Source organism: Netta rufina (genome assembly GCF_964035555.1).
Source record: "Netta rufina genome assembly, chromosome: W".
NCBI classification, from domain to species: Eukaryota; Metazoa; Chordata; class Aves; order Anseriformes; family Anatidae; genus Netta; species Netta rufina.
This window is the reverse complement of record NC_140139.1, coordinates 7,696,121-7,768,209: the sequence shown is the minus strand read 5'-3', so window position 1 is coordinate 7,768,209 and position 72,089 is coordinate 7,696,121.

Here is a 72,089-nt window from a genome sequence, read left to right as displayed (position 1 = left end):
TCCAAAGCTAAGCGATTTTGATACAAAGCAGTTCTCATCTTGGTATTTTGCTTTGCAATTAATCCAAGTGCATCTCCGGTTTTATTTACAACTATTTCTATTACAGCTTGTAACCTAATTATTCTATTAAGTATATATACTGGGGTCCTATAGCCCCAGGATCTGTCTTCTGCCCACATAGCTGGATCATAATAGGCAAACGCCTTCAATCAAGGGGTTGGGCCCACTTTCAGGATCGATTCAGGCTTGTGTTACCGTTCGGCCTGTCAGGGTGATCCAGCTCCTGGAAAATGAATCACAATTTTATATAGGTTTAAAAAGATGTTCTTATGATATTTTCTCGGGACAACCTGACCTTAGTGTGGGAGAAGTCCGGTTGAGGCCCTCTCACTCGGCAGTCAATACCCATAGGGGTTGCCTCCCTCGGTAGACCATACGCACCGCAGTGGAGGGCCCTGCCGCAGTCTTGCCTTCTCCCTTTCCTCCCTTCAGGCTTGTCCCCTTTATTTGGCATCCTTAATTCATGCAGAGCCTCGTTGCCAGAATATTAGTTCTTCCTTAGCTTGAGTTTCAGTTCCCCAGGAGCGGACTCAGCCCTCCAAGTTTCGGTAGTTACTGGTCCTTTTATTCTGGATGCCTGGCTCCAATCCCTTTCTGTGGTTCTCACAGCTGTTTCAGTAGTCAGTAAAACAAGGTACAGTCCCTCCCATCGGGGGATCAATGATTCTTCCCTCCAGGTTTATTTATTAAGTCCTTGTCTCCTGGTTGTATCTTATGAATAGAAAATCCTAAAGGTGGTGTTTGAGCCATCATTCCAATTTCTCTTAGCTCTTGTAATCTCCTTCCAATAGTAATTATATATTTCTGGATGCTACGATCCTCAACTACATTGTTCCCTAGAGGCATCCCTTGAGAATAAGGCATATCATATAACATTTCATATGGTGATAATCCAGTCTCACTGTATGGTTTAGTTCTTATGTTTAAAAGTGCCAATGGTAAGCATTTCGTTCAGGGCATTTGTGTCTCGATCATTAATTCAGCCAATTGTTGTTTTATTGTTTGATTCAGTCTTTCTACTTTCCCTGAGCTTTATGGGTGCCATGGAGTATGGTATTCCCACTGAACACCTAATGATTGACATAATAATTTTATTATTTTAGAAGTAAGGTGTGTGCCCTGATCAGAATCAATGTACTGGATTATCCCATATTTAGGTATCAGGTGTTCTAATAGAATTTTTACCACCATTTGTGCTGTAGCTCGTGCTACGGGATAAGCTTCTACCCATTGTGTTAAATGATCGACTATTACCAATAGATATTTTATCCTCTCTACTTTGGGCAATTCAGTGAAATCAACTTGTACTTTCTCAAAAGGCCTATAAGCTGTTTGTTTTTTGTTTTGTTTTGTTTTTACAGTGCTGAAGTTAAGTTTTATTTGCTCCTACTAATCACCAACAGGGCGTCGCTATTTATTTCATTGACAGTTAAAGCCTCCACAGTAGTGGAGTAAAAAATACTTGAATTGTCACTGCTCTACACATAGGCAGAAAGGTTGGGTGTGTGAAGCCAAACATACATGTTAACACTGTGAAAACTCGTCCTCTCTGTATTACTTTTAGCAGTACTTACACTTTTGTTACACGGGTGCAAATAAAGACTAAATGTTGTAGACCACAATTCTACATGTCCAAAATATTATTTAAAAAAAAAAAAAAATAATGATAGTGTATTAAGAAAGTCACAGGAAAATTAAATCAAGTCTAGATTAACAGTGAATATGTTTGGAAAGATAGGGCCGGTGATTGCTTATGGAGCAGAAGCAGCCCACCAGAAGGCATATGAAACAAAGTCATTATCAAGCACAGAGGTTCTCAGAAGTCCTTTCCAATTCCCAAAAGACTTGGACCAACATCTCCAGTGCATTTGCAATTTCAGTCGATTTTCCCACTGAAATCCACAGTTGCAAACTGTGGCTTTTCTATAGATCTACATGTAATAAATGTGGCTGCTCATTGAAACTCTTCTTCTTTATCTTCTGATAAGTTATGCAATGTTGTGTAATTTGCTTTGCTATTAAAAAAAAAAACAAAACACACACACAAAAAAAACAACAGTGCAACCAAATTGTTTTAGTAAATGATCACTTAACACCTTTGTACCCCAATGTGTTTGTGCATGCAAACGTCCCAATATTTGCTACACATAAATTTTTGGCAATATCTCTCGCCTGTCTGGCAGTGCCCATTTTCCTTGTTCTAATTTAGCCCCTATTTTCTCCAGTTTCGTTTGTTTCTTTTGTTTTGTTTTCCATTGCATTTCAAAGTCGGTCCAAAAATTCCATAGGGGTTTCTTTTGGATCTTGTTGGAACAGATTCTCCATTCCCAATTTAACCAGATTTTGGTATTTACCGTTCATTATTTCTGGGGTGCCTATAGTCTCAGTGTGGCGTTGGTCAGGGGAATGCAATTGTCAGCAGTTTCCTGAGTGGTCCCATTGGCAATCTGAGCTCACTCATAAACTCAGGTTGTTTTAAGGGTTAACTGCTTTTCTGTTTCCATGACAACTCAATCGGACCCATCACGGTCCCTCTGCCCCAAAGGGCTCACACCGGTGATTTTGGGATCACAGCCTCCTGTTGAGGCAGAACTATTAACATTCCTACATCCTCTTCCCCTGCTCATTCAACTCGCTCTGTTAAATACTACATGCTACACCTTTAACACCTTCAACAACCCTTTTAACCCTTCCTTTATTTTTCTCTAGCCAGTACTTTTCTCATGCCAACACCAAAGGCTTAGTCAGGGGCCAACTTAATTCCACTCCTTTTCCCTCTAAGATGCTGAAACAACATATCAGTATAATACATTTAATCCTATTTTCCTTCTCTCCTCAAAAACATTAATTGCAAGATTGTGTTATAGTCGATTGATCCATAAAGTGGCCTTTTAGCTTATATAGTGGCCACCACTGACTGCAATACTTAGTGAAAGTCCTCTTGCTTTCTGTGCCCCCAGTTCTAACAATATCCTTCGAATGTGCCAATATGCACCCAAGGAGGCTTTCTTTAAAACGTCTTTGTTTTGGATATTACCCATTTCCTTGATTTCCCATTCCCTTTTATTTATTTATTTATTACTATTCCTTACTAGTTACTGTCCTTTGTTTCGATTTCCATGTAAACCTTTTTACTGCAGGTTTTTTTCTATCTTTTCCTAATCTTCCCAAATGTCCCAATTCTCTGGGATTAAACTCTTCTTCCCACATACAAACTTTACTATTTCAAATTATTAATGAGCCCCGTTTCAATCATAAATCCACGGAACTTCAGGAAAACAGCTGAAGCTCGCAGCCTCCAGTCTTCTAGACAAACATTACCACCTTTTCCACAAAAATTTACATTTCAACAGGACTGAATTTCAAGCCGAATGCCAATTTTTCTCATGCACTTTGTTAGTAAGCCCATACAAAACAAGGAATTACTCCTGTGTATCCGTCAATATGGGGGTTTAAAAGGTATTGATGCCTAAATAAACTTGCTCTCCCCCTTCTTACCAAATTCCCAGGGCTCAAGCCTGAACCACCAAAGAAATGACTCTCTCTGTTCTGCTTTGATAATCAGTCAGCCCCCTTCCTCCCCCCGCCAGTACTTGGGAAACTGACCAAACACTGCAGCAAATACACCAACACTTCTCAACTGTTAGTTACTTAGATAATGCTCCAGCCTTTTTCTTGTCACACTCAAAGCATTTAAGAGCAAAAACAGGATCACAAGATACACCGCCAGGCCTATATATTAGGCACCACCACTCAAAACTTGGATGAAACAGCACTTCTTTTCGGTCTGTCACGCACTTCGTTCATCTCCGCCCAGTCCCCTCACGGAGAATACGGAACTGCGGATTAGAATTCCTCACTCGTTTTGCAGCCACGCTGCGTCTCACTCACACAGCACAATCATGCAATCACACAGAGAGGCCTCTAGCACATCTCATTCATACCACAAGAATATAATTTAGAATGATAATCAACCAAACAAGTATTGTCTCTGACTGTGTTCTTCATGAAGTGACTTGCACACTTTTTTTCAAACCCTTACACTTACACAAATACTTTCAACACAAAATACCTGGACATTTAAGAATAACACATACAATTATTAACACTCCAGTTAGTATCCCTCCAGCAGCTGAAAACATACCGTTTGTCTGCAGCTTCAGGAGGTCTTTGTCTGCTCCTGTGGTGAGCAGCTGAGAGTGGAGTCCCCTCCGAGCAAAACACTCAGGGTCCACCTAGGGGCATCCGCGCCACAGCCAATCCCGCAGCCGAGCAGAGTGTCTCCTGCCTGGCTCACCAAAATGACTCACAGAAAGCTGACTCCACAACCAGTAAGATTGTAAAGTAGGTATGTTTACTCAGCTCTGGGCGGCACGGGAGGGGGGGAGGGGGGAGGGGGGGGTAGTCCCCCCAAAGTTGTGCACGCCTAATGTGGCAACTTGCTTTGGTTATATCTAGTAAAGAGTTACATATACACGAAGTTTCCCAACATTCCTATACATATGCATAACCTGTCCCTTTGTGAACAGTCCTCCTTATCTCAGACCCCTTGGTTAAAATCCGAACCATGAGGTTGTTTTGATCTGGTTCTCGGGGTCCAAGGGGCTCCTGTTATCTGGAGGTCTAAGCGCAGCACAAACAGAGTACATCACAAATGTAGCACATATCCATTCTTAATCAATCCCTCTCTAATTTCTAATTCCAATGTTTCAGCTACAGAATACTTGCTCTCTTCCGGATCCACGGGTATTCTACTATTAACATTAATGGTCAAAACCTGACAGACCCCGTCCTCCGTGGACCCAAATATCGGCCAAAATACATGGGGTCTTAAGGGTTCTTTTGGTCATTCTATCACACAATACTGGACCGTTTTTAATTTACTCTTTCATTTTCTGGGGCCCCTATTGTTCCAATTTCTAATCATTATTCCTAATGGACTTTCTGGTAATTTGCTCCCTTTCTTCTGGTCCCTGGTCTTCGATTTTGTCTGACCCATCTAGGAATTTTACTATGGCAATTCCCACAGCCCTTGGTTACCTTAGTAAGAGTGTCTTGCAGGGGGTTTAGGACCTATCACCCACCTGTTATAAATGAAGTCTCAACTCACTCTGAATTTACTAACATAAAAGAATATTTATAAAAGGCAAGTAAACAGCGCTGGGCGCGCGGGGAGTCTATGCTCTACCAACACGCACACGCACCCGTCGAACTTTCCAAATATATATAGGACATTGCTGTTACATATTTACAAGAAACCCGAGTACGCCTATACATATGGATATCCTATCCCCGCTTCATATTATAATTCTCTTTGTGGTGGTCGTTGTGGGTGAAAGGCTCACGGTTTCCCCATCACCATTAGCAACCTTTTGTTCCAGACTGCAGGAGCGGCTTCGACTGTCTCCCTCTTCTTCTGCACATGCTCTGCCCACCACAAGGTTCCCGAAAGCAACAAAACGTGATTGCTTTTCCGGCATTTCATTAACCCTTGAAATCACACTAATAATATTATTATCATATAACATTAAACAATAAATGTTAACAGTTCTAACCAGCAACACCCAACACCCCCCCCCCCCCCCCCCGCAACTTCCATGCCTTAACAGAGGGGAAAACAAGCAACCCCAGATGGCAGGGCGTTGCCTCAATCACCCTTCTTTATTTCCTCTAAACTCTTTACATTCCTGATGACCTCATTGTTAAAGAGTCTGATGTTATCATCAACCATGAGGCTTTCCGACCCCCATTGCCACATTCCCAAAACTCCTCCTTCTTTATTAATATCAACCATTTTTCTGACACGAATTACCACTCCATATATAACACACCCATGAATCCTATAGGAATCACTTCCTTCACCGGCCAAGTCCCTTGTGGGAGATTGGAACTGCGGTTAGAAGACCTCCACACTCGCTTCGGAACTAAGTTCCGTCTCAGTCACACTCTTACACAAACAGGCAACCGAATCCCATCCAACTGAATGGTATACTCCTTAAACACTTACGACTCCATCGTCTTTGTTCGGATATTCGCATGCAGAATTAGGGGCAAAATACAGTGCTGCAGCCGGCAAGGGAGCTCATAAAAAAATCAAAATCTTTGCTTACCTTTATTCAGGTTCAAGATGGCATTAGTCCCGACCTGACTCAAACAGGAGCCACCAAATGGTGGGGCGCCTCTCCTAGATCAAATCAGAATTCAGGAACCAAAGCCATCCCGGACGAGCCCCCATTTGTAATAAATGGCTCAGTCTTCAAAATAGGACTATAATGAAAGTTTACAATTTATTAAAGGAATAGAGGTAAGCAAACAGCACTGGGTGCGTCGGGAGTCTCCGCTCCACCAGAACGCACACCAGTTACATCAAGCAGCTGATTTTTATGCTCCTAGGCTGATACATATTCATTACTACTTCTAAAAAAAAACAGGGTTATTATAATTAGTTTCCGGAATCCAAACCCTCTTACTGGAGCATGTGTATCAGTCTCTGGTGGTGTCTCTGGGGGTCTCTGGGGGTCTCTCATGCTGAAGGCTCATAGTCTTCCTCCCTCTTGTCCTTCTCCTTTGCCCAACTTGGCTGTATGTCAGAGACTTATGCAATGTCCCCTGCAAGCTTTGTCTTTTAGTTGTTCTTCAGCTCCCCCAGCTCCTTAATCTCCTGGCCAGACATCAGAGACTTGCATAGTGTCCCATGCAACAGTCATAATAGTTAGCAGTTATTCTGAACCACCCCCCCCCAAATATCAGAGACTTCAAGGAAAAGCCTACAAGTACATTTCCCTTCAAGCTCTCTATTGACATGAATTGCTAAAAAATTCCTTTGCAAGATACAAGAATTATATACATTAACCACTCTGTTTTTCTTAGACTTGTGGTTATACAAGGGTATGTAAGACAGAAGGTCACATTCATCATACCATGCGGCCCTAGCATTGTTCCATACTGACACGAATCAGATGAACATATTTCACACTGCACATCAGGTAAACCAGAATAGATACGGTGTGGGTTTTTAGCCCACCTGCTTTGCTTAAACCACTTTCTCTGAGATATTCAGCACTTGGCTGCAAGAATGGTATTTCAAGGAGAGTGATCCCAGCTGGATGGGGTGAAGAGACTGCATCATGTCATTGACATTTATTGTAACTGATTGATTTTTCTAGAAAACAACAACAACAAAACTGATGGTTGACAGTGGTTGAGTAGAGAAAGGGAGACCAGACCATAAGACACAAGAGTCCTTTCCCCCATACGAGCCAGCAATACCATGAAGCACCATCAAGTACCTTTATTTCTGATACTGGTTTCCATGTGAGCCCTGTGTGGACTCAGTTTCTGCCTATCCACATACTACTCAGTCCCACTGATCCCAAACCTTTAAAAGTCAAGAGCTAGACTGCATAGGTTTGGGGAGAAGTGGAAAGAGAATAACAAGTGGTTTTATTTTCTTTGCCTTCTGTGGGATTCAGGCTTTTAAGATTGTCCTTTGTCTGCATCTTTAATCTCTTTTCATCAACATGAAATCTATAAAACAGATTAAAGAGAGAAAAAAAATAAGACGTAGCTTTGCTGTGATGTAGTGTTTTTGTGATAGTTTGTGGGCTACCTCCCAAAACAGGCTGAACCCCAAACCACATTTTCCTTCATTTTCAGTTGCAGGAATCCAGAAGGATGAGTGCTTTATGCAAACAGAAACATTTTATTTAATGTGATCCATTTATTTTTCATTCTGCTGTCTGAAAACTCACTTGGCTGAGTGTTGGGACTTAGCATACAAGACGTGGACATGTACTCGTGGAACAATTGTTCCATTTGAGCTTGCTTTAAGCAACCAGGGGTAGGCCTTAGAAATCTCAGGGCCTGCTGTAGCTGAGCAAACCAAGCTGCCAGAGTAACTGTGAGAAGCTCCCACGGCAATGACTCCCACATCGCCCAATTAAGGAACTCAGAAAATATTGTTACCAGCAGCTGGCCTCAAGGACTAGGTCTACGTGACTGCTAATCACAAAGGGTTTTTTTTTCTGACTGCTAATCAAAAGGGGGGTTCTTTTCTTGCAGGTGGGGTTCTTTTCTTGTAGTTGTTTGTCTGAGTGCTCTTGACCAATAATCTTGTGTGAAACACTGTCCGCCCCTGTTAAGTTCACTATAAAAGTTAGGCTATTCGGGCAATAAAATGGAGCAGCATGATCTGACTCAACTAGTGTCTGTCGTGCTTTCGGCCGTGCTTCGCAACAGCTGAGCTCTTTTCCAAAGAAGTGAATTAATCCTGTTTTATAATGAGTGTTCCAATAGGTAACTGGTTGGCAAAATGCCAGTTTTACAATCTACAATGTACAGTACACAATGCTGTTATATATGTTCATCTGATTCATGTCAGTATAGAACAGTGCTAGGGCCGCATGGTATGATGAATGTGACCTTCTGTCTTACATACCCTTGTATAACCACAAGTCTAAGAAAAACAGAGTGGTTAATGTATATAGTTCTTGTACCTTGCAAAGGAATTTGTGTCAGAAAATATTCCTCAAATCTATGAACCTGTTTGCTTTTGTTATTCCGGACTTCTATTTCTAACAGTTACAGCCTTTTTTTTTTGTCTTCTTTGAGATTGACTTAACACTGCTATAGGTGTGACTGTCCCTGTGAATGGCTGGTGAGGAATGTTTTAATTACTCGTGAAGTGTCAATAAGAAAGCTATTTGTGTTTGTATGAAGTCTTTGATGTCTGGGGTTTTCAGAACAACTGCTAACAACTAGTGACTGTTATGGGATACTATGCAAGCCTCTGATATCTGGCCAGGTGGCCAAGAGATTAAGAAGAAGAAAAAAAAAAGAAGCTGAAGGACAGCTAGGAGACAAGACCTGCAGGAGATGCTGTGTAAACTTGACACGCTGCCAAGGAGTACAAAGGGGAAGGACAAGAAAAAAAGTTGGAGAGGAAGACTATGAGCCTTCAGCATGAAAGACCCCTAGAGACCCCCAGAGGGACCACCGGAGACTGATGCGCATGCTCCAGTAGGAGGGACTGGATCCCGGAAGCTAATTATAATAACTTATTTTTTTAGAAGTAGTAATGAATATGTATTAGTCTAGGAGCATAAAAATCAGCTGCTTGATGTAACTGGTGTGCGTTCTGGTGGAGCAGAGACTCCCGACGCACCCAGCGCTGTTTGCTTACCTCTATTCCTTTAATAAATCCTATTTTTTATTTAATCCTATTTTGAAGACTGAGCCATTTCTAACAATGCTTAATGCCATTAATAATAATCATGAACTTGGTGGATTTGGAGTAATTCCTGTAAGATATTGGTTCCATAAACAAAAGTGGAATTGACAGCTGCCAAACAATCCTATTCTATATATTTCATTCTACTGTGTGGCTGTTTGCTGTGAATTTCTGTCTCAGATTTTGAGAAGGAAATGCCTCTCAGCATGAATAACTCAAAAGTTTGAATTAAACATAGTTTTGCATTTGTCTCTGCTGCTTTAATTTGAGGATCATCAAAAGAAGTAAATTGGCTCCATTGCCTTCATTTTAACGATGCTGAGAAGCACAAAGTTAGCAGTGTCTTCTGGACTGTTCACAGTCTCTACTTGTGATGGGAGGCTGCCATTTACAAAAGGCAGTGGAGCACTCTTTCATTTCTCCTATGAGACAAAAGGATTTTGTCTCCTGTGGCATTTTGGTGAAAGGATTGCACATTGCCTTTAACATGCCACAGAGCTGTCCTTGCAAATCATACATGATGTGCTGGGAATGCAGGAAAACAGGCAGGCATCACTTTTACCACCTCCCTTACCTGCATGCAGTATGAGAGCTTCCTGTCCAGCTGAAATGTGTGCGAAATACAGAATTCATTTGCTGTTGTATGAAATAAACCGTATACCATCTGTATGTAGATCTGTGTAGGTAGCACCCTTTTATATCGATCTCCTTCACTCCTTCACAGAGGGTACATGAACCAGGAGGAAAGCAGTCTCTTTCGTATTTTACTGACCTCACTGGCAAGGTAGTATATGAAATGGCATATTAGGCATATCTTACTAGATTTATTCTTTTGTCTGGCAATAATGTCTCAGCTCCTCAGATAACCAGACATCAGTGTACTTGGCACGAGGTGAGGTCTCTGAGTAAAATGGGATACCACCCAGCTCAACCTTGTTCTTTGTCTTGGACTTAATGTCTTCAAAAAAAAATAAAATAAAAAATCGCACACACCAGAACCAACAGCATCAGGTCATTTCCTACCTATCACTTTAGACCTGGCACTATGTAAAGGTATAAAGTTTGTTTTCAGGAATGTTTCCTTATACTGGGATACATTCTGGTGTGGGGTGACTGATCTGCTAAAGCTTTCTGAAGAAAGTTCAGGAGGCTGTGATGAAACATAGGATATCCTGAAATGGCAATTACTTTACTGAAAAGTATTTACTTTTTCAGGCTTCTCTTTTCCTCTTGTGAGGAATGTTTTAACAATTCGTGTCCATAAAGAACAATTCTGTTTGAATCCTGTCTGCCTCTGGGCCCTGCACTGGCAACTTAATTCTTGAACCACAGATGCAGTGTGTCCCAGTCTCCCCCTCATTCTAGTCAATTTATCACTCCTTAAATTTTTGAACCTGTTTACTTTTGTTATTCCGGACTTCTATTTCTAACACTGCTATAGATGTGTCTGTGAATGGGTGGGGAAGAATGTTTTAATTACTCGTGTGTCTGGGAGTTTCAGAACAACTGATAACAACTAGTGACTGTTATGGGATACTATGTGGATCTTTGGTATCTGGTTAGGGGGGGCCGAGAGATAAAGAGGAAGGAGAAAGAAGCTGAAGGGCGGCTGGGAGACAAGACTTGAAGAAGATGTTCCGTAAACTTGGTATGGTGCCCAGTAAGTACAAAGGGGGAGAGGAAGACTACGAGCCTTCAGCATGAAAGACCCCTAGAGACCCCCAGAAGAGACCCCAGAGGAGACTGCGCATGCTCCAGTAGGAGGGACTGCACCCCGGAAGCTAATTTTAATAATCTATTTTTTTTAGAAGTAGTAATGAATATGTATTAGTCTAGGAGCATAAAAATCAGCTGCTTGATGTAACTGGTGTGTGTCCTGGTGGAGCGGAGACTCCCGGTGCACCCAGCGCTGTTTGCTTACCTCTATTCCTTTATATTCTTTCAATAAATCCTATTTTTTTATTTAATCCTAATTTGAATCCTGAGCCATTTATAACAATTTGGGGGCTCGTCCGGGAGGGCTATAGTTCCTGAATTCTGATTTAATCTAGGAGAGGTGCCCCACCATTTGGTGGCTCCTGTTTGAGTCAGATCAGGACTAATGCCATCCTGAACCTGAATAAAGGTAAGCAAAGAATTTGATTTTTTTTTGAGCTCCCTTGCCGGCTGTTTTTTGCCCGTAATTCTGCCCGCGAAGATCCGGACGAAGACGACAGGGTCGTTTGGATACCGTTCGGTTGGATTCCGGTGTCCGGAATCGAACCGGATGAAGACGACAGTCGTTTGGATACCGTCTGGTTCGATCCCAGACGAAGACGCTTGTGGATACCGTCCGGTTGGACTCTGGACGAAGACGACTGATTCGTAAGATACCGTCCGGTTGGGTAAAGGTGCGGTTGCCAGTGTTTGTGTGTGAGAGTGTAACTGAGGCTTCTAAAGTCTGCGTAGAAGTATTTTTGTTTTCTCACTGGTTCTAATCTCCTGTCGGGGGGGCTGGGCTGGTGAATGGAGTGATACGTGGGTGGGTGATAGGTCCTAAACCCCCTGCAAGACACTCTCACTGGGGGCAACCAAGGGCTGTGGGAAATGCCACTACTAAAATTCCCGGATGGGTCAGATAAAATCGAAGACCAAGGACCAGAAAGGGAGCAAATTACCAGATATATGACCAAAAAGTCCATTATGAATAATGATTAGAAATTGGAACAATAGGGGCCCCAGAAAATTAAAGAGTAAATTGAAAATGATCCAGTATTTTATGATAGAATGACCAAAAGAACCCTTAAGACCCCATGTATTTTGATCCACGGAGGACGGGGTCTGTCAGGCTGTCAGGCTTTGAACATTAATAGTAGAATACCTGTGGATCCGGAAAAGAGCAAGCTGAAACATTGGAATTAGAAATTAGAGAGCAATTGATTAAGAATGAATATGTGCTACATTTGTGCCTGTGCTGCACTTATGCCACCAGATAACAGGAGCCTCTCGGATCCCGAGAACCAGATCAAAAACAACCTCATGGTTCAGACTTTAATCAAGGGGTCTGAGATAAGGACGACTGTTCACAAAGGGACAGGTTATGCATATGTATAGGAATGTTCATGTATATGTAACTCTTTACTAAAGCAATTTGCCACGTTAGGCGTGTACGACTTTGGTGGGACTACCCGCCCCGTGCTGCATGGAACTGAGTAAACATACCTACTTTACAATCTTACTGATTGTGGAGTCAGCTTTCTGTGAGTCATTTTGGTGAGCCAGGCAGGAGACACTCTGCTCGGCTGCAGGATCGTCTGTGGTGTGGACGCTCCTAGGTGCACCCTGAGCGTTTTGCTCGGAGGGGACTCCACTCTCAGCTGCTCACCGCAGGAGCAAAGATCTCCTGAAACTGCAGACAAACGGTATGTTTTCGGCTGCTGGAGGGATACTAACTGGAGTGTTAATAATTGTATGTGTTTTTATGTATGTATTTTGTGTTGTATTTTGTGTTGAAATTTTGTATATTGTAATATTTGCATATTGTATGTATTTTGTGTTGAAAGTATCTGTATAAGTGTCAGGGTTTGAAACAAAGTGTTACAAGTCACTTCACGAAGAACACAGTCAGAGACAATACTTGTTTGGTTGGTTATCATTCTATTCCTGTGGTATGAATGAGATGTGCTGGAGGCCTCTGTGTGCGATTGTGCTGTGTGAGTGAGATGCAAAGTGAGTGCAGAGTTCCGATCCGTGGTTCTGTACTCTCCGCAAGGGGAGTGGGCAGAGACGAACAAAGTGCATGACAGACTGAGAAGTGCTGTTTTATCCAAGCTTTGAGTGGTGGTGCCTAATATATAGGCCTGGCGGTGTATCTTGTGATCCTATTTTTGCTCTTAAATGTTTTGACTGTGACAAGAAAAAGGCAGGAGCATGATATGACATGCTTCCTGCAACATATGAGGCCCGCACAGGCCGAGACCTGGACTCGCTGAGACCTGAACAGGCCGAGAGACTGGAGCGGCGCCGAGAAACCTGAGCGGCGCTGGGAGACCTGAGACACTACGGAGGTACTACCGCTGGACGGAGAGAGCCCTGAGAGACGCTGCAGAGCCACAGATGGCTCTGAGAGACACAGAATAGACCTGACAGAAGCTGCAAAACGCGGGGAAATTGAAGTAATTGCGGAACATCCGAGATCGAGTTGCTACGGGAGATCAGAGGCGTCAGTGGACACCGGCAGTCAACTGTCACCGTGAGGCGAGTCGGCACAGAGCAGAGGGGCGGACATCAGGACCCTGCAGCCTGTCTGACATAACCATGGAGGCAGCGGCAGCAGCGGCTGTGCTGCTTCACTCTAGCATTCTTTTTATAAAAGGTTTATCTTGCAATGCAAAAAAGACTATTAGTCCCCAGATAGGTGTTATAACTATTACTAATGACGACTTAGCTCTATTGCAGGGCAGGAGTGCAGAGACGCAGATTACACTGCCAAATGACCACCGGCAGGCTCTTTCACAAACCTAAGGTTGCAGCTGGCACTGCCTGCAGCCGTATAGCAGACGTTACACTCTCTTTCCTAACTAGTAATCATGTGTCTCATCCAGTTGTGGTGAATGGTCAGTGGCAAAAAGAAAAGGAGGATGCCACTGACACTAACAGCATGGGTAATAGGAGTAGTATAAGTGACACAGGTGACGGTGCGGGGCGCTCTGCCTGCTGCTCGCCTTCGCCTGACTGTGCACTGCTGCCGACGGTGCAAGAGTAAAATGTGAAGACTGCTCAGATGGCAGTGATGAGAGTGCTTGTGTGAAGAAGACGTGTGCTGAATCTGACTTTGTGTGCAACAGTGGTCAGTGTGTGCCAAACAGATGGCAGTGTGATGGGGATCCGGACTGTGAAAATGGGTCTGACGAAAGTGCTGAGCTGTGTCATATGAGAACAGTGTCATGGAAATGTGATGGTGAAAAAGACTGTGACAGTGGAGAAGATTAAGAGAATTGTGGCAATGTGACTTGTAGTGCAGCAGAGTTCACATGCAGTAGTGGACAATGTATTTCCAAAAGCTTTGTCTGCAATGGTCAAGGTGACTGCTCCGACCACTCGGATGAATCTTTGGAGCAGTGTGGCCGCCAGCCTGCACCTCCGGTGAAGTGTTCTGTGAGTGAGGTGCAGTGCGGCTCAGGTGAATGTATCTACAAGAAGTGGTGATGTGACAGAGATCCTTATTGCAAGGATGGAAATGATGAAATTAACTGCCCTTCTTGGACCTGTGGACCAGACCAGTTCAGATGTGAAGATGGGAACTGTGTCCATAGGAGAAGGCAGTGCAGTGGTGTGAGAGACTGTCTGGATGGCACTGATGAAGCAAACTGTATTCAGTGCTCTGGACCTGGCAAATTCAAGTGCAGAAGTGGAGAATGCATACATATCAATAAAGTGTGTAACCAGCAGAGAGACTGCAAGGACTGGGGTGATGAGCCCCTGAAGGAATGCAACATAAATGAATGTGACTGTCCAGCTGAGTTTGAGTTTGTAAACAAGAGAAACTGTGGAGGTATTGATGAATGCCAAAACCCTGGTATCTGTAGTCAAATCTGTATCAACCTGAAAGGTGGCTACAAATGTGAATGTAGCCGTGGCTATCAGATGAATCCTGCTACAGGAACCTGGAAAGGTCCATATGGCAAAGCAAATTAGATAACTGTTATTTAACTTGTCAGAAGATAAAAAAGAAAGTGTTTCAACAAGCAGCCATGGGAGGGAAGAATCACTGAACCCCCGATGTGAGGGACTGTACCTTGTTTTACTGACTACTGAAACAGCTGTGAGAACTGCAGAAAGGGACCCACGCATCCAGAATAAAAGGACCAGTAACTACTGAAACTTGGAGGGTTGAGTCCGCTCCTGGGAAACTGAAACTCAAGCTAAGGGAGAACTAATATTCTGGCAACGAGGCTCTGCATGAATGAAGGATGCTAAATAAAGGGGACAAGCCTAAAGGGAGAAAAGGGAGAAGGCAAGACCGGGGCAGGACCCTCCACTGCAGTGTGTATGGTCTACCGAGGGAGGCAACCCCTATGGGTATTGACTGCCGAGTGAGAGGGCCTCGACCGGACTTTTCCAACACTAACATCAGGTTGTCCCGAGAAAATAACATAAAAAAAACTTTTTTTTAAACCTATATAAAATGGTGATTCGTTTTCCAGGAGCTGGATCACCCTGACAGGCCGAACGGTAACACAAGCCTGAATTGACCCTGAAAGCGGGCCTAACTCCTTGACTGAAGGCGTTTGCCTATTATGATCCAGCTACGTGGGCAGAAGACAGATCCTGGGACTATAGGACCCCAGTATATATACTTAATAGAATAATTAGGTTATTAGCTGTAATAGAAATAGTTATAAATGATGAGAACTGATTTAAATGAGTTATAAAGATGAGAACTGCTTTGTATCAAAATTGCCTAGCTTTGGATTATTTACTAGCACAAGAAGGAGAAGTCTGTGGAAAATTTAGCTTTAGTAATTGCTGTTTAAAGATTGATAAAAAGGGTGTTTCTTCCTAGTAACTGATAGAATGTTATGTTCTGGTTTAGGATGAGAAGAATGTTAATAATATGCTGGTGTTTTAATTGTTTTTAATTGTTACAGAGCAGTGCTTACACCAAGCCAAGGACCAAGCCAAATTCAGCTTCTCACTGTTCTGTCAGCAGGCAGGCTGGGAGGAGGGCCGGACTGCTCGGGGTTAGGTTGGGCATCGGACAGCAGGTGGTGAGCAATTGCATTGTGCATCACTTGTTTCGTACACATTATTACTAGTAGTACTATTATCATCATTATTGTTATTATTATTATTGTTATTATTTTCTTGTTTTTATCTCAACTCACAGGCTTCACTTTCCCATTTCTCTCTCCCATCCCAGAGAAGGAAGGGGGGGAGGTGAGCGAGCAAACACAAACCTGGAAGGATATGGAATGGGATTTATTTTCATGACTGCCTGGTGGACCATGGGTTAAAAGAGTGTTATTTTTATTGTCATGTGGTGTAATTATGTTATTCTATATACCTTGTATGATACCTTGCCTTACGTTATTAATACACCGGGTGATAAATAGTACATTGGTAATAACTTCATTAAAAAGGGAAGGGGATATGTCAATTATGATGTTTAAGAATTGGACCCTCCAAGAACGGACTGATGAAATCCAGTTATTAACAACAGAAGTGACACGAATTGTTGATATTAAAAAGAAGATAAGGGATTGTGAGGAATGTTTTAACAATTCGTGTCCATAAAGAACAATTCTGTTTGAATCGTGTCTGCCTCTGGGCCCTGCACTGACAATTCAATTCTTGAACCACAGATGCAGTGTGTCCCAGTCTCCCCCTCATTCTAGTCAATTTATCACTCCTTAAATTTATGAACCTGTTTGCTTTTGTTATTCCGGACTTCTATTTCTAACACTGCTATAGATGTGTCTGTGAATGGCTGGGGAAGAATGTTTTAATTACTCGTGTGTCTGGGAGTTTCAGAACAACTGATAACAACTAGTGACTGTTATGGGATACTATGTGGATCTTTGGTATCTGGTTAGGGGGGGCCGAGAGATAAAGAGGAAGGAGAAAGAAGCTGAAGGGCGGCTGGGAGACAAGACTTGAAGAAGATGTTCCGTAAACTTGGTATGGTGCCCAGTAAGTACAAAGGGGGAGAGGAAGACTACGAGCCTTCAGCATGAAAGACCCCTAGAGACCCCCAGAAGAGACCCCAGAGGAGACTGCGCATGCTCCAGTAGGAGGGACTGCACCCCGGAAGCTAATTTTAATAATCTATTTTTTTTAGAAGTAGTAATGAATATGTATTAGTCTAGGAGCATAAAAATCAGCTGCTTGATGTAACTGGTGTGTGTCCTGGTGGAGCGGAGACTCCCGGTGCACCCAGCGCTGTTTGCTTACCTCTATTCCTTTATATTCTTTCAATAAATCCTATTTTTTTATTTAATCCTAATTTGAATCCTGAGCCATTTATAACACTCTGTTTCCAAACAAACCTTTTACAGATGTACTTGGATTGCTAGAACACATGTAAAGCTATAATGGACCACCTAAAAGTAGGAAAAATAAATTTTTGGAAAGAGAAGAAAATTGCTATGGCACTTCATAAAGGCAAGGCAAGGCAGGGCAGGGCAAGGCAAGAACGGAAAGGGAAAGGAAAGGAAAGGAAAGGAAAGGAAAGGAAAGGAAAGGAAAGGAAAGGAAAGGAAAGGAAAGGAAAGGAAAGGAAAGGAAAGGAAAGGAAAGGAAAGGAAGGAAAGGAAAGGAAAGGAAAGGAAAGGAAAAGGAAAGGAAAGGAAAGGAAAGGAAAGGAAAGGAAAGTGTTATATATAGAGTGGTAATTCGTGTCGAGAAAATGGTTGATATTAATAAAGAAAGGGGAGATTTGAGAATGTGGCCATGGAGGTTGGAAAACCCCGTGATTGAGATAACATTAGACTCTTAAGGACGAGGCCATCAGGAATGTAAAAGAGTTTAGAGGGAACAAAGAAGGGTGATTCAGGAGACTCCATGCAGTCTCGGGTTTCTTGTTCTCCATATGGTCTCTTGTTCTCCAGCCATTAAGGCATGGAAGTTTCTGGGTGTTTGCTGTTGTTGTTACATTCAAAGTTGTTTGACCAATGAAAAGTTGTTTTGAAAAGAACTGCTGTGGGAAGAAGGGTATAAGAGGGGAAACTGCCCTCAAGAGAAAAAAAAAAAGAAAAAAAAAGAAAAAGGCAACAAGATGAAGTTACATCAATAAAGAATCAGGAAAAGAAGTGAAGAGGAACAGGCTGGCAGAACGCAGACCAGACGGGAACAGGCATTTTGATTGCCTCATGAAGATAGGTCGGCCAAACTCAGCAAACTGCTCAGAGAAGCTCGTACAGAAAGTTGCTGGAAACAGGCGCACTGGAGCTGGAGAGAAGCTCAAGCTGAGAGAAGCGGACCCATGCACACAACTGCCTCTCACTGGTAAGCAGTTGTGCATTATGGGGAATCATACGTCCTTAGGAACAAAGACTGTCCTGGTAACCTTAGAGCTTATTCTCCTTATTAACAATTGGACAGTTTATGAGCCTGAAATATGGGACCAAACTGCGGTCAAGGTGTGGGACTCTGCAACTGAAAATGGCAAGGTTGCAGTGGGATTAGCTCGGCACCTGGCGAGCAGTCTCTGAGGCCTTAAAGAGCCATGTGGGGCCACAATCACAAAAGTGTGGCTTGCCAGACAGTGAAGGAGCTGTGGGCTATTTTACTGATCCGACTGCTACGCCATCGGCCCCTCTGCTGCTACAGCCATTGAAGGCCTTTGCTGTTACACCCCCTGTTAACCAGAACGTGCCTTTTGACCCAGGCCTATTGGCCTTGAAAAGGAGATGGATATGTTTTTCTTCAGTCTGGGAAGAACGGGATACATAAGGCCTGAAGACCAAGTTGCTTGATAACTTAAAGCGAGACATATTGTTCAAAAGGAATGGAAAATGGAGACTTCTTAGTAATCAAAGAAAAGGAATGGAAAATGAAGACTGTTAAGTCATGGAACTTAAAGGATTGTTTGTTACCTTTTCTGATTGTACAAATGTATAGGCGTACTCGATTTTAGTAAGTTATGGAACTTAAAGAATTGTTTGTTAGCTTTCCTGATTGTACGTATGTATAGCATACTCGGGTTAGTATGTAAAGCAATGTTCTGTATATTTAGAATGTTTGATGCCTTTTATACCTTTTATAGCTTTTATACCTTTTAGAAATATTTGTTTATAAATATTACAAAATTCAGATTGACTTGAGACCTCATTTATAACAAAAGGAAAGGAAAGGAAAGGAAAGGAAAGGAAAGAAAGGAAAGGAAAGGAAAGGAAAGGAAAGGAAAGGAAAGGAAAGGAAAGAAAGGAAAGGAAAGGAAAGGAAAGGAAAGGAAAGGAAAGGAAAGGAAAGGAAAGGAGAGGAAAGGGAGAGGAAAGGAGAGGAAAGGAAAGGAAAGGAAAGGAAAGGAAAGGAATGGAAAGGAAAGGAAAGGAAAGGAAAGGAAAGGAAAGGAAAGGAAAGGAAAGGAAAGGAAAGGAAAGGAAAGGAAAGGAAAGGAAAGGAAAGGAAAGGAAAAAGAAAAAGAGTACCTGTCCTGGTTTTGGTTAGGATAGAGTTAATTTTCCTCCTAGTAGTTGGTAGGGTGCTGTGTTTGGGATTTAGGGTGAGAATAATGTTGATATCACACTGATGTTTTAATTGTTGCAGAGCAGTGCTTACACCAAGCCAAGAACTTTCAGCTTCTCACACTGTCTTGCAAGCAGGTAGACTGGGGGTGCAGCAGGAGCTGGGAGGGGACAGACCCAGAGCAGCTGACCCCAAACTGGCCAAAGGGGTATTCCATACCATCTGATGTCATACTGACAATTAATATGGGATGGCTGGCCGGGGGCGGGGGGGGCAGCTGCTCAGGGATAGGCTGGGCATCAGTCGGCAGGTGGTGAGCAACTGCATTGTGCATCACTTGTTTTGTACACATTTCCTCCTCCTCCTCCTAATAATTATCATTATTATTATTATTTTTTGTTATTATTTTCCTGTCTTAATAAACTGTCTTTATCTCAACTCACAGGCTTTCATTTCTTCCTGATTTCTCCCCATCCCAGAGAGGGAGGGGGGAGGGTGAGCGAACAGCTGTGTGGTGCTTAGCTGCCGGCTGGGTTAAACCACAACAGTACCTCTTCCCCTTTCTTTCCATGAAATTTGCCAAATGTTCTGGGATGGAATCATTCTGCTGATCACAAATGCAAATCTCTCAGCAAGTCCTAGACAATGTATTTGCTCTGATGGTGTTTGCAGGGAAACTTTGTAGGCTACCTTTGAATTCTCCTGACTATTCCTAGTACAGAGGACCCTGCATGGGTGAAGAAATGTAGGGGTGACAGGTGCCACATTGTGTGGAGTGAGGCAGGACTGGGAACCCAGAGATCTCAGCTGCATCCTTTGAAACTGTGGGAGCTTGGGTAAACAAATTCCTCTGCCTATACAGAAGTTGCCTTCTTTACCCCCCAAAATGAATATACTAGAACATCTTAAGTTTTTAGTGTTATTAAGTATTCCTATTGCTCACTAGAGAAGTTCCTCGTGGTTCCTTCTTTCTTCTTTTTATCTCTCATCATGTGTCTTTCTTTGCTTATACCAAGGGCTGAGTGCTGATTCTATTATACCTATGCCCAAAAATGCAGCTCAAACCACCAGACAGAGGGGGGTCCAGTGAATGTTTGACAAGTCTTTTTGTCAGATTTTACTTTCACAGGACACCTATATGTTGCTCCTTTTGATATAAGAATAATAATATTGTATTGATCTACTTTAGCACCAGCATTGTGCTTTGTAGTTGTACAAGCTATACAGGAGGGAGCAATCCCTAGACAGGCATTATAACCTGACTAGCAGAGGAGGCATGGGCTGTTCTGAATTGAGAGCTGAAGAATGTATAAATCATGTGAACCAGTATGAAACTAAATGACTGACCTTTGTACAGTTCAGAGACACAGTTCCCAGGCCCTGCCAATCCACTAAGATGGATTTCTGAGCTGTCACTTGAATCCGTTGAAAACAACCTCTTTGACAGTTAAAACAAATTGGCAGAAGAGGCATATGGGCATTGTAGCCTCCAGATTGATGAGGTATTTGTAAGCAAGTTACACATGTAGGCTGCTTATAATGCCTTGCAACTCTACAACTGACTCCTGTTTCTTGCCTTGAGCTTTACAGGATGCACAAGATTTGAGGGTTTGCTTCTGCACATGAGAAAACCCCAAACAGAAGCGTTAATTATTCAGACACTAAGATGAAGGGATGCAGATATGACCTCCCTCAGAATGTACCTCAAGGGAGAAATGTATCTAATAATGGCCACAAGCTTATTTTGAATGTCACTAGGGTGGGGTTTTGATTGTTTCATAGAATCACAGAATGGCCTGGGTTGAAAGGGACCTTAAAGATCATCTAGTTTCAACCCCCCTGCTCTGGGCAGGGTTGGCAACCACTAGAGCAGGCTGTCCAGAGTTGCATCCAGTCTGGCCTTGAATGCCTCCAGGGATGGGGTATCCACAACCTCTCTGGGCAACCTGTTCCAGTGCCTCACCACCCTCTGAGTGAAAAACTTTCTCCTAATATCTAACCTAAATCTCCCATCTTAGTTTAAAACCATTCCCCCTTGTCCTATCACTATCAACACATAGAAACAGGCATTCCCCTTCCTGTTTATACGCTTCCTTCAAGTACTGGAAGGCCGCAATGAGGTCTCCCCAGAGCCTTCTCTTCTCCAAGCTAAACAATCCCAGTTCCCTCAACCTCTCTGCTCCAGCCCTCTGATCATCTTAGTGGCCCTTCTCTGGACCCATTACAAGAGCTCCACATCCTTCTTGTGCTGGGGGCCCCAGGCCTGCATGCAGTATTCCAGGTGGGGTCTCACAAAATCAGAGTAGAGGGGGAAAATCACCTCCCTCTCCCTGCTGGCCACCCCTTTGTCACCCCTTTTTTAATTCAGCACAGGACATAGTTGGCCTTCCAGGCTACAAGTGCGCCTTGCTGTCTCATGTCCAGCTTCTTGTCCAGCAGGACCCCCAAGTCCTTCTCCGCAGGGCTTCTCTCAATTTCTTCTTTGCACAGTCTGTATAAATACCTGGGAATGCCCCAGCCCAAGTGCAACACCTTGCACTTGGCCTTGTTAAACTTCATTAGGTTCTCATGGGCTCACTTCTCCAGCCTGCTGATGTCCCTCTGGATGGCATCCCTTCCTTCTATTGTATTGACTGCTCCACTTAGCTTGGTGTCATCTGAAAACTTGCTGAGGGTGCACTTGATTCTGTAATCTATGTCATTGATAAAGATGTTGAAGAGCACCAGTCCCAAGACCGACCCCTGAGGGACACCACTTGTGACCGGCCTCCACCCAGACATAGAACCATTGACCACAACCCTTTGGCTTCAACCAGACAACCAATTCTTTATCCACCTAACAGTCCATCCTTCACATCCATACGTCTCCAATTTAGAGAGAAGAATGTGGTGAGGGACCATATCAAAGGCTTTGCTCAAATCCAGGTAGATGATATCCATCGCCCTTCCTTTGTCCACCAATGCTGTCAAGTTTGATTGTTTGTTCATGTTTAATAAGTCTATAGAGATAGACAGTTAAAGTATTTTTCAGAAAATTAATTGCATTATGGGAGGAGACATGATCTTTTTTTCCCCCCTGTCATGGTTCTGCTCAAGTGGGCAGCCGAGCTCCACCACAGCCGCACTCTCACTCCCCTCCTCAAAGAGGAACAGGAAGAAAATATGATGAAAAGGGCTCAAAGGTTGAGATAAGGACGAGAAGATCACACAGTAATTATTGTAACGGGCAAAACAGACTCTGCATAGGGAGACAGTAAGATTTATTGCTTATTACTAACAAGCTAGAGAAGTGAGAAACAAAGAAAAGAAACCAAAAGCATCTTCCCCCCCCATCCACCCTCTTCCACCTCCTCCCCCCGAGCGGCGCAGGGGAATGGGGGTTATGGTCAGTCTACAGCGCTTCTTCTCTGCCGCTCCTTCTCGGTCACTCATCCCCTGTGCTGTGGGGTCCCTCCCACGGGATGCAGTCCCTGATGAACTAATCCAGCATGGGCTTCCCACAGGCAGCAGCTCTTCCAGAACTGCTCCAGATATGGGTCCGTACCACGGGGTCCATCCCTCAGGAGAAAATTGCTCCAACCTGGCTCCCCCACAGGCAGCAGCTCCTGCCAGGTCACCTGCTCCTGCATGGTCTCCTCTCCACGGGCTACAGGTCCGGTCTGGAATCTGCTCCGGCAGGGGTCTTCCACAGGCGGCAGCCTCCGTTGGTGCAGGGCCACCTGCTCCACCGTGGTCTCCTCCACAGGCTGCAGCATGGAACCCTGCTCCACCGTGGTACTCCATGGGCTGCAGGGGGACATCCTGCTTCAACATGGTCCTCACCACAGGCCGCAGGGGACTTCTTCTCCAGCACCTGGAGCACCTCTCCCTCTCCTTCTTCACTGACCTCGGCGCCTGCAAGGCTGTTTCTCACTCCTCTCTCTCTCCCGGCTGCTGTGTAGCGTAGTGTTTTTTTCCCTGTCTTAAATATGCTCTCACAGAGGCGCAAAACAACATCACTTATTGTCTCGGCTCTGGTCAGCAGTGGGGCCCTTACCAAACATGGGGCAGCTTCTAGATCCTTCTCACAGAAACCACCCCTATGGCCCCCTGCTACCAAAACCTTGCCACGTAAACCCACTACACCCCCTCACTGCCAAATGTCCCCTTAGCCTTATTATTGTTCCAAATTCTAAAGCATAAAACTGTATTTTTATGACTACAAATGACCTTCAGAATTCAAGACAAGGCTGACTTCTGCTTGACTGTAATATATTGGGTCATTAATTTCACTAGAGATATTCTGATTTGTAATTTTATTAAGTTTTAGAACATAACCATTCTTAATACTGTGTTTCTAAATATTATGGGCCGTATGCTCAACCAGCACAAGTCAGCGCAGCTTTAATGACTCTGCTACATTGCTCCACACTAGCTCAGACTACAGGTGTCTGTTCTTTGCATTTGGTTTCAGCTGCAGTACAATATCCACAAATAATTATTGCTGTGATGCATATTAAATATCTATATCAATATATATATTTATATCACAGAATCACAGAATCACAGAATTTCTAGGTTGGAAGAGACCTCAAGATCATTGAGTTCAACCTCTGACCTAACACTAACAGTCCTCCATTAAACCATATCGCTAAGCTCTACATCTAAACGTCTTTTAAAGACTTCCAGGGATGGTGACTCCACCACTTCCCTGGGCAGCCCGTTCCAATGCCTAACAACCCTTTCAGTAAAGAAGTTCTTCCTAACATCCAACCTAAAACTCCCCTGGTGCAACTTTAGCCCATATCTATATTTATATTTATATATCTATATCTATATCTCTAATAGCTAATTAAGATTTTTTTGTTAGGAAGGAGCAGATGGTCTAGTGGATGGTGTTATTATTATTTTCCTTCTTGTCAGAATCAATTTGCACTGGCAGCATACATCCACTTTACAAAATGATGGTAGGATCCTATGACATGATGTGCTTGTTCCACACTGTACTGATCTGCATGGCTGTGCAATGATGACCCATCTAACCCCAGGGGGATCACCTTTCAGTGGGATGGAACCAACCACGCCATGCACTCATTTTTTGTTCTGTGTCATTCCTGCACAATTTAAGCATTTCTAAAGCCTACAGCATTGTAGGCTCTGGTCACCTAATAGTTTTCCCATAAGAGGTGGAAAACTGAGGCACAGAGAATGTGGGAGACTTCTGAAAAGACAGAGGAAAAGTTCAAAGCGTGGATTTGAATGAACAACTCCTATATTTTCAGTGAATGTCCTAATCAGAGGTTATGGGCCATGCGGAGGGCCGGCCTTTCATCGTCTTGTCTGCTGAAACCTTTGTGCTGTATTTCAATAGATCACAGAAGCATAGAATCACAGAATCGTCAAGGTTGGAAGAGACCTCCAAGATCACCTAGTCCTAATCTACTGTTATGCTTGGCAAAGTTAACCTCATCCCTACACTGCAAACTTGAATCAAAGTAATAGGTTTGGACAAAATTTGCTATTTCTACAAGGAAAAAAAAAAAGCCTTATTCTAACTTTCTCAAACCCTGGTCCAAACTGTTATTCTAATCAGGATTCATGTTCATTGTTTCTATCTTTACTAAAGCTGGTATTTCTTAACAATGATATTTTCAGCTGATTTAAATTGCACTCCTAGACATAAAGGCTGCAAAGAAGCCCTACAGAAATTCACATTCTTCATATTTCTAATGAGGATTATTCTTATAGAGCATTCTAATTTCTGAAGCCTTCATACAGAAAAAAAATGTTTCTCAGAATAAAGATGAGTGATCATAGAAACCTTGCTAATCTGGTTGAACTGAATATTTTGGCCCGATGAACAAACATCTCACTTTCTGGGTTGATGGGTTCAAACAACTCATGAAAATTTCTATCCTTTTTCTGTTTTTGTGATCAGGCTTTGATATGTTCACTGACAGTGCTGCCTTCTGACCAGTGAAATGTCTTCATTACTTCTCATGGTTCAGGGTTTCTCTTACAGAAAATAGCAGAGGAAGCATTTCAAATGCACAGATGCATTTCAAATAAACCATGAATGGCTTTACAGGTTTTGTATATTTTCTGGATTTGAGAAAGAGATTTATTTTCATTCAGAGATCTCAAAACACTTTCCAGAGCAGTGTTTCAGGAGCTGGTAGCCAACGTGGACACAAAAGGTTAAGAAAGCTTTCCTTCTGAACCCTTTAGGCACTGGAGGTTTGTATATTGGACTTAAAAAGCTTCCACAGTTGTTAAGATTTCATGCTGACCATAGGCTGTAATGATGAAGAGTTTACAATTAAAGCTGATGATCTGGAAAATAAGGAGTGAATTCAAAACTACTTTGTCTGAAGAGTCTGAAATTATGAGAAAGTTTAGCACAGGGTGTCTCGTGTCTCAGTCCTCTTACCTTGACTGATCTTGCATTAATCTGTAATTCTGCAAAGAGATTAAAATGAAGTAATTTTTTTAAAGCAGTGTCTCTCTGCTTATAATCAGGCTGGTTGAAAGAGCCAGTTCACTGTGTAATTGTTTATAGGCAGCCAGATTGTGAAATAAGCTGAAATTCCAAGGTAGAAGAATTTGCTGCAGTTAAAAAAGAAGACATTTTGATATTTGAAAGTACAAATAAAATTTGCAGAATAGACCAACCTTTTTATAGACTAATAGGAACAGAGAAATATTGACTGTAAGAGAATCAAAGAAAAACTGGAGCAGATTTTGGACAGATAAAATTTGATTCTGCAAAACCATTAATGGAGACATAATAGGCTGAATTGCTGAATGCTCCTTTCATGCTGAATCCTCTTTACTTTTTCTGTGTGATTGTTATCTCTCTGCCCCTTTGGCAGTTTCTGGTTTGATATTTAAACAGGGGGAATTCATGTATACCCTGTACATTATTTTTTCTCTGGTAAGCTATGATGAATTATATTCAATTGATAAATGATAAAAATAATAAAATTTTTAAAAAGTGCATATCACAAATTCTTTATATTTGATGACAGAGCTCCTAAGAAGGTATGACTTTGGCTGTTACAAACATTTGAGCCTCTTTGGCTTTCGCTGCATTTTCTTTGGGCAAGTGTTTGAATGGCCCTTAGCACAGCAGTGTCTTCAGTTAATCCAATCTTTAGCTCCTAAATGAAAAGCAACACTTGTGGAGAGGGTTAACTGAATAGGCAGATTCTTCAGGCTCCTCAGATGTGAACAAGCTCCAGCCCAGAAGCCATCAGGTTGAGTTAACAGCTGATGGTACAACAAGTCATGCTGAAGAGGAAGTTGCTACTCTGCCCCAAGATGGCTTCTCAACTGGAGTTGTCATATCTCACTGTGCAGTGTGTGATCACCTGGGTTTCAGCCTACCAAAACAGATGAATGCTCTAACAATTTAATCTCTTAGCCTGCAAAAATGAGGGGGGCTGTGGGTAAGCATTAGGAAGAAAAAAGAGGCTACCTAAGCTCAAAACATGTAATTTGTATGAGAAATAATGGGCAAAAAGGGCTGCAAGTGTGAGAAACTAATTTGTGTTTTTGCAGTAGAGAACTAATTTTCTGTATTCAAAGACAGCTGTGTAGTCATAACAAGGAAAAATGCTAAGTAGATAAGTGGACAGTAGAAGGCCTCGCTTTTCCAAAATAAGGTGTGTTGGGTCTGTCTGAGCTGGAGTCACTTTTTCCCTGCAGCAGCTCACACAGTGCTGTGCTCTGCACTCATAGCTGGAACAGCACTGATATCACTCCAGTGTTGTGTCTATTGCTGCATAGTGCTGGCACAGCATCAGGACTCCTTCCAAGCCCCCAAGAGCCAGCAGGCTGGGGGTGGGCAAGTGATGGGGAGGGGACATCGCCAGGGCAGCTGACGTAAACCAATCAAAGGGATATTCCGTAACACCTGATGTCACACTCAGCAATAAAAAGGGGGGCTCTTGTGGGGGAGGGGGCTGTTCCTCCTGAACAACCACTATGTGTTTTGAGGCCCTGCTTCCCAGGACGTGGCCGAACATCGCTCATTGATGGGAAGTAGAGAATATTTTTTTTTCCCTCTCTCTGTGCTTCTGTGCAGACTTATTGTTTCTGTTGTTTCTTTTTCTCCCCATTCCCTTTCCTTTTAATTAAACCTTTCTCATCTCACACCTCGAGCTCTCTGTGTTGTATTTTCTCCCCCTTCCTCTTTGAGGAGACGGGGAGTGAGAGAGCGGTTGTGGTGGAGCTCAGCTGCCCACCTGAGTAAAACCACCACATAAGGTAGAAGACTTAGAAAAACAGGATGAGCAGTGTGAGAACAGTAAAAAACAAAGATCAGAAGTTCTCAAAACATTAGAAAGGATAAATTAAAGGGTTGAAAAAAAGAAAAAATGTACATATATGGTATAGAGGAGCGTCAAGTAGCTTGTGAACCTGTAGTACTCAGCCAATAAGGAAACAGGGGAGGTGATCAGGTGTCGGGTAATAGGGAATAAAAGGTTGTGATTTGTTTACTAAAATGCACTCCTAATTGGCAGGATGCCCTTCATTGCAATCGCGAATAAAATAGCTTCACAGAAGATCCTGTCTGAAGAAAATTATTTGAGATTTTTCTCACACAAGTAACTTTAAAAATGACATTTTTACATTCCACAGATCTGAACCACTGAGTTCAGACCTGACAACTACAGGTATCTCATATAATCTGCTGCATAAATTTACTAAACTTCCCTTTACTTCAGAAGGAGAAGCATCTCAAAAATGGTTAGTTCTTGCCTCACATTTGCAAGAATTTCTTTGTCCTATTATGCTATAACTTCTTGCACAATTGGTACATCTCTCATGAACATTTCTTCAGAGGACTTCCTCACCAGTACTTGTTGCAGGAAGCACGGCCGAAAGCACGACAGACACCAGCAGAGTCAGATCATGCTCCATTTTATTGCCCAAATAGCCTAACTTTTATAGAGAACTTAACAGGGGTGGACAGTGTTTCACACAAGATTATTGGTCAAAAGCACTCAGACAAACAACTACAAGAAAACAACCCCACCTGCAAGAAAACAACCCCTTGTGATTAGCAGTCACATAGACCTTGTCCTTGAAGCCAGCTACTGGTAACAAGACCTTGTCCTTGAAGCCAGCTACTGGTAACAATATTTTTCTGAATTCCTCAATTGGGCGATGTGGGAACACTGTCATGGGAACTTCTCATAGTTGCCCTGGTAGCTTGGTTTGCTCCGCTACCGCATGCCATGGGATTTTTGCTGTTTCAAGAAATCCCTCAAAAATTCCCCCTTCTTCTTTTGAGCAAACCAAGCCTGACACAGCAGTTTTACAAGTGACTCTTTAGCTATACTTACAACACACAACGATGATTACCACCACCATAAACCAAATCCTTAATCCCCTTGTGACTAAACCCAGCAATCATCTATACCTTGTTTCAAACAAGTCAGTGAACCATTGATTGAAAGGATTGATACCATATTGAATCTTTCTCATGTGCTCTTTCTGGAAAGTAATGGATTTGTGAATTGACTCATTATGATCAGAAAGGTTTAAACAGTACATTCCCTTAAAGTCCTCACACCCATTCCTTTGGGCCAAAAGCAAGATGTCAATAGCAGCTTGATCCTGTAAAAGCAGATGTCGCAGACTATTTTGATCTGGTAACATCTCCTCAAGTATCTCTGTCGTGGCATAGGCTTGCCTCTCGGCCCAGCATACCAATTTTTCTAAGTTGTTACGTGCGGCTGCAGATGCCACTCCAGGCACTGAAATTGCTAATGCCGCTCTAGCTGCAACCCCACACAATTCAACATTATCATTGCAATCCAATGCAAGCAATGTCCATTTATGTCTGGTGATCTCACGCAACTGTAACAAGCTAGGAGCAAATACAATGAGTTTATCTATGTAACATGGACATCTGATAGCATTTGCAGGGATACCTTGCCAGTCCCCATCCCCACAAATCAGAAGCACATCAGGAGGTAAGGCCAAAGCTGTACAATTGTTCCAAACACTGTAGTTGTTACCCCTTGTCTCCATGCTATAAACCCCTAAGCCCTGCTTAGCAGCGTCATTGTAATCACAGGTGTTATTTGTGTCTTTGTACCGGTATGGCCTTTTCCAGGTTCCTGTAGCAGGAATCATCTGATATCCACGGCTACGTTCACTTTTGTAGCCACCTTTCAGGTTGATACACATTTGACTACAGATACCAGGGTTTTGACATTCATCAATGTCTCCACAGTTTCTCTTGTCTACAAACTCAAACCCAGCTGGACAGTCACATTCATTTATGATGCATTCCTCCAGGGGCTCATCACCCCAGTCCTTGCAGTCTCTCTGCTGGTTACACACTTTATTGATATGTATGCATTCTCCACTTCTGCAGTTGAATTTGCCAGGTCCAGAGCACTGAATAACATTGTTACAGTTTGCTTCATCAGTGCCATCCAGACAGTCTCTCACACCACTGCACTGCCTACTCCCATGGACACAGTTCCCATCTTCACATCTGAACTGGTCTGGCCTGCAGGTCCGAGAAGGGCAGTTAATTTCATCACTTCCATCCTTGCAATCAGGATCTCCATCACATCGCCACTTCTTGTAGATACATTCACCTGAGCCGCACTGCACCTCACTCGTAGAACACTTCACTGGAGGTGCAGGCTGGCGGCCACACTGCTCCAAAGATTCATCCAAGTGGTCGGAGCAGTCACCTTGACCATTGCAGACAAAGCTTTTGGAAATACATTGCCCACTACTGCATGTGAATTCTGCTGCACTACAAGTCACAATGCCACAATTCTCTTCATCTTCTCCACTGTCGCAGTCCTTTTCACCATCACATTTCCAGGACACTGGGATATACTGGGTTGACTGAGGACCACAGCTGATTTCATTTACCCGGCATGTTCTCGTATGACACAGCTCAGCACTCTCATCAGACCCATTTTCACAGTCCGGATCCCCATCACACTGCCATCTATTTGGCACACACTGACCACTGTTGCACAGAAAGTCAGATTCAGCACACGTCTTCTTCACACAAGCACTCTCATCACTACCATCTAAGCAGTCTTCACATTTTGCTCTAGCACCGTCGGCAGCAGTGCACAGGCAGGCGAGGGCAAGCAGCAGGCAGAGTGCCCCGCAGTGCGGCGGCATCCACCGCCGCCCTGCACCTGTGTCATTTATACTACTACTATTACCCATGCTGTTAGTGTCAGTGGCATCCTCCTGGTACCGTTTCTGTCTTTGTCGCCCCTTACTCTCCCCCTTTTCTTTTTGCCACTGACCATTCACCACAACTGGATGAGACACATGATTACTAGTTAGGAAAGAGAGTGTAATGTCTGCTATACGGCTGCAGGCCGTGCCAGCTGCAACCCTAGAAGCTGTTTGTGAACGAGCCTGACGGTGGTCATTTGGCAGTGTAATCTGCGTCTCTGCACTCCTGCCCCGCAATAGAGCTAAATTGTCATTAGTAATCTGTAGAATGTGGCAACCCCACGGAATCTTATCCAGAAACATAGTTATAACACCGATCTGGGGACGAATAGTCTTTTTTGCATTGCAAGATAAACTTCTTATAAAAAGAATGCCAGAGAGAAGCAGCACAGCCGCTGCTGCCGCTGCCTCCATGGTTACGTCAGACAGGCTGCAGGGTCCTGATGTCCGCCCCTCTGCTCTGTGCCGACTCGCCACACGGTGAGGGTCGGCTGCCGTTGTCCACTGACGCCTCTGGTCTCCCGTAGCAACTCGATCTCGGATGTCCCGTATCGCACCGCGATTTCTTCAATTTCATGCGATTACTTCAAATTTCCTGCGTCCCCCCGCGATTCCGCGTCTCTCCGCGATTCCTTTTTCCGCGTCTCTCCGCGATTCCGCGTCTCTCCGCGATTCCCTTTTCCGCGTCTCTCCGTGATTCTGCGTCTCTCCGCGATTCCTTTTTCCGCGTCTCTCCACGATTCCCTTTTCCCTGTCTCTCCGCGATTCCGCGTCCCACCGCGATTCCTTTTTCCGCGTCCCACCGCGATTCCGCGTCCCACCGCGATTCCGTTTCCCGCGTCCCCCCGCGATTCCGCATCCCGTTTCTCACCCCGAGGCCGTTGCCCAGGTCGGTTAGTAGGGTGTTTCAATGCTTCTCTCTGTGCGGTGGTCGGCTTGCCGTGTGCCTCGGATCTCACAGCGCCGCTCCGATGTCCTGGTGCCGCTCCGATGTCCCGGCCTCAGTCTGTTCGAGTCTCAGCCTGTTCGGGCGCCATATGTTGCAGGAAGCACGGCCGAAAGCACGACAGACACCAGCAGAGTCAGATCATGCTCCCTTTTATTGCCCGAATAGCCTAACTTTTATAGAGAACTTAACAGGGGTGGACAGTGTTTCACACAAGATTATTGGTCAAAAGCACTCAGACAAACAACTACAAGAAAACAACCCCACCTGCAAGAAAACAACCCCTTGTGATTAGCAGTCACATAGACCTTGTCCTTGAAGCCAGCTACTGGTAACAAGACCTTGTCCTTGAAGCCAGCTACTGGTAACAATATTTTCCTGAATTCCTCAATTGGGCGATGTGGGAACACTGTCATGGGAACTTCTCATAGTTGCCCTGGTAGCTTGGTTTGCTCAGCTACCGCAAGCCATGGGATTTTTGCTGTTTCAAGAAATCCCTCAACAAGTACCACTTCCAGTGGTCTTTATTTCTTTCCTCCTTTTGCGAAGTATTAGACCATGTTTGTCAATCTACAACTCCCAACTGTGACCATCTACTGCCTCTAGGTCATCTCCTTCTCAATTGTTCCAAAGGATAAACACTCCATTTATCAGAATATCAAAATATTGAGATAGTTGCTCTCAGGATTCATAATTTTTCACCATGCTATTGAATGACACGGTATTTTTCTTAAGCAAGTATCCAAGGTCATGCCATATGCAGTGCCTGCACCCCCTTCTGATGTTCTTCTGTACTAAGTGAGGAAAGATGGTGCCCTCTGCCAGCATGAGCAGGAAAACAGTGTGGTCCAGGGCCATTTTGTCCCTGAAGAATAATAATTTGTCTTTCAGTGTTAACCCTTGCTGTCTCCTCTTTAGCCACTACCTCTCCCACCCAGTGATTTCTCTACAATTCTCCATCTTCATAGAATCATAGAATATCCCGAGTTGGAAGGGACCCATAAGGATCATCAAGTCCAACTCCTGGCACCACACAGGTCTGCCCATAAGTTTAGACCATGTGACTAAGTGCACAGTCCAATCGCTTTTTAAATTCAGACAGGCTTGGTGCAGTGACTAAGTCCCTGGGGAGCCTGTTCCAGTGTGCAACCACCCTCTCGGTGAAGAACCTCTTCACCAAGTATGTAGATTGTGCCTTGGGTAGCATTTTATCAAACACTGTAAGAGAATCCAAATAAATTAGGCTTTTCAAATCTCTTTTGTCTAGAAAACCAGATATCGTTCTATCAGGAAGCTACTGGAGTAATCAGGTACAATCTGCTGTTTTGTGAACTTATCTTTTTTCAGCTAAGTTTCCAAACCATCTGAACAATGATTTTTTGCTACAACCTTCACATTGGCACTCCTGGGAACATCATTTATTTAATATGTTGTTTGATGCAATGGCAAAAGTCTTTGTGACTCATGAGTTTCTGTACAGAAACATATTTCTGATATAGATAATACATTCATTGGCAATTACGGGAAGTTTTGTTGATGTTGCTGTGTTTATTTCTGGTGTTATAGAAAGTGTAAATATGCTTTAAAAAAAAAAATCATCTGCATTCAGATGACTACTGAATAAATAAGAAACTGAGTCTTCTTCTTCTCTGTTTTTCTCTAGTTATGTCTGGTCAGACTTTTAATTAGTGTAGCATATTGGATCCCTTCTCAGTTGCTTTCCACAGTGGCTGGCCATTTACATCTGTACACAGTAGGTGTTAAACAGTGCAGCTCTGATGTGCCTTATTTTTACAGTGACCTTTCACAGGTGTGAATAATTATACAAGGTACCAGAGACTGGTAAAACAGCCCATCTTTGGACAGTAGACAGATTACCAGCTGGTGTGTGTTTGAGTGGTCTCCTAAGGGAAAATGTCACTGAAGCATAAAGCAGGATGGGATGCAGCAAGACTGTTTTTGTGTGTCAAACTTTCGATTCTGTTCTGCTTTTTTAAAATCTCTTTTAATCTCTTTTAATTAATTAAGCCACAAAATTACTGCATGGGTGTTCACAATCTGCAATCAGCCAGGTTAACACAGCATAGACAATTACTGATCATCATATGAAGTGGCTTTGCTCTCTTTTTGCATCACGGTATGGATGCGCTAAGCAAATACATCCATATGACATAGTAACGGCAGATATTGGCTTAATCTGGTGCCAGTCCCATAGGTTCATTATAAATCTAACATTCTGGTCCTAATGCCTGTCTCCACTGTCTCCCTTGGATTACACTGGGGCTTTGCAAACCTAGCAAGGGGGAGACATTGATACCAAGACAACACTGTGTTTAACTATAAAGAAACAACATTGTATAAGTGTAGTGGGTTTACGTGGCAAGGTTTTGGTAGCAGGGAGCCATAGGGGTGGTTTCTGTGAGAAAGATCTAGAAGCTGCCCCATGTTTGGGAATGGCCCCATTGTTTTCCAGATCCGAGCCAATAAGCGATGTTGTTTTGCGCCTCTGTGAGAGCATATTTAAGACAGGGAAAAAACGCTGCGCCACACAGCAGCCGGGAGCGAGAGAACAGCCTTGCACCAAGGTCAGTGTAGAGGGAGGGGGAGAGGTGCTCCAGGCGCCGGAGCAGAAGTCCCCTGCGGCCTGTGGTGAGGACCATGGTGAAGCAGGATGTCCCCCTGCAGCCCATGGAGTACCACGGTGGAGCAGGGTTCCCCGCTGCAGCCCGTGGAGGAGACCACGGTGGAGCAGGTGGCCCTGCACCGACGGAGGCTGCCGCCTGTGGAAGACCCCTGCCGGAGCAGATTCCGGGCCGGACCTGTAGCCCGTGGAGAGGAGCCCACGCAGGAGCAGGTGACCCGGCAGGAGCTGCTGCCCGTAGGGGAGCCAGGTTGGAGCAGTTTTCTCCTGAGGGATGGACCCCGTGGTACGGACCCATATCTGGAGCAGTTCTGGAAGAGCTGCTGCCTGTGGGAAGCCCACGCCGGATCAGTTCATCAAGGACTGCATCCCGTGGGTGGGACCCCACAGCACAGGGGACGAGAGTGACCGAGAAGGAGCGGCAGAGAAGAAGTGCTGTAGACTGACCATAACCCCCATTCCCCGTTCCCCTGCGCCGCTCGGGGGGAGGAGGTGGAAGAGGGTGGATGGGGGGGGAAGGTGCTTTTGTTTTTTTTTTCTTTGTTTTCTCACCTCTCTCGCTTGTTAGTTGTAGGCAATAAATCTTACTATCTCCTTATGCCGAGTCTGTTTTGCCCGTTACAATAATTATTGCGTGATTTTCTCGTCCTTATCTCAATCCTTGAGCCCTTTTCACATATTTTCTCCCCATTCCTCTTTGAGGAGGGGGAGTGAGAGAGCGGCTGTGGTGGAGCTCGGCTGCCCACTCGAGCGGAACCACGACAGTCTTTTTTGGCGCCCAACGTGGGGCTCAAGGAATTTGAGATAAGGATGATAGTTAGTAGAAGTAACGGGCAAAAATATGTGCAGGATGATGGTTAGGAATGTACAAGTTGTGAAGAATTTAAGAAAGCAGTAACTGTGAGATGTTAGTGTGGTGAAGGGACGAGGGGTGGTGTGTGTGTAAAATGTCCACCTTGTCGGTGCTGTGATGATGTTATGTTTATTTTGGTGTGGTGAATTCTTTTTCGTTTGATTTAAGTGAATTTTGTGAAGGTTGTTGTGATAATTGTAAAGTAAGAGTATGTTGTGAGTAGTCTTAAATATGCTTTTAACAGAGGCGAGGGGTGGAATGTAGTGGGTTTACGTGGCAAGGTTTTGGTAGCAGGGAGCCATAGGGGTGGTTTCTGTGAGAAAGATCTAGAAGCTGCCCCATGTTTGGGAATGGCCCCATTGTTTTCCAGATCCGAGCCAATAAGCGATGTTGTTTTGCGCCTCTGTGAGAGCATATTTAAGACAGGGAAAAAACGCTGCGCCACACAGCAGCCGGGAGCGAGAGAACAGCCTTGCACCAAGGTCAGTGTAGAGGGAGGGGGAGAGGTGCTCCAGGCGCCGGAGCAGAAGTCCCCTGCGGCCTGTGGTGAGGACCATGGTGAAGCAGGATGTCCCCCTGCAGCCCATGGAGTACCACGGTGGAGCAGGGTTCCCCGCTGCAGCCCGTGGAGGAGACCACGGTGGAGCAGGTGGCCCTGCACCGACGGAGGCTGCCGCCTGTGGAAGACCCCTGCCGGAGCAGATTCCGGGCCGGACCTGTAGCCCGTGGAGAGGAGCCCACGCAGGAGCAGGTGACCCGGCAGGAGCTGCTGCCCGTAGGGGAGCCAGGTTGGAGCAGTTTTCTCCTGAGGGATGGACCCCGTGGTACGGACCCATATCTGGAGCAGTTCTGGAAGAGCTGCTGCCTGTGGGAAGCCCACGCCGGATCAGTTCATCAAGGACTGCATCCCGTGGGTGGGACCCCACAGCACAGGGGACGAGAGTGACCGAGAAGGAGCGGCAGAGAAGAAGTGCTGTAGACTGACCATAACCCCCATTCCCCGTTCCCCTGCGCCGCTCGGGGGGAGGAGGTGGAAGAGGGTGGATGGGGGGGGAAGGTGCTTTTGTTTTTTTTTTTCTTTGTTTTCTCACCTCTCTCGCTTGTTAGTTGTAGGCAATAAATCTTACTATCTCCTTATGCCGAGTCTGTTTTGCCCGTTACAATAATTATTGCGTGATTTTCTCGTCCTTATCTCAATCCTTGAGCCCTTTTCACATATTTTCTCCCCATTCCTCTTTGAGGAGGGGGAGTGAGAGAGCGGCTGTGGTGGAGCTCGGCTGCCCACTCGAGCGGAACCACGACAATAAGTAGAGCAATCCTGCTTAGATAGTTCCAGGGAAATAATCTTCTATTTACCAGTTATGATAAGCTATTATTAGCTTTTTCAGTACCTAAACATAGACATTGATGCCATAGTTGAGGATACAGATTTGCTCTGGTCTGACAAGGAATAAATCAGTCTTCTGCTGGAAGTTTTGCACTCACACTGCCTTTGCCAGCTTAGCATTGCCACCTTTCACATCAGCTTTTTGGGTCATCCTTTTGTTTGTGGCATCTATTATAAAAAAAAAACTTGACTGCTTATTACAACAGGTGAATATGCTAGTCAGAGCTTGTCAAGTAAGAATAATCCCAAATGAGAATCTTACCATTGTCATGTGCCCATATACCCAGTAAGGGTAAAAATGTAGATTTTCCATCGGAGGGAGGGCTTTACACATCAGCACACGTGGCTTTTTTTTTCAGGCTAAAAGCTCTGCCAGAGGGAGAGGATTCAGGGAACTAACAGTTCCCTGACAGATTTTTTAACAAACTGATCTCAAGCTTCGGCTTGGGGAGAAAGCCAGAAACATGTTGCTCTGTTCAGAGATCTGATGGAAATGTTTATGTACTCCTACTCAGCCTAACTCAACTGATTGAAAAGATTGTTAGTAAAAAAAAAAAGGTGGTAGAAGAGGGGTGAACTAGAAGTGCTCTCCAAGGTCAGCTGTTTGCCTCTGTAATTCAAAGTAACTAGTAAAATGCACCAAGATTCACAAAATGTTTCTCTTCTGCTTGCTAAGCAGCTGGTCCATTTCAATGACTAGTTCAAATCTATTCTTTTGTGTTTCCTAGTCTTCAGTGCTGTGCTCAGGCTTTTCTATCTGCACTCCTTTTTTGTTATATTTCTTGATTGTCTATTCTTATTTGTCATAATTTCATTCTCACTGTTGTTAATACAATGATCTTGTTCTATCAAATCGTATATTCCAAAATATCCCTCCAGTATAACTATTTTTTTAACCCATTGTTTATGGATCTCATCTGGAAATGGATCTACCACCTCTCTCTCTCTTTCTTGTCTTTTGTTACTGCTTTAAGTAGACTGTCTTACTATGACATTCTGGACACATTCATCAGTTGTTTCCCAAAATGGTTGCCACATCTTTGATTTCTGATATAGTTTATAATCAGTGGAGGCCAAAAATGTGCTTCAGATCTTGCTCTTTGTTCCTTCAGGTAATGGGGGAAGGCACTGCTGACTGTGAAATTCTTATTTAATTTTCATCCTGATATAAAATAGTAACTTATTAGTATAACACTGTGAAATGAATTTTGAAACACCAATTCTTGTTTGATTTCATTTTATTCAATCAAATCTATCACATAAAAACCTTTCAAGGTACTCTTGCAACTGAATTTGAAATATGGCTTACTTAGCATACTGGGGAGCCTTTTCATTCACTTTGTTTTTGTGCCCAAACACCACTACAACAGCGAGAAGCCCTTCTGAGTTAAATTCTTCCTTCCTTATTTATTAATTAATTAATATTTATACAGTAGCACCTATGTCTACCCATATTATTTGAGCTCTGAATCTTGCTTCATTTATGACATTTAGCCTGGTTTCTTAATAGTTCTTGCTTCCAGGAGACATGTTCTGTGTGAGTCAGCCAGAGCTTATTTTACCAAACAGCTACTGTCAGCTATCACCAGCATTATGAAAACTGTGGTTGTATTTGTATCCCACCATGGGAGACAGAATCTTTGAAGTCCTGAAATTGTATATATTATTTACATTTTGATTAGGTGAATAAATCACTTGAATGAAATACCAGTTGTAAAAGATTTGGAGACCTTGGCAGGCCTCCAGGTCTAGGATGAGTCTGGGTTCCAGGGCCACATTGTGGTTCCAGTAACAGATAAACAGATAGAGACTAACAGAAAGAAATCCTAGAATGTGATTTCTGGGGAGCAGGGTAAAGTTTCTGTGAAAGTAAAAATTCTTTGGGAATTTTCTGGGTGAAGACATAAGCAAGGTCTCACCACAAATTGCTTTTCCCCTCACTGAAAAGCAGTCTGTGTCCATTTTAAGAAGAGATCAGCTTTGAAAGAATGAAAAAGCATTGAAAATATCTCCTCTGCCTATTGGTTATTATGCTTTCTGCTGTCTTTAGACCTCTTCTGGGCCTGTCTTTGGTTTGCTGTCTTGGGTTTCTTCTGTACCTCTGCTGCAAGAACTGATTCACTCATGCTTTTTCCAAGTACTCATTACAAACCTTACACTCTGCACCTGGGCTAATACAAATCCCTCTTCAGCCTCTTGCTGCGTTGAAGCTGATCTATTTATGCCTGGGGATTGTTGCAGTAGCCAGACAAGAGAGATAAGGGTACTGCAAGGGTGTGCTTGACTTCTGCTGTCCCGCAGTTCCAGGGGAACTCATAACTGCAAGATATCATGGAGATTAAAAGAAATTTTACAAAATTCAGGGAGAATCTGTCTATTGATTACTATTGGCTGGATAGAACTGTCAGTAGAAAAAGTTGCACTATCCATGCTCTGTCCTTACACTGTCTCTTAAGTGCTCCTTGCTGGTTTCTTTCAGCAAAGGTATAGGTGGATTTCAGCTCTGTTCTCCCTTTAGCAGTGATTCAATGCAATGCAGAGAAGCAGAGGAGTTCTGCCTGAAGCAGTGCTAAGACACCCTGAGGACAGTGACTCTTTGTGACGGAGCCAAAATATTCTCTCTCCCTCTGCCATTTTCAGGCCTCACAAGAAATTGCAAGTAAGAGGGTTTAATAAGTTGGTATTCACTAGTATATGTGATGGCAAACATTTCCTCTGTGATCAGAATAGTAAATCAATGTGGCAAGAGCTGTTTGGTGAATGACTTTAATGAAAGCCACCATCATTATAGGTATCATAAACTGTTGGCATATTGAGTTTCATAAGGTGATTCAGCCATACCGATTTTACTAGCATTCAGCCTCTTTTCCACTCACGTGTGTGAAGAAACCTCTATTAACTGAAGCTGAGGTAAAGTTGTACTAAATTTAGCCCAGGCTGGTCAGAGATGCTCTAGTTTGAATGTGTGCAGTAGATATCAGAAAGGCAACATCCCTGAGTAGCTTGCAGATGTAGAATCTGTCTGTAGTAAGTGAGAGGATTAGGGAAAGGAATTCGTTATTTATCCAAATACATGGGACATATACACAGACATGTCAGGAACTCACAGAGGCTAACTTTAGACTACTTTGGCTAAAATTCCTTGTCTATCCTGTAGGGAACACACACAATCACAGAACAGCTGAGGTTGGAAGGGACCTCTGGAGAACATCTAGTCCAACCCACTGCTTGAGAAGGATCAGCCAGAGCAGGTTGTTCAGAACCGTGTTCAGATGGGTTTTGAGCATCTGTTAGAATGGTGTTTTAGTGATATGGTTTAGTGGAGGACTTGTTAGTGTTAGGTCCGAGGTTGGACTAGGTGATCTTGGAGGTCTCTTCCAACCTAGATGATTCTGTGATTCACAACCTCTTCTAGTGTTTAACCATCCTCATAGTAAAAAAAAAACCAACAACATTTTCTTATGTTTAAGTAGAATTTCCTGTTTTTCAGTTTATCTCCATTACTTCTTTTCCTGTCACTGCTGAGAAGAGTCTGGCTCTGTCTTCTTTACTGTCCTCTATCAGGTATTTATATGTATTGATAAGATACCCCTGAGCCTTCTTTTGTCCAGGGTGAACAGTCTCCTTGTAAGAGAGATGCTCCAGGCCTTTTTTCATCTTTGTGGTCCTTCGCTGGGCTCACTTAGCATGTCCCTGTCTCTCCTGTACTTCAGAGACTAGCACTGGACCCAGCACTCCACATGTCTCACTGGTGCTGAGCAAAGAAGGACCACCCCCCTCAACCTGATGGCAATGCTTTGCCTAATGCAGCCCAGTGGACTGTTGGAATTTTTTTCACATTGCTGGCTCATGGTCAACTTGTTGTCCATCAGGAAAAGAGTGATAAAAAGACAGACTCCCAGGGCCTTCTTCGCAAAGCTGCTTTCCAGGCAATCTTCCCACAGCATACTAGTGCCTGGGGCATTCCTCCCTAGGGACAGGACTTGGCACTTCCCTTTCTTGAGATTTATGGCATTCCTGTGGACTTGTTCCTTTAGGTTGTTCAGGTCCCTCTGAGAGGCAGCACACCCATCTCCTGTATCAGCCTCCCAGTTTTGTATCTTCTCCATACCTACTGTGTCCCTTTGTCCAGCTCTTCAATGAAGATATTAAATAGTATCAGCCCCAGTATAGGTACCCCAGCAACCCTGGAGTACACCACTAATGACTGGCTTCTGGCTGGACTTTGTACTGCTGATTGCAACAACAGGCAGGAATGAAGTCCTGCAGAAGATAATCAGAGCTGGCACCTTGGAGGACCATTTTCTGGAGCAGAGCAGCTCTACCCACAGAGGGAGGACAACCTCAGCAAAGCTAACACTGCCCTCATGAACATCTCCCATAACAACATTGTACACCATTTTAAGAACCATTTCACCACAGCAAAAGGAGAGCCCAACATTAGCAAGGTGAACATGTAAACATTTAGGAAGCAGTAACTCCTCTCCTCTCCTGCAAGTGGCCTGAACCATGAGGCTGAGGGTACACAGTGCCTTCTTGGACCCAACACCTCTTAACTTTCAATTCAAAGCCATATCAAGAGTCAAAGATCCTGTTCTCTTCAATTCTCACTTTTCCTACACTGCACTCAGTGAAATAAATATTCATATTTCATTTTTGTCTCATCTTTATTCCCCCCAGGAAGTAAATATCCCTTTCCTTATTGTCCCATGACTCATCCACAAACCTTCCCACTTCTAAACTATTTTATTTTGTCTTGTCTCATGCTTGCTTATCTTGGGTAAAATTCTAACCTTGACGCAAACAGAGCCAGGATTTCTTCTTTTTGTTTTGATTAGATTGTGGGTGTGTTTGCCTTGAATATATTTAATCTTGTCCTGATTTGATTGTAGTTTTTGGAAAAGGGCCATGCTGCATCTCTGTGCATTAAGCATTGTGTAAGCATATGCGACTTACAGAATAATAATTAGTATGAAGGATTTACTGTAGCAGTTTGGAAAGGTGTGGATGGAAGTAAATAAAGGAAATCAAACATAAGTTTCCACTTTGTAGGCCTAATACTTATTTGCAGTGAAGGCAGGGACCACAGAAAAGAAAACATTGCTCCCATTATTAGAGGCTTGGGGCTTATAAAGCACATCCACAGAGTTATAGTGCACTACAAGAGCTATTGCAGGGAAATGCTGATGCCACAGAAAGCAAAACTGGCTGAGTGATTGCAGTGCAATAATAACTCAGACAGGCTTAATGCGAGGGAAAAATAGCACCGGTGACAACAAGGCAGTGCTTCCACTGTTCAAATGGTACAGGAAAAAAAGTGCAGCTTGACAAATGCAAAGCAAAACACAACAGCTCGCTGAAAAGCAAGGAGACTGAGACACAGGGCAAGAGGTCTGTGTTCAGATCTGCCTTCTTACAGCATGTCTGCCTTGTGCAGAGCAGACCAGCAGAGGCAGCCTCAGCAGGCTTTGGTGGGTAAACACAGTCAGCCGAGTGCCACGTGGGGTTATGAGCTTTATCCTCTGCCCCCACCATGGGGAACACAGCTTCTTCTCTCCTCTTCATAGTTATTTGTGTTGTCACTGCTTTGGGATCAGAATTGCCTTTTGTAATGCTCCTTTCTGTCATTATAGGGAGTGACTTCCCAAAAGATAAGCATTTCTATTGCCAAAAGGATCCTCAAGGGAAATGGTAGAAATTTGTTTTCCTGAAGGGAAACTTTAAAACTTGACTGAAGAACACATCAAGGGGAGCCATGGGCAGTGTGGGATAGCTAAAAATGTGTGATCTGGTTTTGTGTGTAAAGATCTGTAAATTTCATAGACTGACAAACATCACAAGGTTTTGCTGTCAACAGCTGATAATGTCTTCTGGAGTAAGCAAAAGCTCTAAAAGGTCCACCCTCTTCATGCACTAAGGTTGCCAGAAGTGAGCAGAGACTATTTTGGGACTTTTTGCCCAACTCTGTCCTATGAAAAATATCTAAATTATTTATCTCCTGGGACAAGGCAGTGATTCTGCAGTTTGTTAAGCACATCCTCATGACATGGAGAAGTGGACTGGGTATGTTTAGTGGAGTCACTACCCAAAAGTTTTGTTCTGCTTTTTAGCCAGCCTGTCAGAGCTTTTTTGAAACATTCGTGTTTAAGTTTGTAATGGAAGAAATGGGTGATACAGACATCTGTAGAGGTATGAAATGGAGCTCTGCATTTATCACAGCTGGCACTAACACTACCAGGAGGTGTGGGACTGACTTGACCAGGAAAAGTTCTGTTGCAGTTCCCATGGCCCAATTCATCCTGTGTCTGTTTGAGATCACCACAAAATATTCAGAACTGATGAACTGCCAGAATCCTAGCAGAGGTTAAAACTCTTCTTTTAGCCACTTTTTTCTCTGTCTCGCAGTTAGGTGAAGAGAAATACTCACCGATCTAGGCTGTGCTTTCTAGGTGTTGACAAAAATTCTAAGACACTAGAAGAATCCGTCAGATAAAAGCAAATCTGCTGCATAGGTCACAAATATAGCTGGCCAGTCTAAAATCTTGAACCATATTCCAGCAGAAGACAAGACCTAGAGCTGTGAAAATAAGTAATTATTAGTAACTTGATATAGATTTTTAGGTTTATTTTAACTTTCTTTGGGGAAGTAACATTATTTAAATGACTTAACATTACTCCATATTCATTTTTTTTTAATCAAGAAGCTCTCGACCTTCTGTAGTCTTCAAAAATATTATTCATTGTTGTTATAAATGGCTCAGGATTCAAATTAGGATTAAATAAAAAAATAGGATTTATTGAAAGAATATAAAGGAATAGAGGTAAGCAAACAGCGCTGGGTGCACCGGGAGTCTGCGCTCCACCAGGACGCACACCAGTTACATCAAGCAGCTGATTTTTATGCTCCTAGACTAATACATATTCATTACTACTTCTAAAAAAATAGATTATTATAATTAACTTCCGGGGTCCAGTCCCTCCTACTGGAGCATGCGCATCAGTCTCCTCTGGGGGGTCTCTTCTGGGGGTCTCTAGGGGTCTTTCATGCTGAAGGCTCGTAGTCTTCCTCTCCCCCTTTGTACTTACTTGGCACCATACCAAGTTTATAGAACATTCTCTTCAAGTCTTGTCTCCCAGCCGCCCTTCAGCTTCTTTCTCCTTCCTCTTTATCTCTCGGCCCCCCTAACCAGATACCAAAGATCCGCATAGTATCCCATAACAGTCACTAGTTGTTATCAGTTGTTCTGAAACTCCCAGACATCAAACACAAACAGTTTTCTTATTTGATGCTTCACGAGTAATTAAAACATTCTTCCCCAGCCATTCACAGACACATCTATAGCAGTGTTAAGTTAATCTCGAAGAAGACAGGAAAAAAGGCTGTAACTGTTAGAAATAGAAGTCCGGAATAACAAAAGCAAACAGGTTCATAAATTTAAGGAGTGTTTTCTGAAGACGTGATAAATTGACTAGAATGAGGGGGAGACTGGGACACACTGCATCTGTGGTTCAAGAATTAAATTGTCAGTGCAGGACCCAGAGGCAGACAGGATTCAAACAGAATTGTTCTTTATGGACACGAATTGTTAAAACATTCCTCACAATCCCTTATCTTCTTTTTAATATCAACAATTCGTGTCACTTCTGTTGTTAATAACTGGATTTCATCAGTCCGTTCTTGGAGGGTCCAATTCTTAAACATCATAATTGACATATCCCCTTCCTTTTTTAATGAAGTTATTACCAATGTACTATTTATCACCTGGTGTATTAATAATGTAAGTAAGACAAGGTATCATACAAGGTATAAACAATAACATAATTACACCACATAACAATAAAAATAACACTCTTTTAACCCATGGTCCACCAGGCAGCCATGAAAATAAATCCCATTCCATATCCTTCCAGGTTTGTGTTTGCTCGCTCACCTCCTCCCCTCCTTTTCTGAGATGGGAGAGAGAAATGGGAAAGTGAAGCCTGTGAGTTGAGATAAAAACAAGAAAATAATAATAATATTAATAACAATAATGATGATAATAGTACTACTAGTAATAATGTGTACAAAACAAGTGATGCACAATGCAATTGCTCACCACCTGTCAGATGCCCAGCCTAACCCCGAGCAGTCTGGCCCTCCTCCCTGCCTGCTGGCAGGACAGTGAGAAGCTGAATTTGGCTTGGTCCTTGGCTTGGTGCAAGCACTGCTCTGTAACAATTAAAACATCATCATATTATTAACATTCTTCTCATCCTAAACCAGAACATAACATTCTATCAGCTACTAGGAAGAAACACCCTTTTTATCAATCTTTAAACAGCAATTACTAAAGCTAAATTTTCCACAGACTTCTCCTTCTTGTGCTAGTAAATAATCCAAAGTTAGGCAATTTTGATACAAAGCAGTTCTCATCTTTATAACTATTTCTATTACAGCTAATAACCTAATTATTCTATTAAGTATATATACTGGGGTCCTATAGTCCCAGGATCTGTCTTCTGCCCACGTAGCTGGATCATAGTAGGCAAATGCCTTCAGTCAAGGAGTTAGGCCTGTGTTACCGTTCGGCCTGTCAGGGTGATCCAGCTCCTGTAAAACGAATCACCATTTTATATAGGTTTAAAAAAGGTTCTTATGTTATTTTCTCGTTCTTATGTTATTTATTAACCTGATCTTACTGTGGGAGAAGTCCGGTCGAGGCCCTCTCACTCGGCAGTCAATACCCATAGGGGTTGCCTCCCTCAGTAGACCATACACACCGCAGTGGAGGGTCCTGCCCTGGTCATGCCTTCTCCCGCCTTCTCCCTTTTCTCCCTTTAGGCTTGTCCCCTTTATTTAGCATCCTTCATTCATGCAGAGCCTCGTTGCCAGAATATTAGTTCTCCCTTAGCTTGAGTTTCAGTTTCCCAGGAGCGGACTCAACCCTCCAAGTTTCAGTAGTTACTGGTCCTTTTATTCTGGATGCGTGGGTCCCTTTCTGCAGTTCTCACAGCTGTTTCAGTAGTAAGTAAAACAAGGTACAGTCCCTCCCATCGGGGGTTCAGTGATTCTTCCCTCCCATGGCTGCTTGTTGAAACACTTTCTTATTTATCTTCTGACAAGTTAAGCAACGGTTATGTAATTTGCTTTGCCGTAGCAGGATTCATCTGATAGCCATGGCTACATTCACATTTGTAGCCACCTTTCAGGTTGATACAGATTTGACTACAGATACCAGGGTTTTGACATTCATCACTATCTCCACAGTTTCCCAGCTGGACAGTCACATTCATTTATGTTGCATTCCTTCAGGGGCTCATCACCCCAGTCCTTGCAGTCTCTCTGCTGGTTACACACTTTATTGATATCTATGCATTCTCCACTTCTGCAGTTGAATTTGCCAGGTCCAGAGCACTGAATAACATTGTTACAGTTTGCTTCATCAGTGCCATCCAGACAGTCTCTCACACCACTGCACTGCCTACTCCCATGGACACAGTTCCCATCTTCACATCTGAACTGGTCCAGGAAGGGCAGTTAATTTCATCACTTCCATCCTTGCAATAAGGATCTCTGTCACATCACCACTTCTTGTAGATACATTCACCTGAGCCGCACTGCACCTCACTCACAGAACACTTCACCCGAGGTGCAGGCTGACGGCTACACTGCTCCAAAGATTCATCCGAGTGATCGGAGCAGTCACCTTGACCATTGCAGACAAAGCTTTTGGAAATACATTGTCCACTACTGCATGTGAACTCTGCTGCACTACAAGTCACATTGCCACAATTCTCTTCATCTTCTCCACTGTCGCAGTCTTTTTCACCATCACATTTCCATGACACTGTTCTCATATGACACAGCTCAGCACTTTCGTCAGACCCATCTTCACAATCCGGGTCCCCATCACACTGCCATCTGTTTGGCACACACTGACCACTGTTGCACACAAAGTCAGATTCAGCACACGTCTTCTTCACACAAGCACTCTCATCACTGCCATCTGAGCAGTCTTCACATTTTGCTCTAGCACCGTCGGCAGCAGTGCACAGTCAGGCGAGGGCGAGCAGCAGGCAGAGTGCCCTGCACCGTCACCTGTGTCACTTATACTACTCCTATTACCCATGCTGTTAGTGTCAGTGGCATCCTCCTGGTACCGTTTCTGTCTTTGTCTCCCCCCCTTTTCTTTTTGCCACTGGCCATTCACCACAAATGGATAAGACACATGATTACTAGTTAGGAAAGAGAGTGTAACGTCTGCTATACGGCTGCAGGCAGTGCCAGCTGCAACCTTAGGTTTGTGAAAGAGCCTGCCGGTGGTCATTTGGCAGTGTAATCTGCGTCTCTGCACTCCTGCCCTGCAATAGAGCTAAGTCGTCATTAGTAATAGTTATAACACCTATCTGGGGACTAATAGTCTTTTTTGCATTGCAAGATAAACCTTTTATAAAAAGAATGCTAGAGTGAAGCAGCACAGCCGCTGCTGCCGCTGCCTCCATGGTTATGTCAGACAGGCTGCAGGGTCCTGATGTCCGCCCCTCTGCTCTGTGCCGACTCGCCCCACGGTGAGAGTCGACTGCCGTTGTCCACTGACGCCTCTGGTCTCCCGTAGCAACTCGATCTCGGATGTTCCGCAATTACTTCAATTTCCCCGCGTTTTGCAGCTTTTGTCAGGTCTATTCTGTGTCTCTCAGAGCCATCCGTGGCTCTGCAGCGTCTCTCAGGGCTCTCTCCGTCCAGCGGTAGTCCCTCCATAGTGTCTCGGGTCTCCCGGCGCCGTTCCAGTCTTTCGGCCTGTTCAGGTCTCAGCGAGTCCAGGTCTCGGCCTGTGCGGGCCTCATATGTTGCAGGAAGCATGTCATATCATGCTCCTGCCTTTTTCTTGTCACAGTCAAAACATTTAAGAGCAAAAATAGGATCACAAGATACACCGCCAGGCCTATATATTAGGCACCACCACTCAAAGCTTGGATAAAACAGCACTTCTCAGTCTGTCATGCACTTTGTTCGTCTCTGCCCACTCCCCTTGCGGAGAGTACAGAACCACGGATCGGAACTCTGCACTCACTTTGCATCTCACTCACACAGCACAATCGCACACAGAGGCCTCCAGCACATCTCATTCATACCACAGGAATAGAATGATAACCAACCAAACAAGTATTGTCTCTGACTGTGTTCTTCGTGAAGTGACTTGTAACACTTTGTTTCAAACCCTGACACTTATACAGATACTTTCAACACAAAATACATACAATATGCAAATATTACAATATACAAAATTTCAACACAAAATACAACACAAAATACATACATAAAAACACATACAATTATTAACACTCCAGTTAGTATCCCTCCAGCAGCCGAAAACATACCGTTTGTCTGCAGTTTCAGGAGATCTTTGCTCCTGCGGTGAGCAGCTGAGAGTGGAGTCCCCTCCGAGCAAAACGCTCAGGGTGCACCTAGGAGCGTCCACACCACAGACGATCCTGCAGCCGAGCAGAGTGTCTCCTGCCTGGCTCACCAAAATGACTCACAGAAAGCTGACTCCACAATCAGTAAGATTGTAAAGTAGGTATGTTTACTCAGTTCCATGCAGCACGGGGCGGGTAGTCCCACCAAAGTCGTACACGCCTAACGTGGCAAATTGCTTTAGTAAAGAGTTACATATACATGAACATTCCTATACATATGCATAACCTGTCCCTTTGTGAACAGTCGTCCTTATCTCAGACCCCTTGATTAAAGTCTGAACCATGAGGTTGTTTTTGATCTGGTTCTCGGGATCCGAGAGGCTCCTGTTATCTGGTGGCATAAGTGCAGCACAGGCACAAATGTAGCACATATTCATTCTTAATCAATTGCTCTCTAATTTCTAATTCCAATGTTTCAGCTTGCTCTTTTCCGGATCCACAGGTATTCTACTATTAATGTTCAAAGCCTGACAGCCTGACAGACCCCGTCCTCCGTGGATCAAAATACATGGGGTCTTAAGGGTTCTTTTGGTCATTCTATCATAAAATACTGGATCATTTTCAATTTACTCTTTAATTTTCTGGGGCCCCTATTGTTCCAATTTCTAATCATTATTCATAATGGACTTTTTGGTCATATATCTGGTAATTTGCTCCCTTTCTGGTCCTTGGTCTTCGATTTTATCTGACCCATCCGGGAATTTTACTAGTGGCAATTCCCACAGCCCTTGGTTGCCCCCAGTGAGAGTGTCTTGCAGGGGGTTTAGGACCTATCACCCACCCACGTATCACTCCATTCACCAGCCCAGCCCCCCCGACAGGAGATTAGAACCAGTGAGAAAACAAAAATACTTCTACGCAGACTTTAGAAGCCTCAGTTACACTCTCACACACAAACACTGGCAACCGCACCTTTACCCAACCGGACGGTATCTTACGAATCAGTCGTCTTCGTCCAGAGTCCAACCGGACGGTATCCACAAGCGTCTTCGTCTGGGATCGAACCAGACGGTATCCAAACGACTGTCGTCTTCATCCGGTTCGATTCCGGACACCGGAATCCAACCGAACAGTATCCAAACGACCCTGTCGTCTTCATCCGGATCTTCGCGCGCAGAATTACGGGCAAAAAACAGCCGGCAAGGGAGCTCAAAAAAATCAAATTCTTTGCTTACCTTTATTCAGGTTCAGGATGGCATTAGTCCCGATCTGACTCAAACAGGAGCCACCAAATGGTGGGGCGCCTCTCCTAGATTAAATCAGAATTCAGGAACTATAGCCATCCCGGACGAGCCCCCAAATTGTTATAAATGGCTCAGGATTCAAATTAGGATTAAATAAAAAAATAGGATTTATTGAAAGAATATAAAGGAATAGAGGTAAGCAAACAGCGCTGGGTGCACCGGGAGTCTGCGCTCCACCAGGACGCACACCAGTTACATCAAGCAGCTGATTTTTATGCTCCTAGACTAATACATATTCATTACTACTTCTAAAAAAATAGATTATTATAATTAGCTTCTGGAGTCCAGTCCCTCCTACTGGAGCATGCGCATCAGTCTCCTCTGGGGGTCTCTGGGGGTCTTTCATGCTGAAGGCTCGTAGTCTTCCTCTCCCCCTTTGTACTTACTTGGCACCATGCCAAGTTTAGAGAACATTCTCTGCAGGTCTTGTCTCCCAGCCGTCCTTCAGCTTCTTTTTCCTTCCTCTTAATCTCTCGGCCCCCCTAACCAGATACCAAAGATCCGCATAGTATCCCATAACAGTCACTAGTTGTTATCAGTTGTTCTGAAACTCCCAGACATCAAACACAAACAGCTTCACGAGTAATTAAAACATTCTTCCCCAGCCATTCACAGACACATCTATAGCAGTGTTAAATTAATCTCAAAGAAGACAGGAAAAAAGGCTGTAACTGTTAGAAATAGAAGTCCGGAATAACAAAAGCAAACAGGTTCATAAATTTAAGGAGTGTTTTCTGAAGACGTGATAAATTGACTAGAATGAGGGGGAGACTGGGACACACTGCATCTGTGGTTCAAGAATTAAATTGCCAGTGCAGGACCCAGAGGCAGACAGGATTCAAACAGAATTGTTCTTTATGGACACGAATTGTTAAAACATTCCTCACATTGTGAATATTCCAGTTTCACAAGGCTGTTTATATATACACTGGTGGCATTTCCTTCCCTATTATGTGTCTTCAGCAAATAATGTGCATACAGTGGGAATTTCAGACTTGCATTTCAAATATTACCTTTTCTGAGTGTAAAGTCCGCAACTGAAAATTTGATCTTAAAATCCAGTTAAACTGATTTCTGGCAATATTTATGGAAACTGAACACAAAGAGAGAAGAGATTCCACCAAGGGGAAGCCACGAAAACTTTTCTGTTGACTATGCATAACAAATCTCTTTGAGATGCACGCTCCATGCTACTCAGTGCTTTTAGTTGCTAATAGCAAAGCAAAATTTAAACAAACACTATATTTACCTAGTTTAAAAAAAAAGTTTAAATTTTCAAATAGTTTATTAGGAATCATTATGAATGTATGTATGCACCAAGTGATATGAATGTAAGCACCAAGTGATTTTTTTTGTGTGTGAAATGTTTAAAAACTAGCAAGAAAAAATATTTTTTTAAAAAGGAATTTACAGATGTCAAACACAGAAGGGGAAGACAAGCAAAAATAAAATACGATCTTTAGACTGTCAGCACTGATACAGCTTTGATTTAGTTATCACAGCCATTAAATTCCCAGTCAAAACCAGAAGTGGAAAAATGGGAGAAAATCTGAGATATAATGAGGACAGAAATATTAATAGCCTGTCTTATTTGAACTGGAACAAAGTTATGTTCAAGCTTGGTCTGAGATAAGGGCAAGTGGCTGAGCACCATTCTTCTTGAAATGGCTTTGTCTAAATGACTGAAACTCAGACATTCCTATTTATTCTTCTTTTCAAGTTGTAAAATCTAAAAGCACATAAAATAAGCAGCAGGTGACCAAAAACAGAGATACAGTGATTAACTGGACATGTAGGAGAACTCCAAATGGAATAGAAATACACACTTCTATAGAGATTTATAGATTTTCTGTTTCAAAGTGTTCAAAAACTGTTTAATTACAGCAGAAACAGACAAGTTAAAACTCATGTGGAAACACATTAGATAAAGGGAAGTGTGTGAGATCTACTCTGTGAGAATGTCCTAGATAACGAGCGACAGCTGTGAGGTTTTGGTCTCACTTTCATTTTAATGGCATCCTCCAGTGATATGCACTGGATTTCAAGCCTTTGTGGCATTGTCAGATCCTGTGATGATCCACAGAATATGGACATTTGACAGGTCTTTAATAAACAGTTTGCAGCTAGGATTAATTGAAGTTCAGCTGTATCTAGCTTGATAATTGTCTCTTCAGCAGAAGAGACAGTGCTGTTAACTCACCTTTTTGGTATAAAAGAAAAAGAGAAAGAAGGAAAAAAAATCCTTGGACACTTGCTATCTTTTCAGACACTAATTATGAGAGACCTCATTTTTGCAGAGGATCAAAATGGAGTAGCAACCGACAGTAATGCATTGTCTCTCAAAGAAAACTGCAGCTAAAAGCACTAGAAAACACTTTTTTTTTTTCCTTCAGATTTTAACCTACCTGTAGTCGATTAAAAACTCTCCAGGGAACTCTGTCTGATGGCTTTTTGGCAGAGATGGGATCTCAGAGATGCGTTTCGTTTCCGTTTCATTAAGGGTCTTCTGGCGCTGACTCACAGAAGCAGTAATTGCCTGCTGGACACGGTGTCCATGCCAGGGCATGGACAAGGCAGGCAGCCTCTCACCCTGGAGATGAGATTTCTAAGGAAGGGGGAAGAGGAGCAAACCCGCTGTGTAATGTACAATTGTGATGTGAATCACTTGTTTCGTACACATTATTGTACATGTATAAATAGACAACCGTCTATTTTAGATACTGCAGCTTCCTCCATGGAGGAGGAGAGGCGAGTTGGAGTTGGGCTATCTGGGGCAGCACCTGCCTCCATCTCTACTGTTCCTTCTCCATCAGAGAAGAAATGGGAACCTCAGCTCTTCCCCAGACTTGTGTTTCCCAAACATGAATATTCTTGGGAGCCAGACCTGAACGTGATGATTCAAGATGATCTCTAATTGTGCAGATAGTTTTATGTTGCATCCTGTGTGAATACTTGCAGAACTGAAACCATACAGAGAAAACCTAAAGAATGCTGCTGGCATGGATGGGCACCGTTAAGGACTTGAGCCAAATTAGCAAGGGTGAGGTGATGTTCTTGGATGAGACAGAACCTGTTTTGATATCTCTAATATCACTCAAAGAAGATAAAGATTTGATATGCTATTTTCTGTACTGGCTGTTGAATGTAACCACTCACTCAATTATCATATCAAAAACCTGAAGTCAATGGAGGTTGTAGCAATTGAGTAAACCGGGACTAAAATGGAGGAAGTAGGGGTCCTTTTGTTTATGTTGTTGAAAGAATAATATATACCAAAATGTGAGCAGTATAAAATATAGGTCCTTCTTCCATGACCTTTCTGGAATGAAAACACGGGGAAAGAAAATAAAATTAATGAACTCAGGTGATTATTTGTCTGTAGAATTTGAGGTCTTAGTCTTCTATTTACACAAAAGGAAATACTAAAAATAAAAAATAAAAAGTAAAAATAAAAATAAAAATAAAAATAAAAATAAAAATAAAAATAAAAATAAAAATAAAAATAAAAATCAGTCATGAAAGAGGCATATACTCAAGTGACTAAACTTTTTAAGGCGTATGTGTTCCTGATGGCCCCATGTATGCATAAATGGAAAGATGTTTGTCCTAACATCTCCTTTCTCAAAAATATCTGGACTATGTAATGATTGCAGTGAATACAATTGAGACTGACATTTTAGAAGAAGATATGCATCACCTATACATAAATAGGAGAGGAGACAAGTATTAAAGTAGCCCAACTGAATGAAATCGGACAGTGTATGCTATCAGAAGTGACAGCAGACATATTTTGTTCCCTGCTCTATTCAGGCCTGTTAGCTGATTAGTTATTTCACCAGGCTGTTTCCCCTGCAGTTTCACGGCATGTAGCAAGAGCTGCTGCATGACTCTTCCACAAGGGATTTTGTAGATAGCTCTCTGCCTGGCCTTGTGAGACTGAACAGAAAAACTGATGGGGCCAATTTGGGTCATCTACTGCCTTAAGGAGAAGAGGTGAACACTTATTGTTGCCAAACTGCTCAGCCACCACTTCTAACAAGAGGTCTAGCAACATGTTTCCAGTTTTTCCTATGTGATGTTTCATGACCCCGGGATGGAGTGAATGGAGCTGGCTTGGAACTCCATGCAGGTCATGATTTTGACTTAGGGGGCATGTTCAGTGCAATGAGTTGGCTCCAACCACCAGAGCTGCTCTTCATACCACACCCAGCCAAAGTCAGAAAACAGAGAAACAAAAAGTTGTACTGAGCTATAATTCAAGAGAGGTCAAAATGGATAGATCATTTCTCAATAGGAAAACAGAAGGTAACTAAGGAAGGACTACACTCATATTTTTCTCAAAACTAATATAGGGGCTGTTTTCCTTTCTAATACTACAGAACACCTCATCTTACTGTATTGCTGTTGTGGTTTAACCAGGCCAGCAGCTAAGCACCACACAGCCGTTCGCTCACCCTCCCCCCTCCCTCTCTGGGATGGGGGAGAGAATCAGGAAAACGAAGCATGTGGGTTGAGATAGAGACAGTTTATTAGGACAGAAAATGATGATGATGAAGAAGAAGAAGAAGAAGAAGAAGAAGAAGAAGAAGAAGAAGAAGAAGAAGAAGAAAAAGAAGAAGAAGAAGAAGAAGAAGAAGAAGAAGAAGAAGAAGAAGAAGGTGTATGAAACAAGTGATGCACAATGCAGTTGCTCACCATCATATGAAACCAGGACATACATTATTCCATTCCATTTATGTCATGCTCCAGTTACACCCTTTCCAATACATTCCAATTAATCACCATTTTCATCTATGGTATATAGAATGTCCACTGAGTTTGCATAGTCCGTGACTGACTTCGGGCTCCATCTGTCACAGCAGTCTTTCAGGGCAGAAGAGATGGTGTGTAATGTTGGATCGTCACACGTTGAAGACCGTTCTCATTTCATCACATCTCTGTGCTTGTCCAATTCTATCAAAATTCATTAATTATTATCTCTGTGGCTGTTACTGTGATGCCATTAATAGGACACTGACATATAGCAATCATGGTAGTGATGACATACAGTATTATATAATAATTAATGTAATACAATTCAACTCATGAGAATGGGCCCATGAGAATGAGCTATTCTCATCCAGTATTAAATCTCCCTGAGGTATGCACTGGACCTCCCCATTCCTTTGCATTACCCACCAAGTGCATCCAGGTCCCTGAGCAAAAGCAATCCCACAAATGGGTTTGCCTTTTCCTGAGGCAGGAGTAGCCCAGACTGTCTTACCCAGCATGTTTCTTACATGCACTACAGGAACTTTATCCCCTTCCACAATATGTAACTGGTTTGATTGGGCAGGTCCAGCTCGGTTGGCAGATCCCCTAGTGTTGACTAACCAGGTGGCCTTTGCCAAATGAGTATCCCAATTTTTGAATGTCCCAGCGCCCATTGCTTTCAGTGTAGTCTTTAACAGTCTATTGTATCGTTCAACTATTGTATCGTTCAACAAGTCGCCATAGGACTTGCTTTTCAAGGCCCAGGATAGTGTTCCGGGCGGTGGCATGGGGCACAGGTTATATTTCCAGCCATTCAGTGGTTGCTTCCACCATTGTAAGTACATGGCGCTTGCCGTTGCGGGTTTGAGGGAATGTGATGTAATCAGTCTGCCAGGCCTCTTCATATTTATATTTCAGCCATCATCCTCCATACCAAAGAGTCTTTGACCGTTTGGCTTGCTTGATTGCAGTACATGTTTCACAGTCATGAATAACCTGTGCTATAGCGTCCATGGTCAGGTCCACCCCTCGATCACGAGACCATCTGTATGTTGCATCTCTACCTTGATGGCCTGAGGTGTCATGGGCCCATAGGGCTACAAATAATTCACCTTTATGTTGCCAGTCCAGGTCCACCTGAGCTACTTCAATCTTAGCAGCCTGATCCACCTGCTGGTTGTTTTGATGTTCTTCAGTAGCCCGATTCTTGGGCACATGAGCATCTACGTGACGTACTTTCACAGCCAGGTTCTCTACCCGAGCAGCAATATCTTGCCACAATGCAGCAGCCCAGATGGGTTTGCCCCTGCGCTGCCAGTTGTTTTGCTTCCATTGCTGTAACCACCCCCACAGGGCATTTGCTACCATCCATGAATCAGTGTAGAGATAGAGAACTGGCCACTTTTCTCATTCAGCAATATCTAAAGCCAGCTGAATGGCCTTCACTTCTGCAAACTGACTCGATTCACCTTCTCCCTCAGCAGCTTCTGCAACTCGTCGTGTAGGACTCCATACAGCAGCCTTCCATCTCCGATGCTTCCCCACAATACGACAGGACCCATCAGTGAACAGGGCATATTGCTTCTCATTTTCTGGTAGCTTGTTGTACAGTGGGGCTTCTTCAGCACGACCCACCTCCTCCTCTGATGATATCCCAAAGTATTTGCCTTCTGGCCAGTTCATAATCACTTCCAAGTTTCCTGGGCGACTGGGGTTTCCTATTCGAGCCCGCTGAGTAATCAGTGCAACCCACTTGCTCCATGTAGCATCAGTTGCATGATGTGTAGAGGGGACCCTTCCTTTGAACATCCAGCCTAGTATCGGCAGTTGGGGTGCCAGGAGGAGCTGCGCTTCAGTACCGACTACTTCCGAAGAAGATCAAACTCCTTCATATGCTGCCAATATCTCCTTTTCAGTTGGAGTGTAGTGGGCCTCAGATCCTCTGTATCCCCAACTCCAAAACCCCAACGGTCGACCTCGAGTTTCCCCAGGTTCTTTCTGCCAGAGGCTCCAGGTGGGGCCGTTCTCCCCGGCTGCAGTGTAGAGCACATTCTTTACATCTGGCCCTGTTCAGACTGGCCCAAGGGCTACTGCATGAACTATGTCCTGCTTAATTTGTTCAAAGGCTTGTCGTTGCTCAGGGCCCCATTCAAAATCATTCTCCTTATGGGTTACTTGGTAGAGCGTGTTTAAAATCAGACTATAATTTGGAATGTGCATTCTCCAAAACCCAACGACACAATATATAGGGGTGGCTAGCTGGGATGGGGGGGCTGGCTGCTCAGGGATAGGCTGGGCATCGGTCAGCAGGTGGTGAGCAATTGTACTGTGCATCACTTGTTTCGTACACATTATTATTATTAGTACTATTATCATCATTATTGTTATTATTATTACTGTTATTATGATTTTCCTGTCTTAATAAACTGTCTTTATCTCAACTCACAGGCTTCACTTTCCCATTTCGCTCCCCCATCCTAGAGAGGGAGGGGGGAGGGTGAGCGAATGGCTGTGTGGTGTTTAGCTGCTGGCCAGGTTAAACCACAACAGTTTATCACATCCATTGAGATTTCACAACGTCCATCTTGCCATTTTATTCCTAAAAACTCTCGTGCAGGTCCATTGACTTTATTTTTTTTATGGCAAAACCGGCCTTCGGAAGGATTTTGACTATTGTCTTCCCTTTCTCAAAAACCTCTACTGTGTCACCCCACACAATGATGTCATCGATGTATTGCAGGTGTTCAGGAGCTTCCCCCTGTTCCAGCACAGACTGGATAAGTCCATGGCAAATGGTAGGGCTGTGTTTCCACCCCTGGGGCAGCCAATTCCAGGTGTAATGGACACCCCTCCAAGTAAAAGCAAACTGTGGTTTGCACTCTGCTGCCAGAGGGATGGAGAAAAAGGCATTAGAAATATCAGCTGTGGCATACAACTTGGCTGCCTTTGATTCCAGTTCTTACAGGAGTTCTAGCATGTCCGGCACTGTAGCACTCAGCCGTTGCGCAACTTCGTTCAAGCCACGATAGTCCACTGTTAGTCTCCACTCACCATTAGACTTTCGCACTGGCCATAAGGGACTATTAAAAGATGAATGAGTCCACACTAAACCATATCACTAAGCTCTACATCTAAACATCTTTTAAAGGCCTCCAGGGATGGTGACTCCACCACTTCCCTGGGCAGCCCGTTCCAATGCCTAACAACCCTTTCGGTAAAGAAGTTCTTCCAAATATCCAACCTAAACCTCTTCTGGCGCAACTTAAGCCCATTCCCCCTCGTCCTGTCACCAGGCATGTGGGAGAATAGACCAACCCACACCTCACTACAGCCTCCTTTAAGGTACCTGTAGAGAGCAATAAGGTCACCCCTGAGCCTCCTCTTCTCCAGGCTGAACAAGTCCAGCTCCCTCAGCCGCTCCTCGTAGGACTTGTTCTCCAGGCCCCTCACCAGCTTCATCGCCCTTCTCTGGACTCTTTCGAGCACCTCCATGTCCTTCCTGTAGCGACGGGCCCAAAACTGAACACAGTACTCGAGGTGGGGCTTCACCAGAGCTGAGTACAGGGGGACAATCACTTCCCTAGACCTGCTGGCCACACTGCTTCTTATACAAGCCAGGATGCTGTTGGCCTTCTAGGCCACCTGAGCACACTGCTGGCTCATATTCAGCCGACTATCCACCAATACTCCCAGGTCCTTCTCCGCCAGGCAGCTTTCCAACCACTTATCTCCCAGCCTGTAGCTCTGCTTGGGGTTATTGTGCCCCAGGTGCAGGACCCGGCAGTCCAGCCTATCCAGATCCTCCTGCAGAGCCTTCCTACCCTCGAGCAGATAGACACACGCACCTAACTTGGTGTCATCTGTTGACTGGGACCTCCTTTCATCTCTCTGGTGTCATCAGTCAACTGGGACCTGCCAGCTCCTGGGCTAGGATACGTTTTCCCTTTTGAGAAAGGTGAAACCTGTCTGCAGTTATCAGGCCAGGTGCTGAGTAAAGCGCCATATGGTCAAAAACAAACAGAATTTATGTGTTGGCACCAGCCTCTCAGCCACGTGTTTATCAGGTGGGCTTTCCGGGTCCTCTCTGTACCCCTCTCTGTCACTGTAGGGATTGAGGAAAGCACGACCTGTATTCCCTCTCCATCCACTACCTGTCCCAGTCCCCTATAGTCCCGTTTGATAGCCTTCAGGCTTCTCTCAGCAATATCATCACTGAAGCCTGGACTATCAAAAGAGGCTATCCTCTAGTCAGAGGTTTTCGAAGCTTTCTGGCAACGTCCCTGACCCGGGCCCCAGGGAGGCATCAGACTTCCCTACGGGTAGGGTCAGGCTGACATATAGGGCCCTCTGTTCCCCTGAGAAGGGAGTCGCCTACAATGATTACCCTTCTTTCAGTCTTGGTGGAGGCATTGCTGAGGCGTGGAGTTGACTTCCTTGCCCTAGGCATCCTCCTGGGTAGACTTTCCACCTCATCCTCACCCACCAATCTCTTCAGCTCCAAGGCCTCAAACCTGTTGTGTAAGGGCACCTGGGAAGGTGAGGCTGGTAGGGAGGGGGTTGCCTTCAACACTGAGCAGGGACCTGTTTCAGCTCCTCTTCATCTCCTAGGTCCCCTTTCTCTGCCCAAAAGATTAAATACTTTCCAACTCCACTGAGATATTAGCATAATAATAGAAATAATAACTTGCATTTAATACTACATTCTGTTAATCCTTATTCTGCAAAACATCATGGCTCTGCTGTTGTTTAGTATTTTTCTTCAGGTAGTTAATATGTTGTTTGGTTTTTTTTCTTATGGTGCCCAAGGCTTTTGCAGTCTTTTATTTACCTTTGTATATGGAAATCACATAATGTTAGGAGACAGGTTCTGTGGCTGGAGGACATAACTTAGGGAGAGGGGGAGATGCATAGATTATATCCTGAGGGAACTGGGGAAATCCAGGGAAATTCCACCTTGCTTTTTTTTTTTTTTTTTTTTTTCTCTCTTTTTCCCATTTTGCTGCCTGTCTCAAACTGTTGTGAAGCCAAGGTGTGGTGTTGGGTCTGTCTGGGATGGCGTCACCTTTCCACACAGTGCTGTGCTCTGCACTTGTAGTTGGAACAGCACTGATATCACTCCAGTGTTGTCTATTGCTGCATAGTGCTGGCACAACATCAGGACTCCTTCCAAGCCCCCAAGAGCCAGCAGGCTGGGGGTGGGCAAGTGACAGGGAGGGGACATCGCCAGGGCATCTGACCTAAACCAATCAAAGGGATATTCCATAACACCTGATGTTACACTTGGCAATAAAAAGGGGGGCTCTTGTGGGGGAGGGGGCTGTCCTCCTGAACAACCACTACGCGTTTTGAGGCCCTGCTTCCCAGGACGTGGCCGAACATCGCTAGTTGATGGGAAGTAGAAAATTATTTTTTTTTTCCTTTTCTCTGTGCTTCTGTTCGGCCTTATTGTTTCTTTTGTTTCTTTTTCTCCCCATTCCCTTTCCCATTCCCATTCTGATCTCAAACTTTGAGCTCTTTGTGTTGTATTTTCTCCCCCTTCCTCTTTGAAGTTGTGGTGGAGCTCAACTGCCCACCTGAGTAAAACCACCACAGTCCTTTTTGGCACCCAACGTGGGGCTCGAGGGTTGAGATAACAGTAGAATTTGTTAAAGTATTTACAACTAATATACTGCTAGTCGCAATGTTTGGTTTTCTGTTAATATTTTTCTTTGTGACTATGTTGTATGTAGACTGTTCTCTGTTCTCTTTTTTCCTCTACCTTCCTTATCATGTTGTGCTATAACATGCTGGCCTTCAGTTTCGTCTGGTACTCAGGCCCTTCTTCTTTTCTCCCTGTGGGCTAATTGCAGCAGCCTTTGAGCATTTTGGATACCCTTGGTTGGATGTTATCCTCCTATTACTAGTTCTAGTGTTTGTCTTCCTCCCTAAGGTCAAACAATTTATTAAGAATATCATCCAAGGACCTCCCTGAGACAAAGTAGTTGTGGGTGGCAAGGTGTGTGTGGGGATATGGACAAGTACCTGTCACGGTTTTCTCCGCCAATAGTTTTTCACTTCACCCCTGAACAAGTGCAAAATCAAAAAAAAAATAATAAAATAAAAGGTAGAATATTTGAAAGACATATGCCCTGACTCTGGCAATACCAGAGAACTCCACCAGCTTGCTGCACTCTGCTGGGGTCTGGCTTATGCCTATCAAATGGTAATTGACACCACCCAGCACCCTCAAGGGGATGGGGAAGTATTTGAATTTGATGACCAGATAACACAGACTGTGACCACCTCAGGGGACCAACCATCCATGGTATCAGTCGTCCACATAGTCAAGACAAAACAATGGAAAGTCAGCTCATTTAGTAAGGAAAGAAGCTCCTCCTAAGGATGAGGGAGAAGAGGAAAAGGCTCTAAAGCAGCATCATCACGGCAACATCACGGAGAAGAGACTGAAATCATAGATCAATCAGAGACTACTCGATCTCTATCCTTGAGTGAGCTGCGAGAAATACAAAAGGATTTCAGTCACCATGCAGGTGAGCACATCCTCACCTGGCTGCTTCGATGCTGGGACACTGAGACCAATAGCCAACAACTAGAAGGCAATGAAGCCAAGCAGCTGGGATCCCTCTCTAGAGAAAGGCTCATTGACAGAGTAATTGGGAGAGATGCACAGGTTCTCAGCCTCTGGAGGCGACTCCTAACAGCTGTGAAAGAAAGGTATCCCCACAAGGAAGACATTGTATATCAAGGAGGCAAGTGGACCACTATGGATAAAGGTCTCCAGCACCTGCGGAAATTAGCTGTGCTGGAGATGATTTATAGTGATTTGAACAATGCCCAGACACCTAAAGACCCTGATGAAGTCCAGTGCACAACATCCATGTGGCAGAAGTTTCTACAGACTGCACCCTCATCACATGCCAGCACACTGGCAGCAATGGATTGGGAGGAGAGGATGGGGCCAACTGTGGATAATGTGTCCAATCAGCTTCATAAATATGAAGAAAATCTCTATGCCCCAGTACGGGCCTGCATTTCAGCTGTGGAAAAACTGTCCCAACGGTTAGAAGAACACATAACTTCCTCCTCACATAGATGGAGGAATCTTTCAGCCGTTAAGTGCCAGCATTCTCACTCACCCTTTAATAGTCCTATATGGCCAGTACGAAAGTCTAATGGCGAGTGGAGGCCAACAGTGGACTATTGAGGCCTGAAGGAAGTCACGCCACCTCTGAGTGCTGCAGTGCCAGACATGCTAGAACTCCAGTATGAATTAGAGTCAAAGGCAGCCAAGTGATATGCCACAACATATCGCTAATGCATTTTTCTCCATCCCTCTGGCAGCAGCATGCAGGCCACAGTTTGCTTCCACTTGGAGGGGCATTCAGTATACTTGGAATCGACTGCCCCAGGGGTGGAAACACAGCCCTACCATTTGCCATGGGCTGATCCAGACAACACTGGAACAGGTGAACGCTCCTGAACACCTGCAGGACATCGATGATATCATCATGTGGGGCAACAGAGAAGAAGAAGTTTTTTGAGAAAGGGAAGAAAATAATTCAAATTCTCCTGAAAGCTCCACAGGATGGATGTCGCCACATTCCAGTGGATGTGAGCAACAAAATAGCTGCTATGTCTCCGCCAACTAGCAAAAAAGAAACACAAGCTTTCCTAGGCCTTGTGGGATTCTGGAGAATGCATGTTCCAGACTATAGTCAGCTTGTGAGTCCTCTATATCGAGTGACTCGAAAGAGGAACTGCATGACACAAAGGGGAACTGCAGGATGAGGGAGGAGGCTCCAGGTTTTCTGAGATCAGAGAAAACTGATCAACACATTGCAGTGCAGGATCCCTGGAAGGGCTTCCTGCTAAGAGTTCAGGAAGTCAGATAGGCAAGGGAGAGGCACAAAAGCATGCCAGGGACTGAAAGCTGGGTGTAACTTTTAGAGAATGGGGCTTAGATTAAATTGAGTCAGGACTCTTTTTACCAGATGTTTGGGTGCAGTTTTTCTTTGGATAGGACATTTGGTGAAGAAGCAGAGAAAAGAAAAAAAGAAACTGTAAACTGTGTGTGGGGGAAGTTTGTACTGTATGAGAGGTGAAGCCAAAAATATGCAGAGAGGATGGGTGGACAATACTGTCCATGGACAGCATAGGTGTGGCAAAATGACCACACGGACACCAGGGTTCTTTTAGGATCAGTAATTGCTACTTTATTGATGACATGACTTCAACTCTCTCTTATCGAGGGCATAACTTCATCTTCCTTATTGAGGACAGGCTCCCTTCTTATACCCTTCCTCCCGGATCAAAGGGAAACAGATCCGGCTCCTTTTCAGGGCCTATAGGGCCTGGATCAAAAGGAATGTCCAGGTCACCAGGGGGCGTAACAGCAAAGGCCTGCTATGGCTGTAGCGGGGGGGGGGGGGGGGGAGGGATGGCATAGCAAGTGGATCAGTAAACGATCCTGCAGCTCCCTCACTATTTGGCAAACCACAGGTTTCTAATTGTGGTCCCACATAGCTCTTAAAGGCCTCAGAGACTACTGCTTGCCAGGTGCCGAGCAATCCCACTGCAACCTTGTCGTTTTTAGTAGCAGAGTCCCACACCTTGACCTCAATTTGGTCCCATATTTCAGGATCATATACTGTCTGATTCGTAATAAAGGGAATAAGCTGTAAGGTTACCAGGACAGTCTTTGTTTCTAAGGCCATATGATTCCCCATGGTGCGCAACTGCTTACCTTCGGCCAGTGAGGGGCAGTTGTGTGCGCGGGTCCGCTTCTCTCAGCTTGAGCTTCCTTCCAGCTCGGGTGTGCTTCCTTCCAGCGACTTTCAGTACGAGCTTCTTTCCAGCTCCAGTGCACTTCTTTCAGTGACTTGTATGTCAGAAGCTCAGTATGAGCTTCTCTGAACGGTTTGCTGAGTTTGGCCGAACCTATCTTCATGAGGCGATCAGTGTCCCTGTTCCTGTCCTGGTCCCTGTTCTGCTAGCCTGTCCCTGTTCATTCCTTTTTTGTTTTCATCCCTGTTCTGTAAGCTAGTCCCTGCTCTTCAGGTTGTCCCTGTTCGTTTTCTTCAAGTCCCTGTTCGGGCGCCATTTGTGGCGTAGTATTCTTCACGCCCCACATTGGGCGCCATTTGTGGCAAAATGACCACACGGACACCAGGGTTCTTTTAGGATCAGTAATTGCTACTTTATTGATGACATAACTTCAACTCTCTCTTATCGAGGGCATAACTTCATCTTATTGAGGACAGGCTCCCTTCTTATACCATTTGCCCCACAGCAGTACTTTTCCACTAGTTTTTCATTGGTCAAACAACTTTGCCCGGCAACCAGCAAACCCCCAGTAACTTCCATGCCTTAACTGGTGGAGAACAAGCAACCCGAGACAGCAAGGGGTCTCCTGAATCACCCTTCTTTGTTCCTTCTAAACTCTTTATATTCCTGATGGCCTCATCCTTAAGAGTCCGATGTTATCACCAACCATGGGGCTTGTCGACCCCCATGGCCACACTCCCACACATAGGGACAGCAGTTGTCAACCTGGTTACTGTGGAGAGGAGTGAAAAGGGATCATAAAACCACCAGCTGTTGTTGCAAGGAGGCAGGCAAGTTAGAAAGCTGGAGAGATTCTGGACAGCTGGAAAGTCCTGAAGGTGGAGTTTATTTAAGAAAACCTAGATACTCTTCCTAATGTGTGACCGATGTGCTGTGAGACCTTTTAGCTGTGATACATATTGGTTCCTAATAATTGCAGAATTCAGATTGCTCACAACAAGTAGAAAAGTGAGGTAAAACTATGCCTTTTTACAGGGCCATAACCAAGGGCCACAGACGCCAGTGCCCAGAACCAGGAGCACTTCCCAGGTGCAGGTTGAGGTGTGCCCCCCAACATTATCTCCCCTCCAAAATCTCATTCTTATTTAAGTGAAAATAAATCACAGCACAGAAAAGCAATATGCATTAGAGATTCAGTATCTTCAAAGGTCTGTTGGCACTTTTTATTTATGTGGTTTAATTTGAATAAAGATGGTGAACACCAGTGGCTCAGCATTCCTTAAGGCTCAGCTGACAACTCCTAAAAACATACATAGATTGAGGATAAGTTTCTTATATATGGAGTGGTAATTCCAAGTGTCAGTGTAGAGACGAATCTCCAACTGAATGGTTAGACAGGCTGAGAAAAAGCCTTCAGATGTACTCGGGTATAGATCCTGATTCCCCTGCAGGAGGGGCACTGTTGAGAACCCAGTTTGTAGCAAAATCCTGGGAAGACATCCGAAAGAAATTGGAGAAACTTGATGATTGGCATGAAAAAGGATTAGAAGAATTATTGAGGGAAGCACAAAAGGTCTATCTGAGGAGAGATGGGGAAAAACAGAAGGCGAAAGAAAATGTTTTTATGGCAGCAATAAGGGAAAGTCAAAAACCAAGTGGACAGGAAAGCAGGGAAGGATCAAGGAAAAAACAGGGTGAAAGAGAACCCATGGATAAATGGAAAGGACAACAAGATAGAATCCCTATCTGTTACTATTGTGGCAAAAAGGGGCATATTCAGAGGAACTGTAGAAAAAAAAAACAAACACAGGATGAAGAAATGTTTAAGGAAGACTAGGGGTGTCAGGGGCTATATCTTTTGGGGACCCGAACATCGAATGAGCCCTTGATAAAATTATTAATAAGTCCCCAGAGGGAAGAGGTGTATTCTTTGGTAGATACTGGAGCAGAGAAATCAACTATTAGAAAATTACCAAAAGGGGTTAAGGAAGGAAAGAGGAATACCACGGTTATAGGAGCGGAAGGGGAGCTCTTTAAGGTTCCTATATTGGAAAATGTAGAAATAGAATCAGAAAAGAAACTGTGTCTCAATGACCTATTGCTGGTGCCTGAAGCTGAGCACAATCTATTAGGAAGGGACTTAATAGTAAGATTAGGGTTGGAAATCAAGAGCCGGGGGGAGAATTAAAAATTCAGCAATATACCCTAACCCAAGAAGATGAGGGAGAAATAGACCCACAGGTATGGTATCAAGAGGGAGATTCAGGAAAATTAGATATGGAACCCTTGGTAGTAGAAATAGTGGATCCACAACAGCCAATAAGGATTAGGCAATATCCAATCCCATTGGAGGGGAAAAGAGGACTCAAACCAGTTATAGACAGGTTGCTCCAAAAGGGGATGCTGGAACCGTGTATGTCCCCACATAGTACCCCCATTTTGCCAGTAAAAAAGGCTGATGGATCATATAGGTTGGTTCAGGATCTTAGGGCTGTGAATCAGCGAACCATAACCAAATTTCCAGTGGTGGCTAACCCATATACTTTATTAAACCACCTAACACCTCAGCATAAATGGTATAGTGTAATAGATTTGAAGGATGCTTTCTGGGCCTGCCCATTAAGTGAAGGGTCTCGGAATTACTTCGCCAAAATCTAAATTACAGTTCATGGAAAAGGAAGTAAGGTACTTAGGACATTGGCTTAGCCAAGGAAAGAAAAAATTGGATCCTGACAGGGTATCTGGGATTTTAGCCCTGTCATCACCCAAAACGAAGAAGGAAGTGAGGCAACTGCTCGGGCTCTTGGGATATTTTAGGTCCTGGATTGAAGGGTTTAGTGAAAAGGCAAAATTTTTATATGAAAAACTGACTGGAGAAAAAATTAAGTGGAATGAGGAAGATGAGGAAAAGTTGAGGTTGATCAAGAAAACGTTAATAGAAGCTCCAGTGCTGAGCCTCCCAGATTTAGAAAGACCCTTTTATTTATTTGTAAATGTTTCTAAGCAAACTGCATATGGAGTACTAACTCAAGAATGGGCAGGAATCAAAAAACCTGTGGGATATTGTTCCAAACTATTAGACCCTGTGAGTAGGGGGTGGCCAGTGTGCTTACAGGCAATTGTGGCTACTGCCTTACTGATTGAGGAAGCTAGAAAAGTCACTTTTAGGGCACCTCTGAAGATATATACTCCACATAATGTTAGGGGAGTACTCCAGCAAAAGGCTGAAAAATGGTTAACTGATAGTAGGATGCTGAAGTATGAGGCCATCCTGATCGACTACCCTGATTTAGAACTAAAAGTAACTGCTGCACAGAGTCCTGCACAATTTCTATATGGGGAACCCCTAACAGAACTACAACATAACTGCGTGGAAGTGATTGAATTGCAAACCAAAATCTGACCCGATCTCGAGGAGACAGAATTAGAGACGGGAATAATTTTTTATTGATGGATCGTCCAGAGCAGTAGATGGAAAAAGAAGATCAGCGTATGCCATCATAAATGGGGATATGGTCCTAATAGAATCGGGACCACTCAGCGCTGCCTGGTCCGCTCAAGCGTGTGAACTTTATGCGTTATTACGAGCCCTGGAACTATTGAAAGGAAAAAGTGGCACTATTTATACAGACTCTAAATATGCTTATGGGATAGTCCACACATTTGGGAAAATTTGGGAAGAAAGGGGACTCATAGGCACCCAGAGAAAAGGGCTGATTCACCAAACTTTAGTTACTCAAATATTGCAGGCATTGAGAGGACCTAGGGAGATTGCTGTGGTACATGTCAGAGGACATCAAAAGGGAACTGGCTTCCACATAAGAGGGAATAACCTAGCGGACAGAGAAGCTAGGGAAGCAGCTCTTAGGAAGCATGATGTAGTCCTAAACCTACAAGAAACGGATAACGGAAAAGGGATACAAGAGAAAAAGTATACAGAAGCAGAAATAAAAATTATAAAGACCATAGGAGCAGAACTGAAAGAAGGAAAATGGATTCTGCCTGATGGAAGAGAAATACTGCCAAAGGAACAAACTAGGCGTCTACTTTTACGGCTACACTGGGGAACAAAAGCATTGAGTGATCAATTTCTAAAATTTTATGGGTGTGTAGGAATATATGAGATAGTCAAACAAACCGTCCAATGATGCTTAACGTGTCAAAAGGTAAATAAGAAGGTGATTAGGCAAGCACCTGCTGGAGGAAGAAGAATTGCATATCGACCATTTGAGAGAATACAGGTGGACTTTACTGAACTACCAAAGGTAGGACGATATAAATATCTGTTGGTAATCGTGTATCAACTAACACATTGGGTAGAGGCTTATCCTGCAGCACGAGCCACCACTGCAGTGGTAGCTAAAAACCTGTTGGAGAATGTTATTCCTCACTTTGGTTTAATCGGGAGCATTGATTCTGATCAGGGGACACACTTTACTTCAAAGGTTTTAAAGGCTTTAACTGTGGCATTAAATGGGAATATCATACGCCATGGCATCCTCAAAGTTCTGGATGAGTCAAGAGAATGAATCAGACAATTAAACACCAATTGGCCAAATTGATGATTGAGACTCAATTATCATGGGTAAAATGCTTACCATTGGCATTGCTAAACATAAGAATCATGCCACATGGGGAGACTGGAGTATCACCTTATGAGATGCTTTACTGCATGCCGTATTCCCAAGGAATGCCCTTAGATCATTCTCTGCTAGAAGACTATGAGACCCAGAAATATGTGATAACTCTGGGAAAACAATTGAATGAACTTCGGGAGAAGGGGATGTTGGCTCAAAATGTGCCCTTGGGGTTCACAATTCATAAAATACAGCCTGGAGATAAAGTGTTGATAAAAACTTGGAAAGAAGAATCGTTGTCTCCACATTGGGAAGGTCCTTATCTTGTCTTGCTTACTACAGAGACAGCTATAAGAACGGTGGAAAAGGGGCGGACACATGCATCACGAGTAAAGGGACCCGTAACAGGAACCTGGAAGGTTGAGTCTACTCCTGGACATCTGAAAGTTAAGCTTAAAAGAACTTGAAGTATATCAGGGCATACCTACCCTTTGGATGCTAATTGTATGTATATTAAATCTTGTATTGATTAGAATATTAGCAATCATTGGAAACTCATATAAAGGCCCTAATAGAAGGATTTGGGGACCCCAAAATCCCATAGGGGGAGTACCACCTCCAGTAGAGATACCCACAACATCTTGAATTACCTGAAAATTTTAAAATAATAGGTGGGAAAATTTACCTATATGATTGGTTATCTGCTTTGAATCGAGCCCCCACTAACTCGTGGAAAAGTTGAACTCAAATAGAAGAACCATCGGGTGTGTAAGTCTGGACCATTTCCTAAGAAGCATCAGGGAGAGGGCAAGACCGGAGAAGGGACCAGTACTGCGGCTCAAGAAGGTTTACCAAGGGCTGCAACCCCTTAGGGTAATAACCACTGGGTAACATGGCCTTTACCAGACCTCTCCTAATTACATGCTATTGGTCCCAGAATTGTAGTGAATGTATTGTTAACACCTGGAGGGGAAGAATTCAGGAACAAACACTACTATGCCTGTTAAACCTATGCTATGGAAACCAGAGTACGCTCAATGTAATGAAAGCAATAAGATAACCAGTTATGAGCCGAAAGAGGCCCCCTATCAATGGTGGATAGAGGTAAGAGCTAATAATGAAGGAGGGTTGATTGGGAAAAGTACAATTATTATACACCCTGCGGAATCATGAAATTGAAACATGAGCTAAATATGGGATTCCAACCATTGCTAAAAACTTGTTTATAAATCTTATTGTGAAAGCATTCTTTTATGGTTCAATTGGCTTTGGCCAAAATCGAAGCCAAGACACGAATTAATGACATTCAAAAGAAGAGGAGGGATTGTTATATATGGAGTGGTAATACGTGTCGAGAAAAATGGTTGATATTAATAAAGAAGGGGGAGATTTGGGAATGTGGCAATGGGGGTCGGAAAGCCTCCTGGTTGGTGATAACATCAGACTCTTTAACAATGAGGTCATCAGGAATGTAAAGAGTTTAGAGGAAATAAAGAAGGGTGATTGAGGCAACGCCCTGCTGTCTGGGGTTGCTTGTTTTCCCCTCTGTTAAGGCATGGAAGTTGCGGGGGGGGGTTGCTGGTTAGAACTGTTAACATTTATTGTTTAATGTTATATGATAATAATATTATTAGTGTGATTTCAAGGGTTAATGAAATGCCGGAAAAGCAATCACGTTTTGTTGCTTTCGGGAACCTTGTGGTGGGCAGAGCATGTGCAGAAGAAGAGGGAGACAGTCGAAGCCGCTCCTGCAGTCTGGAACAAAAGGTTGCTAATGGTGATGGGGAAACCGTGAGCCTTTCACCCACAACGACCACCACAAAGAGAATTATAATATGAAGCGGGGATAGGATATCCATATGTATAGGCGTACTTGGGTTTCTTGTAAATATGTAACAGCAATGTCCTATATATATTTGGAAAGTTCGACGGGTGCGTGTGCGTGTTGGTAGAGCATAGACTCCCCGCGCACCCAGCGCTGTTTACTTGCCTTTTATAAATATTCTTTTATGTTACTAAATTCAGAGTGAGTTGAGACTTCATTTATAACAAGTTCTTAACTTAATTGTCTTGTTCTCAACCAGTCTTTGCCTCATGTGTTCCAGCACAACTTCGCACCACTATTTGTTACTGTTTGCTTCAAATTCAGCAGATCCAGATGACTTTGTTCAGTAAACATCAAGAGAGATGTGGCCTAGTTGAAAACAGTCCAGAGCAGATCAGGAAGAATGATTAGAGGTCTTGAAAGTACGATTTACAAAGGGGGACTGAAAAACTGGGGTTGCTTAATTCAGAGAAAATTGAAACCATAAAACAATCACAAATAACGTAAAAGACTGTAGCAAAAAATAAAGATTTATAAAATAAAAGTTCTTCATTCCCCCTGTGCACAGAGCAAGTAACAGTGGGCTAAAAATGCAGCAAGGGAAATTTCATCTAGTCACTAGGTGAGGCAGTCATCTCCTTTAGGTGTTGGTGCCCAGCCTGATGATTTCAGTAAGTGGATGACTGACTGACTGAGCTGCAAAGACCCAGATAGCCTCCTCTCCCACCAGTGCTTCTGCAAAACTGGAGAGGGACCGGCAGGATACTGGCAGGGAAGGCTTCCGTGTCTTTGCTGAATAATCTATGGCCTTTCAATACACTTAAGAGTATATCACCAGCTATTAGTGTAAACCAAGAACTGCACCTAAAATACATGCAAATGTTAGTGGTTAGGAAAGCGAGACAGATGAGTACTTTATACTACTGCGGGAATTCAATAGCTAGAAAAAATCAAGCATTTACTTCTAGACTCCAGCAGAGAACATTTTGCTTGCCCATTGTTTTGAAAATACTGCTTCCTTTTGTGTATCTTCATTCTCCATTGCTTCAACACAAACTTCTTTCTGCGAACGCTTTTTATGTTATAACGCCACCATGTACAATATATCTTTGTATATAACCAGTAAGGTTGTTCCTTACTCTCTCCTGCTTGCAATGCCAGAGGTAAGACGTTTTTTATTAAATTGTACAAGCAAGATATTTTTTTCTCACGTTCTAACAGTGCATGGAAAGCATTCCTTGAAAACTTCCTCAGAAACTGCTCTGTTCTTTCCTAAAAATTCTCCCATGATGTGACATCTGAACAAAAAAAGGTTGTGCTTACTAACATGTGATTTTTACTTTGCCTGTGGCTAATCATACATCTCAGAAACAAATCAATGTAATCATGCATAACATCTCATGTTTGTAGTGCTTTTTGAATGATTTCTTGAGTACCATTGATTGTCTTTTGGGCAGGTTTACTCTCACAAAATAATAGTTGTCTTTAGCAGTTCTTTCTCTGAACCGATTGTCTAGATTTCCTCTGTAATCAGTTACCGGAAATAGGCACTTTTAGGATAAAGCCCTTCTAGCCTGAATTAGCTAGGTCACCTGGAACACCATTTGGTGGTGATTTTCTCTCAGTTGTATCCAAAGGGATTTCATAATGAGTAGCTTAGATCAGTCCACAGTCAATATCTAAAGATTTCTGAGTTTAATTCTTACTTATATGCCTGTCATATTCAGGTCCCCAAAGGAACCTCTAGGAAGAGCTACAGAACAAATTATAATGACAGCTTGTAGAAAATTTCACCAGTATAATACTATAATTAAAACACTATTGGGAAAACAAAACAAAACAAAACAAACAAACAAAAAACAACCCACACTCTATGTCAATAATTTAGTGTCCACAAGTTGTAAGAAAATTATTTTGGCAAATGACATCTATAATGTTCTTTGACTTGCTGCCAACTGTTATTGCTACCTTATAATCAGGTGTTTTTTTTCAGACAGACTGTGCCTGATTCCTTGACGATAAGCAGTGTGTATATATTAACAGAAGTTACTAATAGATAGATCTGTAGAATGGGCAGGGTAAGAAAAGAATTGAACAGTTATATACATTTGTGTAACACTTATAACTGGCTTCCAGAAAGAGGGTTTGCTAGTCTTTAGGGGTGGAGGCAATAGTGTATGTAATTAGCTGCAGGAAAGGGAAAGAGCTTGGGAGTTGGAATGACCTTTAGGGTGGAGAAGGAGGGGTACTGCTGAAAGAGGCACAGATGTCAATAAATCTCCCTAAAGGTCAGCCAATGGACAGTGAAGGTAATTTAAAATAATTATAAGAGGATAAAAGATAAGATGAGGGGAAATAGCCTCAAGTTGTGCTAGGGGAGATTTAGGTTAGATATTAGGAGACATTTATTTACTGAAAGACTTGTGTGGCATTGGAATAGGCTGCTGCCCAGGGAAGTGGTTGAGTGACCATCCCTGGAGGGCTTCAAGAAACATGTAGATTGAGAACACTGTATCATGGTTTAGTGGTGGACTTTAGTTCTAGGTTAAAGGTTGGACCAAATGATCTTAGAAGTCTTTTCTAGCCTGAATGATTCTATGATTCTATGAAAATTTTACTCAAAAATACTAAGGTCTATATAAAATTTTATTCCGAGGTATTATAAATAAGCTTAGTGTGGCAAAGGAGAGGCTTGGAGATTTTGACATAGAGAAGATACAGATACACAGATATAAATGAGAGAGAGATATAGAGATGTAATTTTTTTTTTTTCATCTTTAGCCCCTCTGGCTTTGGAGGTTCCTCTATAAGCATGGATTTCAGAAAATTGTCTGAAGTTTTATTTACTTATATCACAATTTTAATTTTTGCTTTACAGAGCAAAATATTGCATGTCTTGAACATCTACTCCAAAGAATAAGGCAGTAGCTAAACAATATAGCAGTGGTTTTGTGGGGTC